The sequence below is a fragment of the Xiphophorus hellerii genome, chromosome 15 (genome assembly GCF_003331165.1).
Source record: "Xiphophorus hellerii strain 12219 chromosome 15, Xiphophorus_hellerii-4.1, whole genome shotgun sequence".
NCBI lineage: Eukaryota > Metazoa > Chordata > Actinopteri > Cyprinodontiformes > Poeciliidae > Xiphophorus > Xiphophorus hellerii.
Genome location: NC_045686.1, coordinates 13,267,046 through 13,338,572, shown reverse-complemented (window position 1 = coordinate 13,338,572; position 71,527 = coordinate 13,267,046). Strand labels below are relative to the sequence as shown.

The 71,527-nt window shown below is 39.6% G+C and overlaps 4 protein-coding genes across 7 annotated transcripts in view; 2 read left to right on the top strand and 2 right to left on the bottom strand.

The window, feature by feature from the left end:
• Positions 1-327, bottom strand: part of LOC116733649 (trifunctional purine biosynthetic protein adenosine-3-like) — a gene marked incomplete at its 5' end in the record, with an annotated part of 3,851 nt that extends 3,524 nt beyond the window's left edge. Inside the window, 2 exon segments of the mRNA XM_032584431.1 lie at positions 1-130; positions 201-327. The exon segment at positions 1-130 is cut by the window's left edge and continues 45 nt beyond it. Coding sequence (XP_032440322.1) covers positions 1-130; positions 201-327 — 257 coding nt within the window.
• A 4,904-nt stretch (positions 328-5,231) lies between these two features.
• LOC116734600 (NLR family CARD domain-containing protein 3-like) lies at positions 5,232-15,258 on the top strand. The gene is made up of 7 exons (XM_032586090.1): positions 5,232-5,238; positions 7,111-7,142; positions 7,189-7,260; positions 10,218-11,962; positions 13,228-13,407; positions 14,389-14,562; positions 15,102-15,258. Exons 1-7 carry the CDS (start codon positions 5,232-5,234, stop codon positions 15,256-15,258), a joined length of 2,367 nt encoding a protein of 788 aa, XP_032441981.1.
• A 2,719-nt stretch (positions 15,259-17,977) lies between these two features.
• Positions 17,978-22,286, top strand: l3hypdh (trans-L-3-hydroxyproline dehydratase). 2 transcript variants are annotated; one of them, XM_032585215.1, is made up of 6 exons: positions 17,978-18,266; positions 19,960-20,444; positions 20,538-20,707; positions 20,853-20,975; positions 21,186-21,323; positions 21,982-22,286. In XM_032585215.1, exons 2-6 carry the CDS (start codon positions 19,967-19,969, stop codon positions 22,105-22,107), a joined length of 1,035 nt encoding a protein of 344 aa, XP_032441106.1. In that variant the 5' UTR covers positions 17,978-18,266; positions 19,960-19,966; the 3' UTR covers positions 22,108-22,286. The 2 variants fall into 2 exon arrangements, with proteins under 2 accessions (XP_032441106.1, XP_032441105.1); XM_032585214.1 differs by lacking the exon at positions 17,978-18,266 and having other exon boundaries at positions 19,110-20,444.
• A 112-nt stretch (positions 22,287-22,398) lies between these two features.
• Positions 22,399-71,316, bottom strand: daam1b (dishevelled associated activator of morphogenesis 1b). Of its 3 annotated transcripts, none has more exons than XM_032585212.1 (26): positions 71,152-71,316; positions 43,615-43,907; positions 41,489-41,578; positions 36,882-36,953; positions 36,314-36,408; positions 35,726-36,059; positions 35,520-35,630; positions 35,319-35,422; positions 34,939-35,005; positions 34,735-34,852; positions 32,382-32,520; positions 32,118-32,176; positions 31,861-32,048; positions 31,376-31,687; positions 31,186-31,293; positions 29,897-29,926; positions 28,692-28,789; positions 28,531-28,615; positions 28,316-28,422; positions 27,606-27,694; positions 26,431-26,599; positions 26,192-26,299; positions 25,576-25,636; positions 25,349-25,480; positions 24,238-24,408; positions 22,399-23,722 (listed from the first exon to the last, which is right to left on the bottom strand). In XM_032585212.1, exons 2-26 carry the CDS (start codon positions 43,801-43,803, stop codon positions 23,510-23,512), a joined length of 3,249 nt encoding a protein of 1,082 aa, XP_032441103.1. In that variant the 5' UTR covers positions 43,804-43,907; positions 71,152-71,316; the 3' UTR covers positions 22,399-23,509. The 3 variants fall into 3 exon arrangements, with proteins under 3 accessions (XP_032441103.1, XP_032441102.1, XP_032441104.1); XM_032585211.1 differs by lacking the exon at positions 71,152-71,316 and adding an exon at positions 55,004-55,437; XM_032585213.1 differs by lacking the exons at positions 29,897-29,926; positions 71,152-71,316 and adding an exon at positions 55,004-55,437.
• Between the last annotated feature and the right edge of the window lie 211 nt (positions 71,317-71,527).

Genomic DNA, 71,527 nt, shown 5'->3' with positions numbered 1-71,527 from the left:
TAGCGAGCCGTGGGAACGCCGTGACGCTCCATGAACGCCTTTGCGAAACTCTTACTGGACTCCAACCGAGCCGCCGCAGCCGACGGTCCAAAACACAAAATGACCGCCGCCGTCAGATCGTCCACCATACCTGCAGAGACGATACGGGTCAGAACCGCCTGAGGTTTGATCCCACAATAAGAAACTGGAATCGACTCCACCTGCTGCCAGCGGCGCCTCGGGTCCGACTACGACCAAACCGACGTGGTGGTCCTTACAGAACCGAGCCAGGATGCTGTGGTTGCTCACCGACACCTCTGCAGAAACGCAACAGAAAGCTACAGAGGCTCACCTCTGTTTTTCAATCGTGTCAAGTGACTTCAGCTAAAATACATCCTATATTGAGCAGTTAGCAGGTCCAACAGCCCCTCAGGTAGCAGAGTTGCTGATCTTGCCGCAGCTGGCGGTTCCTGCGTTTCCGGGAGCCACCAGAACCTGCTGGACCCGGGGCGACTGGGCCAGCTTCCAGGCCAGCGCGTGTTCCCGTCCCCCGCCTCCTACCACCAGAACCCGCTCCGCCATCGCAACTGGAACCACAAGAGATTCGACTTGAAGGAGGATTTCCTCTCACCGTGCGAAGCCACCGTGCAATTATGCAAGCGCTGACCTTTAGCAGGAAGAGCCGTGACCTTTTCCAGGGGATGGAGGTCCGATGAAATCGTAGAGATCAAACAAATGAGCTGGAAGAAAAACGAAACTGGACTTTTAACACAATCGGCATTGATCTGGAGCCCCAGATTACTGCAGAAACAGAGTAAAGATAAACGGGCCAATCTCTGGGATAACAGAGAGTCCAGTGTTGGACCCTGGCTGAACATGTTCAACTCTGATTGGAGTCACTGGGCTCATGTGACCTCCTGAAACCAACTGATAGAAAAGTACATATAATAAGCTGGGAGCAGATTTAAAATGCCGCTAGAAAATAATGAAGGCTTTATTTGCATCCATCACTGTTAAGCGTTTCTTTTCTAAATATTGTTGACTTTAAAGTGAATCTAGCAGCAAAAAGACGTCGACATGCACAACATTTACCAACCTCTGTTGGTATGAACCAAGAATTACTCGCAGCCCGTTTCGCCTGCTGTGCTTTCCCCGCTCTGCGTGGGTGGACTGACCCTCCGTGGAAGCTGCGGGGACACATGTGACGCAACTAAACATGAACACACACACACACTGCGTGGAGTCACAGTGAGAAAAACATGCAAAGTTTGCACACAAACTAAATTACTAACGAAAAGAGAGAGAGAACAGAGAAGCTAAAACCGTCGACACGTGTGGAGTCTTACCTTCACCAAATGATGGGAGGAACACTTTTTGGATTCCACTACTTCCTATGGGAGAGAAAGCCCAAAGCGTCACGGGAGACGTAGTTCGTTTACCGCTAAACTGTAAAATAAATAGTTAACATTTACCTTTAATACACTTTCTAAAGCAATAATGAAGCTTCAATCATCGTTAGAGCTAAAATAGGATTTTAACTATTTCACTACCATAGATGTGGTTAAAATCTATGGCCAGCAAACACAACAAAGGGAAGAAGTTTGTTATCAGATTTAAGAGTTACTACTAACAACATTACTTCTTGAAGTCTTTTAGGAGACCACTCAGATGTTGCTCTGATGAAAACCACCCGTAGGATGAAAGCGCAGAAAACCTTCGGGTCGATGGATTCGCCACTGTGCTGGTTCAAACACTTTAAGCATCTGGAAGCACCTTAGGCTCCTCCCCCTTTCAGGTGACAACAAACACCTTTATTTTCATGTTTTCCTTTTGTATGAGTTGAGCTGTAAAACTTTAGGTCAGATTTGAACTTTTTCAGGTTTAGCTCAGTGTTCAGTTCATTGCCAGCCAACATTTTATTGCAGGAAATCATTTCAGGAAGGAACCAGAAGATTCAGGAGTCTGGGAGATGAGACTGTAACCGACCTGAACACTGAGGCCCCAGCGCGCCCCCTGCAGGATCTGCTGCACCATCACCGTTTCCAGCAGCAAATCAATCATCTGTTGGTCCAGACAGAAAAGCTGAAGCTGTCAGTGAAGCAGATCTGAAGCTGAGCAGCAGAAACCCAGAAGAACTGGAAGCATCAGCAGGAGATGAACTGGATCTCTAGGATCACTGATGCTGCAGCTGAGGAAGAGGAGGACGATGAAGGTGAAGCTGCCATCCTCACACTTCCTGTTTATCAACCCAAGAAAGCAGAAAACCTGCAGAAAATCAGCGGAAGAAGAACCACGAGGAGCTGGAGACGTCCTGCGCCCTCTAGTGGCTGATTGGACTACTGCACTGGGAGAACTGGACCTTGACGCTCCTGCAGCTCAGCGGCTGGTTTCTCTCTGAATGGACCAATCAGAACCAAAGAGGATTCAGCTCTGAGACAACTATTTACAACTACGTACGGTACTTACACATATGTACAACATTTTAGTGTTTCTAAACACTTATCTAGAGTTTAGAAAACATAAAAAACTGTCAGCAGTTTCCAGAGGAAAGTTTAAAAACATTAAAAGTTAACCTTTGAAGTGAAACCATATAATTGTTTACTGAAATATTTCTTCATTGCTCCTGTAACAATGAAACTTAATAAATCTGTTGTGTTTTTATTAGACCTTTATATCAGTGTTTTCAGAGTCCAGGTGTCATTTATTAGAGAAACTCAACATCTGCTTTATTATAAATACATTTTCTTTCTAGTTTTCCTTTTTTCCTTTTAAAAAAATGAAACCCACCTAAATTAAAAAAAATTAAAAACAGTGATATCTAACATATTATGTCTTGACTGTCTGGTTGTTGATTCTCAGTTGTCTAAAGTAGGTTTGATTCATTTTTCATCAGGATGTTTTAAGAGGCTATGAAGAGCTTTAAAAACCCAACTTACCGCAGAGATGAGATATTATCCCACTTTCTCAGTCAGGAGAACATCTGATTGGCTGGTCAGTGTCCTGCTGGTTCTCTCTTATCTCTACCTGCTGTAGAAATGAACTGATTCATCTAATTCATCTAGGAGGGGTGGAAGTGTTTCATTAAAGAGAGAAATAGGAAAAAATTGCTTTTTATGATGTAATAGTTAACAATACAGGGTTTATAATTACTGCCTGATATGAAAATGCATATTTCACCAAATACTAAATAATAAATAACAGCACTTCAAATTGGACCCATATGGTGAGGATAACAATCGGGCCCCAGATGGTATTTACCACAGATTAAGAAACTGACTGTGGGTTTAATGTAGAACAGCTCAAATGACAAAAGTCAGGTAGATTCTGGGTCCAAGTGATGCTTTTATGGGCTGTTTGTTATTGTAAATGATGACGTCATTATAGTGATGGTGAGATGAAGCCTCATGAGGCATTGAACCACTTGAGCCAACTGGTTCGAGAAAGGGTTCATTTCTTGAGGCTTCATGTGCACACGAAACCACCTACTGGCCAGGTGTATAATCACAGCCAGCTGTATCTTAACATGTGTGATGCATTGAATTTTTGTCTATTATGGCTCTTGGGAATGACTTCACAAAAGGTGTAGGACGAAATCATTTGTCTACATAAATTATGTATACACATATGTGTATAATAAAATATTGTTTGAATGTATCCTCTGTGTGTAATTATTCCCAAAATAGTAGTGTCATGTGATATGGCATGTTGTGTAATAAAGTTTTTCTGTGACTCTAGAAAAATGGCATGGGCTTAATCAGGCAGAGCACAGTGAAAGTGTTTGTGGAACTAGGGAGGGGGTAGTGAATAGGCTAATGCTTGTGTAACTTGGATGATTTCATGCATTTTTATTAAGAAACAACAATTTCTCCACAGTTTTTGGTTTCAAACGATTTCTCTTTTTTGACACTACATGGATGAGGTGTTATTATTGTACCCCAACTCCTTGGAGCACAATAAACACCTCACCTTTACAGAAAATAAGAAACAGTGAAAAATACAGTTCCTCATAAGCAAACATAATGCATCTGCAAATGTTCACCTTACCTTGTTAGGGTTTAACAAATCGAAATGTTCCCACATAGGGGAAATCCTCCTCTTTCTCGCCGGCTCCATCCTACTCCTATCCTGTCCTTGCGCTCCTAAATCCATCCATCCATCCATCCATCCATCCATCCATCCATCCATCCATCCATCCATCCATCCACCCACCCACTAAACTCTCCAAACACCAAACTAACTGTCTCAAACTAAATAACCACTATCCAAACTCTGTTATCCAAACTATCAAAACTCTATCCACTCTCTCAACTGACCGCAACTCGCCTACAACAACCCACATTTTGAATGGAGCCTGTGGGGTTTCTAAAGCTGTCAAACCCCGCGCCAAACTCTGAGCCACTTCCCGAAGCAGTCACGTGGTACAGCCAGGCAGCGAGGCTTCGGACGTCATCGTTTTCGGCTCCTCCCCTAAATGAAGCAAGCCTCGATACGCGCTTTACGGAAACGCCCCCTCCATTACTCGACACACGCCTTATGGCAAGCCGTTTTAACATAAATTCGGTTTTGCCGCCCTTACATTCCAGATATCTTAAACTGTCTTATGACTAGACGTTTTAGCGATTTAAGATATCTCTAATTACATTCTGACTAGTCATAATACCTATTTAAGATATCTCTAATTACATTTTGACTAGTCGAAATGACGTCAGATTTACCATTGAGTTGTATGGAGACGTCAATTCAAGATATCTACAATGAATTATTGACTATCTGAAATACACATTTCAGATATCTACAATTAAATTATGACTAGTCATAAAGTAAATTCAAGATATCTCGATTTTAATTTTGACTAGTCATAATTCTAATTAAAGATATCTTAAATTACAACATAATTCAAGATATCTTAAATGTATTTTTGGATAGGAGAAATGTAGTTTTGACTAGTGAAAAGTAAATTATAGATATCTTAAAAGCACATAATGACTAGACTAAATTAAAGATATCTTGAATTGTAATTTTGACTAGTCAAAATTCCTTTTAAGATATCTCTAAATGAATTAGAGATATCTTGAATTATTCAGCTTTTCCATTTAAGATATCTTAAATTGACATTCTGACTAGTCAAAATGACATTACTGATATCTTGAATTAGCATTCTGTCTAGTCAAAACGTCACAGATTTACGTAGCATTTTGGCGGGCAGGCATTCTAGCCTTAGGCTACTTTATTGTGCTAGTCCGTGGTCCACAATGTCAGGTCAGTCCAGCTCAAATGCTTGTCATGTTTGTTTTCAAATTGACGACATTTTATTTTTCAGGTCTTTTGAGTCTTAGTGTTGTCAGTGTGCGCCAACAGTTGAAGGAGGACCTGTACTTATCTACAGATTTTGAACTTTTCACACGTCTCCTTCAATAATCTGGAGGAAGCCATTGTGAAATACAACATTAACGTGTCGGATCCAAGGATGGAGGAAAAGCTTTTAGTTTTATTGCAACATGTTTCTGGAACAAACCTCCAGAAAACTGCATAACTGCTGAAACACTGAGTACCTTTAAATCAAGGGTAAAAATTCACTTGTTCAGAGTTCCAATTGATTCCCAGCTACTGGGACATTGATCAATATATTTGCTTAATGGTGGCATTTAACAAATTCATAATTCTTCTAATGTAATGTGGGTTGCTGGATGTTTAACGACCAAATAAAGTTTTTAAAAAATCTTTGTGTATTTTTTATGCAGCTGACTGTGTACACATATAATAAATAAATAAACTTGTCTTGTACATTCTGCGTCTTCTTCTCACACTTTTTGCCTGAGAGGAGAGTCTCTCCCTCAACCTAGGTACCCTTAGTTTAAACTTTAAGGTTTAAAGAGCTGTTGCTCTTTTTGCTTCAGCGATTAAATATTCCTTTTCTTTCCTTCTTTCTGTGCAACCATGAAAGCTGTGATCCCACCCGGCCCGGCTCAGTTGTTACCTGGTACCAGGAGAAGTTGGTTCTGATGCACCATACATCTGAAATAAAGTTGCTTGTCGCAGCCTTTCGTTCCAAAAAAGCAAAAAATAAAAACTCCAATAAAGGCTGTGGGTGGTAACAGGTGGTTTGGGATTTGTACGCACTTTGACTTGATTCATTTATTGTAAAAGTAGAAATAAAGGTCTTGTAACTTAGTTGAAATGAAAAATAATCTCAATTTAATGTTTGAAGGTGTAAACAAGTGTACAAGTGTTCAAGTGGTCAAAAAAATCATTCTACCAAACCTCCCGTCCACACCAGACATCCACCAAACAATCCACCCAGCACCCGGTGTGTTCTTAATTACTACAATTGGTGGGAGGGTCTAACAATTAACAACGTAAATTAAACAATTCCAAATATAAAAATTAATTACAAATTTTGATTCTAAATTAACTTAAATATATTCCAACTATCCAAAGAACAAAACAAAATTGGTAGAAATTATAAACTACAAACCTTAGCATAAATGGCCACAACAGTTGCTCCTAAAGTCATCAGTTGGACCTGTCTGGTTCTTCATCTGGTCTCTGGTTGTTCAGGCATGATGAAGAAGTTCCAATAGGTTCTGAGGTTCTGTTCCAGGTTTTATTCCAGATTCTGCTTTGGGTTCTGTTTCAGGTTCTGCTCCTAGTTTCATGATGTTTAACCTTTCGCCAGCTCCACTCAGACTGGTTCTAATGTGTTCTCCCTGCCAGAGGTTTTGACTGGTCCATGGACCGTTGAGACGTTCTTGCAGAGCTGACATCTGTCACCATGGTAACGGAGACACCATACTGCATAGATGTTCTGATCAATTCTGTGAAAAGCTGACCCAATCAGAAGGAGCCATGTTTGCAGGACTCTGGTGTCGCCAGCAGGGGTCGCTCCATGATGAGCGACGATTGGCCAATCGGATGATCGTCATTAAGAAGAGTTCAATTTCGTCAGAGTGCAGTTTGGATCACACATAGCCTGTAATATTTATAGAAATATTGTTTATTGATTTTAAAAAATATATAAATAATATATACATATATACTGTATATATACACACACACACACACTGGGCTAGGGTCCTGTTGACTGTGATATGTGGCATAGGGATATTTTCCTTTTATTGGGTTGGGGTTCAGGGTTCAGACTGGACCCCGACCCCCAGAGCACGGTCAGTCCTGCTAGGAATCCCCTCAGCTGTCCTGCTGCTCATTCAGGCCCACCGGTACCAGCGTTCTGAGTCTGGAGATCCAGAGTCTCTCAGCACGCCGGACTCAGCTGTGGACCTGGTGAGATTCTGCTGGAGAACAGAAGAACTCGGGTTGGTCCATCCACGATCTATGAAGTGGTGAATTAGGGGAACATGTTTGTTCTTCTGATTGATAATATTGGATCTGCTGGTGAAACGGGTCAGAATGGTTTCCCGTTTCACCAGCGTATTCAATTGGGCAGGTTTTTTCAATTAGGTAAACACAGGTTTTGATTTTAGGGTGTCCAGATTGTTCAGTTTTGTAAACTGTTACTAAATTTGTTTTTAATCCAAAATAGTGGTTGGAAAGATTCTCCCTTACCTTTGACCCCGGTTCCTTTAATGGTTTAACCCAGGCATGGACCAAATAGTCTTATAGGTTTTTATTCCTGCTGTAGGCTGCAATAATTCTGTAATTTGGTAACAGTGAGTTGTTTGATTGGAACTTGATGTTGTGAATGAGCTGGCAGACAGACGATGAAAATGTGGTAAGAAGAGGGAGAACAGGAGAGATCTCCGGTTATCTGGACTCAAGGAAAGAAGCTCTGCATCTCCTCAGGAAAGTCCTGGAATTTCCCCTCAGAAGAACGGCCTTGAAGAGGACTCCATGAAATCTACTGAGTAAATGCAGTGGAATCTGAGTAATTGTGATTTAATTAGGCCTGCCTAGGTGTGTTTGGGTGATAACTGGTTTTATAGAGGAGAGCATGTGAGGTCAGTGGGCTCAAAATGGACTGATGTCTAATTTATGTGTGGTGTTGAATTGTGAGTCTTCGTATGTGGTGGTGTCTAAAAGGTCTACAGCTTTAAAGCTAGACTTGAATGTGATGGATGGGTTGTGTGTTCAGTGTGTGCAGTGAGTGAAATGTTTAAAATCTTTCTCTGAGTGAGTCCAGACCTCCAGATGTCATCCAGGTATCTGAAGTAGAACATGGTTTTTTAATGCATTTCCTGAATCCTCTGTTTCCCATTGTTCCATGAAGATGTTTGCATATGTGGGTTCAAACTTCTTCCCCATGTTAGTGCCCTTGATCTGGAGGAAAAAATGATTCCCCTAATTGATTTGTAAAAGTTGGAGTAGCTCCTTATCTGTTCTTCTACAGATAAGGAGGAAATATCTATAGAAAATATTTTCAATGGACTTAATGCCCTCAGATATATCAATATTAGTATTGATATTGTTCCCTTGATGTAGCTACCATTGATTCCCATTCATTTGAACAATTTCTCACTCAAAATATCTCAAAAATTATTTTATGGATTCTGTCTTTTATCTGCTTACACACACACTGCTGCTTACATAACCATATCACATAAGACTGACAATCACACATAAACTGAAACTGAATAATTAGAGAAGGAACAGAATGAGAATAAAAACAGAACTTGCTCTACAATCTGTTTCACTTACTGTCACCCATAAGGTGAGCTATGTGACACTCAGTGCTGGACTGTGAACGTCTCTCTGTTTCTGTTCCGTTTCTATGACTTGCATGGTTTGTAACATTTGATCATTTTTGGCATTAAAGCCCATTTTATACGTAACCAAATTTCATTATTTCTCAAGCAAATGATGCTGAGGGGTGCTGGTCAGGTCCTGAAACTGTTAAACGGACCTGGGTGGTGCACAGAAGGGAAAATTGGTGATGTACAAAAAGAAGTGCTCATTTGACCAAACTTGATTCGTATTCTCCCTCCAACCCTCTGCAGGTCCCCGCCATGTTTGGTGGTCCAAGCCCATTCCTTTCATGTAGCTGCCATAGCCTCCCGTTCATTTTTCGACCTAGTCAAAGTCTGGCTAGGAACGTCTTATCGAGCTGGGACTTAACCCTAACTTCAGTGGCCTCTTACCTCAACCAGGTTTCAATGCATTTTGATTTGTTTTTTTAGCTCAATTTTTTTAAATAAACCAGCTGAGCTTTAAAACCTCGTCTGAGTTTCTGTTGAACGAAGGAGTTTTGCCTCAGTGCTGCTCGGCTCACCAGGAATTGGCCTTAAAAGTAAATGTTTAAACAGATTTTCTCTCCTTTTACTTTTTAATGAGTAAAAAGGAACAGATGAACTTATGTTCATTCATGTTTATTGGAATAAACATGAGTTCATTCCAATAAACTCATGTTATTGGAATGAACTCAGCTCAGCTTTAAAAAGTCATCTCAGTGATAACTGTTGGATGATGGAGTTTTATCTTAATGCTTCTCTGAAGGGGCTTGAATTTGGTTTTAAAAGTCTGATATTTTAACCAAGTTTTATTTTGTTTTATTCGTCTTCAAACTCTGTTTTGAAGACAGCTTCTGATTTCATTGTTAAGCTCCTGCTAGGTGCCAGAAATGTGTATTATCACGGTTCTGAACATCAGAAATGGACCTTAAAAGAACCCAGAATGCATTGCATGGGGGGGCTTCATACACTGCCTGGCCAAAAAAAAAGTCGCCACCAAAAAATGGTCACACTCTCTAATATTTTGTTGGACCGCCTTTAGCTTTGATTACAGCCCGCATTCGCTGTGGCATTGTTTCAATAAGCTTCTGCAGTGTCACAAGATTTATTTCCATCCAGTGTTGCATTAATCTTTCACCAAGATCTTGTATTGATGATGGGAGAGTCTGACCACTGCGCAAAGCCTTCTCCAGCACATCCCAAAGATTCTCAATGGGGTTAAGGTCTGGACTCTGTGGTGGCTTTTAAAGTTCGGTAATCTGCCAGAGAACAACAATTTCTACATACATTATCAAATATATTGTAAAAACAAATCACTTCTTTATGAAATTGTGTGTTTTTGTTATTGTGATGACATATTAATCGTTATAAAAAAAATCAGCTCCACTGAGGGGGCCCCTTGGTGGCCCTGGGGCCCTAAGCGGCTGCTTAGTTTGCTTACGCCTTGGGCCGGCCCTGAGACTGACGTTGGAACAACTTTCATTGAGTTTTCTCTAATTATTGAATTATGTTTCCTTCATAGAAGTTTATGTAGAAGAAAACTGGTCACTTTATTAGTCCAGTTACTTGTTAGAATATTGCAAATTGTTTTTATTTTGTTTGTTTTTCTTTCTCTTTTCAGATATTGTTGGTCAGTATCAGCCTGACCTTAAAGAGTTTCTGAAGATGAAGTTCCAAAGTCTCTCTGAAGCTGGAAATCAAACCGTTCTGAACCAGATCTACACAGAGCTCCACATCACAGAGGGGTTAACTAGAGAGGTCAACCAGGAACATGAGGTCAGACACATTGAAACAGCATCCAGGAAACAAGAAACAACAATCAGAAGAGAAGACATCTTTAAAGTCCCACCTGGAAGTGATCAACCAATCAGAACAGTGATGACCATGGGAGTGGCTGGCATTGGGAAAACACTGTTAACACAGAAGTTCACTCTGGACTGGGCTGAAGGCAAAACCAACCAGAACATTGATTTCATATTTCCATTCACTTTCAGAGAGCTGAATTTGTTGGAAGAAGAAAAGTTCAGCTTATTAGGACTGATTCATAAATTATTTTCTAAAACCAAAGAAATCAGCAGCTTTGAAACGTTCCAGGTTCTGTTCATCTTTGATGGTCTGGATGAAAGTCGATTTACTCTGAATTTCAACAACAATCCGATCCTGACTGATATTACAGAGTCCAGCTCAGTGGATGTTCTGGTGACAAACCTCATCAGGAGGAAACTGCTTCCCTCTGCTCTCCTCTGGATAACCACACGACCTGCAGCAGCCAATCAGATCCCTGCTGAGTGTGTCGGCATGGCAACAGAGGTCAGAGGGTTCACTGACCCCCAGAAGGAGGAATACTTCAGGAAGAGATTCAGAGATGATGAAGAGAAGGCCAGCAGGATCATCTCCCACATCCAGAAATCAAAAAGTCTCCACATCATGTGTCACATCCCAGTTTTCTGCTGGATCACTGCTAAAGTTCTGGAGGATGTGATGATGACCAGAGAGGGAGAAAAACTGCCAAAGACTCTGACTGAGATGTACATAGCATTCCTGGAGGTTAACTTCGCAATCAAGAAGGAAAAGTATGATGGAGGAAAAAAGACAAGATCAATCTGGAGTCCAGAGAACAAGAAGCTGATTGAGTCTCTAGGAAAACTGGCTTTTGAGCAGCTGCTGGAGGGAAACCTGATCTTCTATGACAAAGAGCTCAAAAAGTGCGCCATCAACATCAAAGATGCTGCGTTGTTCTCAGGAGTGTTCACTGAAATGTTTAAAAGAGAGAGAGGGACGTGCGACATCTCCGTCTACTCCTTTGTTCATCTGAGCATCCAGGAGTTTCTGGCTGCAGTCTACATGCTCCACTGTTTCACCAGCAGGAAGTCAGAGGTCATGGAGAAATCCCTCAGCAGTAAAAATGGCCACCTGGACCTGTTTGTCCGCTTCCTTCATGGTCTCACTGTGGAGTCCAACCAGAGACTCTTAGAAGATCTGCTGGGTCAGACAGAGAACAGTCCAGAAACCATCCAGAGAATCATCACCAACCTGAAGGAGATGAACACTGATGAAATCTCTCCTGACAGAAGCATCAACATCTTCTACTGTCTGGTGGAGATGAACGACGTCTCATTTTATCAGGAGATCCAACGGCTGCTGGATTCAGGAAAGGAGCTCTCAGTGACTGACTGTTCAGCTCTGGCCTTCATGCTGCAGATGTCAGAGGTTCTGGTTGAGTTGGACCTGGAGAAGTACAACACATCACCAGATGGACGACTGAGACTGGTTCCAGCTGTGAGGAACTGCAGAAAGGCTCGGTGAGTCCAGATGTTTTCATTGTGTGAATGCTGATTCAGCTTTATTGTCCTCCTGTTTCTTCTTCTTCTTCAAGTTGCTTCTGGATGTTTTTGGTCTTTAACTTCTTCCTTCATCCTCTGGACTATTTCAGCCATTCAACCATCTAAACATTCAGCTCATCCAGGACAGCTGCAGCTTCTGGTTTTAGACATTTTGATCATTTTAAAAATATTTATCTTTTTATCAGTTTTCATGTTTAAATGAATAGAAAACCCTGAACTCTAGAAAAAAATCTATTTTGTCCGAAAGATCCAATCAGCCAGAGAGACTTTTACACTGTAAACTCCTCTTCACTCATTGAGCCGCTACTCCTTTTAGGATCTTTGTCTTTTTTTTTTTTTAATTATAAAATCACTGTTTAGGTTTAATGGACACTTTAAAATAACCCCAATAATTGCTGCTGTTGTCATGGAAACCAGTTAGAAACTTAGTGAACCAACTTTTCCTCCTCCCACTAGTTTCCTCTGAGTTTGTAAATGAGAGCAAAATGTGGTGATTGTTGTCTGGCTCCAGAAAAAGTCCTAGTTTCTGTCAGATCCTCCCAAAGCTCTGAGAACTCTGCTTCCAGAGCTGGAACCATTTTCCTCATCAACTCTTCATCTGCAGCTTTTGTTGAAGCTGTTAGCCATGAAGACCTGGAGAGACATGAGCTTCAACTCTTTAGACATCCCAGCCTCTTCTAGTTACTGGAGAACTTTCACTGCTTCACCATGAAAAATGCTGCTGGACCCAAACGCTCTGTTTTGGTCTTCAGCTCTTTAAGAGTTTAGCAACAATTTCTTCTAACATCCAAACCTTTGTTCCTCTGAGCCACACGGTCTAGTCCAAGTCCGAGCTGTGAGCAGTTCCTCCTCCTTTCCATCATCTCCAGTAGTTTCCTTCATCAGCTCAGTCAGCCTCTTCATCAGCTGCTTCAGCTCCTTTGAGGCTCTGATGCCGCAGCTCCATCAGATGCTGCAGAGAAAATTGAACTTTCCTTCACAGATGATAGAAGAGCTTCAACATCTGACTGCAGCTGAAGGTCTGAGGACATGAAGCCTGGACCAGAACCAGAACCAGAAGCTGGACTTTAATCAGGAACTGCACAGATTCTCTGTGGGGTCAAACTCAGTAAATTGAAGATCAGATGTTGATCAGATGATGACATCACTGTTATCATATTTTAGTCTGTTTATGATCCAGATTGATTTCATTAGAACTGAATTTATTTCTTCTCTAATCACAGACTTGGTGGCTGTTCGCTCCAAAAGGCTGAATGTGAAGTTGTGGCCTCGGCTCTGAAGTCCAACTCAGATCTGACTGAACTGGAAATAAGTCAGATCGACATAGATGGAGGTGGAGACTCTGATCTGAAGCGTCTGGTTGAGATCCTGGAGAGTTCAGTCAGTAAAGTGAAGAATCTGAGGTTTGTTTTCTTTATTTATACAATAAAATCCTTCATTTATACTTTAAACATTAGTTTAATTAATGCTTTTATTCTAATATATTTTATTTTAAAACAACCTGTTTAAATGTCAGAATAAAATCTCTAAAACTTTTTACCTTATATATATATTTTTTTTCTTATTTCAGACTTTGAGATTATTGAACTTTGTTTTTCAGTTTTTTACTTTAAAATGTTTTTTACTGATGAACAAAATGAGTAAAATAATTCAAATGATGTAAATTAATGATGGAGATGTTTCAGTTTGGTTTGGTAAAGATTCAGATTGTTTTATTTCTCATTTCTGATTCTCATCTTTACATCCAGAATGAAATGTTGTTCCTCCAGAGTCGAGCCACAAACACTGACAGGTTCAAATCATCATTAATGACCAAATCTAAGAACTGACTGATTGTAGAAAAGCAAATCTAGATGAAATGAATGAAAGTGAGGTTTGCAGCAGCAGCAGGTTCCTCAGCTTTGTCCTGAAGCTGTGGTTCTGTTGGGCCGGGTCAGAGAGGAACCGTCCTCTTCAGTCTGACAGCTGTCAGTCGGTTGGAGCCTCGTCTCTGTGATGATGCTTCATCGGGTCACGTCTCCTTAGGAAATAATGGCCTCCATTGGCTTTCAGCAGCTTTAATAAGAACCCAAGGCCATTAATGAATAAACTGAGTGGTTCTGATCCAGTTACCAAGTCGGGTCTCCATCAGGAACCAGTAGAAATAGCTCAACTCATCCAGGCTGATAGAAAACTTTGAGTTTCTTTTTGATCAAATGTTCTGGTTCTGCTGGTTTGGACTCTTTAAACCAGTTTGACTGGATCAGATGTTAGAATCAGTTCATCATGTTTCTTTTACACTCAGGGAAATTAATTTTCTACATTTTTATTTATTTATTTGTTCATGTTTCAGTTTTAACCTGCATCCTGTTGGCTTCAGCTCACATCTTTTATTCTTTATTCAGATTGATGGACTGCAGCTTGTCAGAGACCAGCTGGACTTCTCTGTTCTCAGCTCTGAAGTCCAAACCGACCCATCTGAGAGTACTGGACCTGAGCAGAACCAACCTGGGAGATTCTGGACTGAAGGAGCTCTGTGATTTTCTACAGACTGAAGGCTGCAGACTGGAGACATTGATGTATGTAGTTATATATAATTATTGATATTTCTGTGAATAATTATATATAATTGATCATAAATCAAATTAATTTCTTCTGTTCTAATAAATATTTTCTGAGTTTGTTCCTGGACTTGGATCCAGAGTTTAATTTAGTCCCTCTGTGTAACTGAGTTGGACCTGCTGATCTGAGGTCAGAACAAGACAGCATTCTGACCCCCAGTGTGTAGAAACCCCCCCTCATGTGAAGCAGGTCAAAGGTCATTCGACCCAGTCTAGAAAAGTGAATTCCTGGAATCTGACAGGAACAAATCTATAATCAATGATTGATGCTTCAACACTTTGATCAGAACCTGGAATGATTTTACTGACTAAAATCCTCCAACACAACATGACCCAGTACCAGGTTCTGGTTCTGGTTCTGGTTCTGAAGTCAGTAGGTCTTTATTGAAGCAGCAGCTTGTTGGCATTAATATTGATGAGAATCTTTAACTGGTTCTGTTGGACTGGTTAACCTGCATCCTGTTGGCTTCAGCTCACATCTTTTATTCTTTATTTAGATTGTGGAGCTGCAGTTTGTCAAAGATCAGCTGTGATTATTTGGCCTCAACTCTGAAGTCCAACAGCCTCCATCTGACAGAACTGGACCTGAGAGGAAACAACCTGAAGGATTCAGATGTTCAGCAGCTGAAGAATCTTGTAAACACTTTAATGTAAGTAAATGTTTGTAGTGAGTCCACCTGCTGTCAGCATATTGAACTAAACCCAGTTAGCATCAAAGTAAAGATCCAGTGTTCCCAGTAAAGCTGCAGCTTCTCAGTGGGAGGAGAATGGTTCAAGCTTCCTGATTGGACACAGAGACAGCAATCAGCCAATCAGAGGAGCAGCAGCTTGCTGTGTTCCTGCATCTGTGTTGGTGTGAAGATGAGTGTTGTTGCTGTGTCCATGTCTCCAGGAAGTCCAGCTGGACTCCATCGTCCAGCCGTCCAACATGTCTAGAGACAGTGGTCCTCATCCATCAAACTGTGGCAGCAGCAGATCTGATCTCAGATCTGTTTTTTCTCTCAGTTCAACAGGAAACAACTGATCGGGTTCATCTTGGTCACAGCTCTGAGATCAGTCTGACTGCAGCCTGGAAACCATCTACTGGATGTGCTGCATCACTGACTGCTGCTGGAGAGAGGCTGGAAACACTCACTGATCTGCTCTCTCCTTCCTTCTTCTCTCTGCAGGTTCTGATCTCTGTGAAGTAGAGAATGGTCTCAGTGTCCTGCTGATCCTCAGAGGTTGAAGCTGCAGCAGTTTGAGTCTAAAGAGACTCTGACTGGATCATGATGATGACCTCTGACCTCCAAGGTTTTCCTCCCGTTTATTTTCTCGTGTCTGTCATTTATTGTTTGTCTCTTTGGACCAATAAAGATCCAGTTCAAACTGGGCTCCATTTAGAGGCTTCATGGAGTTTTGATCTGAACTGGATTCAACTGGAAAGTTGATCTTTTTTCTCTCTGATTCATTTTCATCCTGGAACCAGAAATGGTCTGAGAATGGAAACAATGTGAATCATTTTCAGTTCAGCTTTGAAGCCATGAAAGACACTTCAAACCTCTTTTCTCTGCTGCTTCTTCCTTCTGCTGACATGAAAATGTTCCTCAAAGCTCCACAGATAAAAAGATGCTTTACTGGAAACTGCAGAGAAACTTCAGCTTCCATCAGAGAAACCAGTTTAACCAGTTTAGTCCTACAGAAACTCTGATCTTAGAGCAGTTTTCAGAAACATGTGGAACCTGGAAAAAAAAAAGATTTTATATATTTTATGTTCATTGTAAAAGCTAAATCTTGAAGTTTTACGTCATCATTGATTCTCAGCTTTAATTTCTCTCAGTTTGTTTTGGTTTTTACTTTTTTAACTCCATATTTCATGTTTTGAGTTTTCTAGAGAACTTCGGGCTCTTTATTGTGATTTTACTGACTTATTCAAACCTCAGAGAATCACTGGGATAATGTGCTGATTGGTTCATGTTTGATTTTCATAATTCTTCTAATGCAATGTGGGTTGCTGGATGTATAACGACCAAATAAAGTTTTTAAAAAATCTTTGTGTATTTTTTATGCAGATGACTGTGTACACATATAATAACTAAACCTTCATGTTAATCCTCCATGCCATTTTTGCGGTATTATAAGTTTTCACATTTAGTTTCACAGCTTAAATTAGTAAAAGCAGAAACATCTCAAGTTGATTTCAGCTTTAAGCTACTAATTTAGCCAGCAGTTTATTTTTGCAGTATTCAGACTGAAGATGTTTTTTAATAAAACAGATGAGAATCAATCTTTTCAATCAAAACTCGATTAATTAAATCAGCTATTGAATTAGAATAATAACCAGTGTTGTATAAAGTACTGAAATCTCAGAGTCAAGTAAAAGTATAGGTACCTCTCCAAAATATGACTTTGGTAAAAGTCCAAGTCACTGACTGAAATGTTACTTGAGTTAAAGTCTTAAAGTATCTGAAACTTCTTGTACTTAAGTATGGAAATTGCTGTAAAAATGGATGTACTCAAGTAATGTAATGAAAAGTACAAGTAAAAAGTAAAACAAGGCAAATGCAGTTTGAATGACATTTTTTATATTTTGGTAAACTTGTCAAATACACTTAAAATAATGTACACAACCAAGTGAAGGCAAAATTAAACCTGCTAATAGATATACCTGCAGGCATCATTTAGTTAAGAAAATTAGGTGCTTTACCTATAGCACAAGGTTAACTTAACCTGCTTTACAACTGAACCAGCTTCTTAGTAAACCCTCCAGGATAGAAAATACAAAGTTTTTGTAAGCCTTAAGTTTTCCCTTCAAGTAAGGTCAGTGCTGAAAATGAGAAAAATAAATAGTACAGAAAATGCGGCCAACATGAAGAAAAAGAGCTGTTACGATTACTCTACTTCACAAATCAGTGAATCAGTCAATGCTACAGTCAGTAGGTGGTGCACACAACTGGTCATTATGCAAAAGAAAAAAAGAATTGGGAGGGAAATGCAGCTTATTGGCATCTGTAAACCTGGTTTTGAACTTGCATGCCTTTCCTATATTCGTTAAATTTAGTCTAAATTGCTATCGCTATGGCTTCTGTCCCCCTTGAACAGAGGAGTCTAGGTAGCCTGCTACAGTCAACATTAGGCCTAAGCTAAATACACCACTTGTGGAACTGAAACAATGCCAAACAAAGTTCATTTATGGTCAAGATTTCACAATACAGTAGTGCCTAGTGACCAAGCTATAGTTACTGAAACAGGAGGATTATAACCATTTCATAAGAATGTAACCCAGTCCAAACTAAAGGTGTTTGTAATGAGTTCAGTTCATAGAAGGAGTGATAATTTAGAATGTATCAAGCATGTTTGCTTAAATATGTTTAAATTGTTATTAAGTGTTAACCATATTTTATTTTGAAAGGGCTCATGTTTGTAAGAGGAAGTGGGGTAGAGCAAAGGAACTTGACTGGTCCGTGGTTGGCTGAGGGTCAGGAAGGATAGGAGAGGAAAAAAAAGAGAGACAGGAAGGAGAGGGATGAACCGCGCCAAAAGAATAGAAACGTGGCAGAGTTTTAGAGAACAAGTGTTTTGCACATAATTTGACTTTCAACTCGACAGTTTGTTGATGTGTGTCAACACTGCACACTGTTTTGCCACTGCTGTGACGGTTCCAGACCGGAGCTCACCGTACCGTAGGTGTACCGCTCGCTGACGCATCGACGTTCATTAACACAATGAACGGACTTTGAAAATTTAACACCATGCAGGTCTTGAACTAAGAATCATCGGGACCAAAGCACAGTCTTTATCCAGTGTGCCATTGAAGCAACTGGCAACCTTGATGCTCGAACTTCTACAAATACCACATAGTCAGTTATCCTTGTGAAAATTTAACACCATGCATGTCTTGAACTAAGAATCATCGGGACCAAAGCACAGTCTTTATCCAGTGTGCCATTGAAGCAACTGGCAACCTTGATGCTCGAACTTCTACAAATACCACATAGTCAGTTATCCTTGTGAAAATTTAACACCATGCAGGTCTTGAACTAAGAATCATCGGGACCAAAGCACAGTCTTTATCCAGTGTGCCATTCAAGCAACTGGCAACTTTGATGCTTGAACTTCTACAAATACCACATAGTCAGTTTTCCTTGTGAAAATTTAAAACCATGCAGGTCTTGAACTAAGAATCATCAGGACCAAAGAACTGTCTTTATCCAGCGTGCCATCCAAGCAACTGGCAACCTTGACGCTCGAACTTCTACAAATACCACATAGTCAGTTATCCTTGTGAAAATTAAACACCATGCATGTCTTGAACTAAGAATCATTGGGACCAAAGAACAGTCTTTATCCTGTGTGCCATTCAAGCAACTGGCAACCTTGACGCTCGAACTTCTACAAATACCACATAGTCAGTTTTCCTTTTGAAAATTTAAAACCATGCAGGTCATGAACTAAGAATCATCGGGACCAAAGAACAGTCTTTATCCAGTGTGCCATTGAAGCAACTGGCAACCTTGATGCTCGAACTTCTACAAATACCACATAGTCAGTTTTCCTTGTGAAAATTTAACACCATGCAGGTCTTGAACTAAGAATCATCGGGACCAAAGCACAGTCTTTATCCATTGCACCATCCAAGCAACTGGGAATCTTAACGCTCGAACTTCTACAAATACCACATAGTCAGTTATCCTTGTGAAAATTTAAAACCATGCAGGTCTTGAACTAAGAATCATCGGGACCAAAGCACAGTATTTTGTTTGGGATTTAAGTAAAGTCAATGTAAAATACGCATGTTTTACATTTAATCTATTCTTTGATACAAATAGCAATAGCAAAAAGTTTAGTCTGCATTTTTTTAAAGCTGCCTTTTGCTTCTATTACAGCTTTAGTTTTTTTCTGTGAATGTCCACCAGCTTTGCACATCTACAGGTGGAAATGTTTACAGATTCTCCTGGCAAAGCAGCTCAAGCTCAAACAGAATGTACAGAGTGTCCAAGTCCTAAATATACTTTCATCTGAACTAAACTCCTAAACGAGGCTTTGTGGGACGTTCAAATCTTGGAATATTATTCCAAGACAAGCCAATATTCCAAGATTTGAACCTTGCTTTAAACTTCTGCAGAACTTTTCAGCTGGCCTCTATGTGTCCCTTGGTCTTCAGGATGCTGTATGTCCACTACTGTTCTCAAACCTCTGAAAGTTTCACAGAACATCTGGAATTACACTGAGATAAACTACATAAGGGTGGACTCTATTATTTGGTGACATCGTGTATTATTTTCCTTCCTCCTTTGGTGTGAGGAGGACCTGATAAACTTTTATCAGGTCCAAATGATGCTGAAACCTTACGTGCATTTTTATTTCTTTGAGCAGTTCAGAGATGGAGCTGCAGCTTCCCCCTCATGAGGGAGTCGAGCTGTCTGTGGTCGACATGCACACAGGAGGGGAACCTCTCCGCATCGTTGTTGCTGGCTACCCAGAGGTCAGAGGTGACAGTGTGCTCTCAAAGCGCAGGTACGCCCGCGAGCACCTGGACCACCTCAGGAAGGTGCTGATGTTCGAGCCCCGGGGTCACTACGACATGTACGGGGCCTTGATCGTGGACAGCGAGATGCCCGAGGCCGACCTGGGGGTGCTATTCATGCACAACGAGGGCTACAGCACGATGTGCGGACACGCCGTCATCGCCCTGGGTCGCTTCGCCGTGGACTACAAGCTGGTGAAGGAGCCGCGGTCGCCGGAGACGCAGGTGAACATCCACTGCCCCTGTGGGCTGGTGAAGGCTTTTGTGGAGTACTCTGCTGGTAAAACAGGAGCGGTGAGGTTTCTGAGTGTGCCGGCGTTTGCCTTTGCAACAGGTGGGAGGTCGTTTTTTTGTTTTTTTATTTACACTCAAATTGTGGTCAGGTGGTTTTATATCCCACAGGGCTGAATAAATGACTTTACACCAGATGTGACGGTGACAGTAGAGGGGTTTGGTGAGGTGACGGTGGACATCAGCTACGGGGGAGCTTTTTACGCCTTTATTGATGCACAGAGGTTTGGTCTGGATGTGAAGCAGTCCAGGACTAGGGATCTGGTGGACGCAGCAACGGCGGTGACCAGAGCTATTAAATCCCAGGTAGGAAACTTTCTCCTTTTACACTTCAAAAGGAAACAGTCTGGTCAGCCACAGGGATGCTAATAGAAAGAGTGCTTTCTTTTCATGCGCATGCCATTTACGAGCTTGTCCACATTCTCCTTCTTCTTTCTCTTCTCCTTGGTAGGTGAAGCTGCACCATCCAGTCAGCGACGACCTGGCGTTCCTTTACGGCACCATCCTCACAGACGGCAGAGACCAGTTCTCACCTGAGCCCACCGCCAACATCTGCGTGTTCGCCGAAGCTCAGGTATGTTCAGGGTACCTGCACAATCTGGAAAAACCAGCTTCACATCATCCATTTTTCTATCCACCAATCCGTCCACCCATCTTGTTTTTCCATTCTCCACCCCTCCAGTCTCTGGTTTTTGCAAATATCACATTTAAACTCTCACCTCTGCAGTGAGTTAAAACACACATTCCTAAACATATAATCGGTGCTGCCCCCGTCTCCCACCAGGTGGACCGAAGCCCTACTGGTTCAGGTGTTACAGCTCGAGTTGCTCTTCAGTACCACAAAGGTCTCATCCAGCTGAACCAGACCAGGACGTTTCAGAGCGGCGCCACCGGATCCCAGTTTACAGGAAAAGCTGTTGAGGTATGAGAAATCTTTATCTAGATACAGTTCTATGCAAAAGTATTCACACTCTTAACAATTCTACATTTTGTCACATTATAACCACAATCGTCAGTTTATTCTATTAGCATTTTATGTCGTTGGCAAAAAAACAATTTAGTGCATAGTTGTAAAGAGGAAAGACAATTATACAAAGTTTAACGAAATTACTTTAAGAACTTAAACCGTTTCATGTTTAAGCAAAAAATTGTCTACTATATTCACGCTAAATCAACGCTGTAAATGGCCCGTTGTTTCTAGATATTTAAGTTGACATAAATCCAAAATACATAAAAAAATAAAAATAAAGAAAAAAATCTATATGGTAGATTTTAGCTCTCTTTCTGTCCCCACCAACCAAAGGTTACCAGCAACTTGAAATAACATTGGACAGATTCAAATGGATCTAAAATCACATTTTTAATTTGTTTCCTCATTTTTGGCTCTTACCATCTTTGACTCAAGGTTCACTACATGAGCAAAACTAAGCTCTCTTTATTTTTATGTAAAACCATCAGTTCTGACTCTTCAGCTGAGCTTTAACCTGATTTATGAGCCGATGTCGGCTCCTGTGTCGACCCCCACAAACCTTTTCCCCAGCAGTCTGAGGTGAACTCTTGACGTTTCCGTTTCTCTTCAGGAGACCAGATGCGGAGACTTCAGGGCAGTTGTGGTGGAAGTAGCCGGCCGTGCCTTCTACACCGGAGTTTCACGCTTCGTCCAGGAGCCGCAAGACGAGCTGACCCACGGGTTTCTGCTGAAGTGAACGTTGTCGTCGACAAAGGGGATTTCACTTCATTCATGGTGAAAGTGTTTGGAATATTACAGGCATGCACCGAGAAGATACAAGCAGCAAATGTTTGGATTTATCATTAAAATAAAGTGACAAAAAGCAATTTAGCAAAAAAAAAAAAAAAAGTTAAATCCTGTGGGTAAATTAGAAAATGCAGTGAATCGACCAGTAGATGGAGCCAGAGGTCAGGTTGATATGAGCATCTCAGCTACAGATTTTTAACCAAAACAAATGTTAAAGTTGAATAAACACAAAACTCAAACGTAATTTCTCCCATTTATTATTATTATTATTATTATTATTATTAATATCCGATCAAATGGAAGGCAGTATTTAAATTATAAAACTTGAGTGGGGATGTTTTGACGCTGGATAGATTCACAAAGCTGAAATTCAAATACGTAGTTACCTATACGTGGGTTTTTAAATGCAGTGTAAATCCAGCCAGTGTGCTGAAAACATACTTAATTTGTACAAATAAAGACATTAAAGTGGGGCAACTCTCATTATGGGTAGGGAAATATATTTCAAGAATTGTTTTCTGTTCTTAAAATGGCATTTAGCATAAGAATCATACATTTCTATGTGTGTATGTGTGTGCAAGCACACACCCTTATATTTGGATATATGCTGTTTATGACATGAGTGTTCACACATGTTGAGAGGCTGCAGGTTGTGAGAGTACCCCACCCAACAAAGAAAAACCAACACAGTCAAGGCCAGCTCTTAACAGGAGAATGTTCAAATGAAACATATACACACACATATATATAATAAATGCTCCCCGTCAGTAATGAATAGAAAAATCCCTGCTTCTCTATTACTTTCAGTTTGTGTCCAAATAACGCAGAGTCTCAGTCCTGTGATGTTTCTGCAGCAGCAGAGCATCAAGTCTGTCTGGGACACCTCAGGTAGCTGAACCTGACCGCCTTTCGATCTATGAAATCAGTCTGTACAAAATGGCCTCTCCCAGCTCTGAATGAGTCTAAAAGCTGCACGTTTCAGTTTGTGCATAGATTCTGATGTAGAAAAGCAGCACGAAAAGGGATCTTATCAAACAACCACAAGCATCTCCCACACCTGGAGGGAGGCTGGTCTCCAGCTTCGTCTGAACAAACTGATCTGATTTGGTCAAAGTTTTATCAGCGTTTGGTTTCCGCCCCCTCTCGTATGGCAATCTAACAGAATAAGATTAAAAAAAAGAAAAACAAGTTACTGAATGTGTTGTGTAGTGCATGGCTCTGCAACGAGGTCATGATTTATTTAAGCCTATCTGGGTGGTGGTGGATGAAGGTGCAGAGGAATGTGGAGGTCAGTTTGACCCAACGGCAAACCGATGCTGAAGAGGAAAAACAAGCGAGCGGGGACGGACGTTTTAGATGTTGAGCTTCGTGACTGGCCGCTCCCTGCTCGAGTCCGTGCTCTGGTTGTTGATCCGTTTGCGGTTGCGTTTCATCTTGGACAGGTCCTTGTCAAACACTTCGCCTGACCGCAACGCAGACACCAGGTCATCAAACTCGCCGCCGTCTTCCTCTCCGTTTGCTTTTGCTTTCCGGGCCTTGCGTTCTTTCTCTCTCTGTTCTTTCAGCTGGTGACACACAGGAACAAGCAGTTCATTTATAAATCTCTCTAAGTGGATTCTCCTTAACTTTCCAGCACAGCACTGCTTTAGATCTAATAAAGTGTTGGTTTACCTGCACATAAAACCTGTAGAACAGTTTCAATTGTTTTCAGTCATCTGCTGAAACTAAATTAGCAACAGCTGACTCGATGAACAGGTTTCTTTTCTCCTCTCTTCCTTCAATTATTACATTGCTGCCAATATATCCGTTTATGCACAGCAATTTGGCAACTTGGTGTTCTCTTAATCATGTTAATCTGGGGCTTTTAAAGATTTAAACTGAATCTCTATGTCTGACCCTTGCAGATAAGAGAAAATTTACAAAAATTAAAACTTGTGCACCTGGTTGTTGAACTTTTCACCCTTGAAAAAAATCGAAACTGTCATAAAAGTACAAATGTGCATTCAGACTTCTGAGTAGAAATGTAAACGGTTCATAAATGCCCCTAAAACAAACCTTTGCAGTCAACAATGTCACACACCTGAGCTTCCATTTTGGCCCTGCGCTCCTCCTCTTCCTTGCGTTTCCTTATGTTCTCGTTTTCCTGCTGAGCCTCTGTGAACGACTGCAGGAACTGGTCAAAGATGCCAAAGAACTCATCTGGCTGCATCTTGCTGGCATCCTCCCCAAAGTGCTTCACTGCCCTCAGGAACTGCAGGACCAAAGCGAAGAAGAACACAGAGAGCGGCACAGGGGATTAGATTTACTGCGGCAGTCAGCAGAAGCACGTCTTCCTCTGTCTTTTACCGGTTTACAGGCGACTCGTTAAGTCTTCGGCTTCTTTGAAATTGGAGCACGGCAGCAGAAGTCGGGAGCTTTGAAGCCCAAGTTAGCTTAGATATGACTGGCTACTGATTAGAGCAGAGTTCGGGGGCTGGAACCAGAGCCCAAATTAAGGCAAAGTGTTTGTTGGGTGTTTGAAAGGAGAGCGTCCAGATGCGAGGTCACGCTGAGAATATATACCTTTAAAAACGAGATGTTTACAGCAGCTCTGACAGGAAAACCATAAGGTAGATCAAAGATGCTTTTAAAGGGTCACTTCATCATTTTGGTCGTCTTTCTAACATCTTAAAGAACTAAATAAAGTGCAGCATATTGATACTTTAAATGCACTTTTATGTGCAAAACAGATATAAATCCAATAGTCTGATGTCATAATCTCAGATAAAAAGGGAAAACATGCTCAGGCTTTACGCAGTAATACTTTAATCAACGCAATAAACTAAAGTTTCTTCTGTTATTTAACACTGGTGCTTTACTTTAAGGAAGAAAAAGCATCCATGAAATATCATGTTTATGCAGCTGGCAGGTATAATTCCACAGCGTGAAATGATCCTAGACTTGTGCTCCTGTTTCTTGGACCCAATAAAAAGTGCGAGGGGTCCTGCAGCAGGAAGCTGAGACGCTTCCCCCCTGCTGTTCGCTTTCCTACAGAGGTGACTGATGGGGGTCAATGAGACGTGTAGGAACAGCTGTGCCGAGAGGAAACCAGAAGAGAGCTTTCAGCCCGTAGGTCTTGGAGTGACAGTGATGCACTCCTGTCAGCTCACATGTGGTTCTCTCCAGAAATCAACCCTTTCTGATCGACTCACCAGTTCTTTGGCTTCGGCGAGAGAGTCTTCCACGTCGGAGAAGCTGAAGCTGGCCACGGTGATGAACTGGCTCACCACTGACACAAACTTGTCACCTACTTCCTGCGGGCGATTCTTCTGGAAGTCCAGCTCCTGTAAGAGTAAAATAAAAAAATAAAACGTAAATTGAGCAACGTGTATTTAAAATTATGTAACTGCTGTAATAGTGAGATGAATGTTTGACTCACGCTCTCAACACTTTTTAAGCCACTGCGCAGGTTGCCAATGTCTTTTTCCAGCTCTGTCATGCTGTATTAAAACAGAGAAAGTGGATAATTGATCACAGAGTGAGTGATCATCTTTAAAACCAGTCTAATAGCAGACTGTGAAGATTGGATGCTTCCTTAACTATATCCTTAATAGAAAGGTATTAGCTTTGAAACCTAATGGATGAGGACTATACCCAGAGATTTAAATGATCTCAGTGACAAAAGTGAAAAAAAATCTCAAATTTCTCTTTATACATAAATGATATAATTTATGCTTTGTTTTTTTTTTGCTTTTTACAACTGTTATTCTGTCACAAAAGCACTTTAAATTAGTAATTCGTGCAGTAAAACATAATCACGGTGAATGGAGGAAGTTGAAAGTCTTAGTTTTCTACACAATTATTGTGTGTTTTACTTGTAATGGTGTGGACATAGAGCACTACAGTAATGCAACTCAAACTCTGTCTAAATACAAAAAATCAGAGCAAGACGTTAATCCTTGATGAAACTATCCAGGGTTCATCAGTAGTCCAAAAAAACATTTTTATGAACAATTTAGCCAAAATAAAATAAAATGTATATAGTTTTTACATACTTGACTTTAGCTGCCTCTGAGACGCTCTGCAGATCATCCTGGAACTTGAGGACTTTGGGGTATTTCTTCTCTAGGATGGTGATCAGGTAGTGCAGCAGAGTTATATTCCTGAGTTAAAGAGGCACAAAAGAATGAGTAAGTGTGCTGTATTTGATTAATGAAGCTTTACCAGAAGAATAAAACATTCTCAGTTCCTTATCCTACTTAGATGTCGTCAGTGGTATGGCTGACAAACTTACTTGTCAATGCTGGATTTGGTATCGGCAATCTTGTTGAGTGAAGACACTTTAAAGCCGTAAGCGTTGCCTCTCTGACCCTTGTTCATGTAGTTTCCAAAAGCAAGGACCACCTCCAACAGCTGCTTCAGGTTTCTACTGTGTAATATCTCCTTGGAAGCCTTAGTAAGACCTAAAACAAAGAAATGGGAAGCGTTCTTCAAAATGACAGGAGTGTGAATTAAAAAAAAAAATCCAGACATTTTTACTGGCAACCCTGGTAAAAATATGGAAAAAGCCTAAAACAAATCATAGTTTTTATTGAAGTATTATGATCCCACACTGAAAAAAATCCCACCTTTATATTGAGCACATTTATTTTCTCCAGCTGTTAACACTTTATACAGTCCCATTTGCAAATAGGACAGCACTTGGTCTCCTATAACATTTCACAAGGTTGCATCTTACAGAGAGAGGGGATTTCTGTTTAGGAGAGAAAGTCCAGGCTCATGGATCCTTTCTGATGCCGTTTTTACTCCTGCTTCAGTTTGGGGGACTGAGATGGACACACAGAATTATGTTGATTTTGTTTCCGGTGAACAGTTTTTGTGTTAATTTGGCCACATTTTAATCCAGAAAACCCCTACCACTGCCTTTTTATGTTTTGTTTGGCAGAGGCCATCAGATATTCTCACTCCAAATGCCCTGGTATTTCATAGAGTCGATGATGAGATGTATGCTAACAACATTCCAAGAGCCTTTGAAAGAGAAACAGGCCCACAGCATCACTCATCGTTCACTCTACCATTTTACCCCTTAGCAATTACACATATACAGTACTTCATAGTAGTTACAGATTTACAGCTACCACTAGAGGGGCCCCATGGCAGAATATTGGTGGGTCAACTTTATTTCTTTTAGTTAATCACAAGCTATAAAGAACACATATACAGAACACCATGAAAAAAAAAAAATCTGAAAAGGGGCTTAGTCTCATCTTACTGATATACACAGTTCCAGTTATAGTCCCAGTGCAAGATAACCCAAGGTGTTTTTCTTGCATCACCCCCAACCAACTTTTTATTTTAGGTTTATGCTACTGCAATAAGAGATTAATTAATTCTAAAGGCACTTCTTTACCAGGGATGCCAATTAATATGACCGAGTCAAGTTAAATCTCATTCTAAGGCTTTGCTCACCTTCAATTTTGGGTTTGATCTCAGCAATCCTCTCTGCAAACTTCTTCTTGAAGTACAACGACTGAAGCCTCTGCTGGTAGTGGTTTATTCTGAAAGGAAGATGAAGAGCAGGCGAAATTAAATATGAATAGGGAAATAAATAGATTTACTGAAAAGCCACAAAACAGACCCTTTATAAAACCAAAACTATTCATCTCACTTAATGACATAAGATTTGTGGTAGTGGAAGTATTTTTGGCAGGGTTCATAAGAGCAATAAACTACAGAATCCGAAGCTTATGACAACCACAGTGACATGCATAGTTCTTTCAAGTCTCTATGAAAAGTTGACAGATTCTTAAAATAAAAATACAAAACTTTATATTTTAACAATCCCTTTTAGCCTTTCTTAACATCTGTTTGAAAAAATGTATATATTCTGCAGCTATTACATGTTATATGTTCTTTGTTTTTTTACAGCTTGCATTACTTTGATTGCAAACTGGGGATACAAATACTCTTACTACATTGTTGTTTCTATTTACCGTAATCATCCCCCAAATTTAGAAGTTGAGATTCACACTCAGCTATTGTTCCCTCCTAAGTAGAAACCCATGTGTTGTTTTATTTATTTGTGGTCTCTGCAACAAAGACTATTGTTTGAGCCACACCAACCTGAAGCTCCCGGCTCTCAAAGTTAAGAGGATCCTGCAGGCAGCAAATGTAATTACCTGCTCATCTCATAGAGGAAGCGGTCAGGTTTGGCCATGCGATCCAGCTCATGCTTGTGCTCCTCCAGGAGATCCACATCGCTCTTCTCAGGAACAAACTTCAGCAACTGATCGAGCAAAAGGAGGATATTTACAATTTGGCAGTAAGGCAGTAAATGTGTACAATACAATACGGGCGTTTCTTGCTCGATACGTCTGTGCTTCCATGTCCATACCTGCTCCAGCATGTCTTTAGGAAGGTCCTCATGCTCATCCATGGTAAGAATGGCTCTCTTAATCTCCTCATTCGAGAGCTTCAGTCTGCAGTACACAACAAGTGAGTCAGTTGGAAACACGCTTTGTTTCCACTCAGCGTGACGGTTTCGTCTGAACTCACCGTGAGAGCAGGATGTTGCAGTTTTGAGCCCGACGACCATCAATGACTGACAGCTCCTTGACTTTCTTAGAGCTCAAGGTGTCGTCTTCTGCTTCTTTCTGTTTAGAGTTAAGATTAGAGCTATAGTAAACTATTTCGGCAGGTGACACACTGAAGCAAAACACTGATTAAGCCCCTTTTCCACCAAACTAAGACTACACCACAAGATCAGAAAAATACTAAAAATCTGGCAGAAAGTTGATAGCCTTATAGGGGTCTTCTGTGGTGCGCCAAGAACACAGTGCGCTCCCCATTATGCTGGATTATAAGAGTTAAGGTGATAGGTCCCAGACTTTGTTTAGCATGCACTAAACTTTTGAGGTGGTTCATTATCCTGCTGGTAGCATATCTGGCGTGAATGGCCTGGTAGCAGCAGTGGCTGCTTAGTCATAATGAGTGGTTCTTGGGATCTGGTGTGGCTTAGAAAACAGAAAATGTGAAGCAGAAAGTTCAACAGACTGTCTGCAACTACTATTCATGGGGGGTCCTGCCACTGCTTTGCCAGCAAGGATGCTGAAGTGATTAATCCTCACTTTTCCAGGAAAACAAAAAAAAGAGGAAAGAATAGGAAAACTCAGCACTATGTTCAAGTCTGTGGCTTATACAATGCTCCAAGCTAAGATTAAGCACGAAAACCTCCAAACTGCGATTTTTGCAAAGACACATAACAGATGCAAGCTCTTCAGAATGCAGTGCAAATACAAAATGAAAAATATTAACAATGACAGGCTGGTGACAACACTAATGGTGTTTCCTCCTCCAAAGCAAAGCTGAAACTGGACGTAGAGATGCAGAAACCGCCAATATTTTTTGGAAACTTCCAGATTGTGAGAAAACGTTTTGTTGCAGAGGTGGTAGGTGTGGTTCTGAACGAAAGAGAGGAGGATCGTGCTTGCCTTCCCATGGAAATGATAAACCAGGGACTTTTTAATTATAAATCCCATAAACAACTGGGCAGTATTAAGCCAGTGAGAAGAAACACAACAAAACATAAAAGAGGGACTAAAACTCTAAGGCTTTGTAGGAGACACACAATGAGCTCATAACATCACAAACATGACAGACAGACAACAAATATCCCAAATACTCAACACTAGAGACAGAAAGCAGACAGTTACAACACCTGGATGAGACTATAAACTTACTGTAGAGAAAAATCAACTCACCTGTTTGCTGTTATTGATCATTAAGAAGTCCTAAAATGCAGCAGGAAGCAGGGAAGATGGAAGCATTCATTAGAATGAGTAAAGCAGTTACGTGATTGCAGCCCATAAGAGCAGACAGCAAATGAATCAGAGCTCATTCAGCACTTCAGTGACAATGAATCAGTAGTGAGGTGAGCAGCAGTGAGACGGGATGAGTGGTTCAATTGGTCAATGTGTGGTCATTGTCACATTAATGTCTGTCTGCTGTCTCCATGTTGGGTCACTGTGAAATCTAATCAGGCTGATAACTGACTTCTAAAACAAAACTCAGCCTATGTTCTTACATTCTACATGCAATCTCAATGCAATGTTGAATGTATTAAACATGCTTAAATGCATAACAGCATTTCTTACAAAAAAAACACACACCACAAACCAATGTGTAATGTGCAGAAATTAAAGCAAAAGAGAACTAAAACCAAAAGGAAGCCAATTCTAAACAGTTAATTCATGCATTTTCACACAGCAAAAAAGGCAAAACCGAAAACAATCAGTTCAAATGTAAAAACACAGAACACTGTTAAGTTTGTGTAATCAATAAATAACCTTCATAAATACAGGGCAATACTACAACACCTTTCTAGGATTGCCCAGCCCAAATAAAGATATCTAATTTACATTTTTCAACAAAAATTTTGATTTTTTTTTTTGTGCAAAAAAAAAAAAAAAAGATATTTGCAGACACTTTCCATCTGGTCCAACAGAGATTGAGCCATTTTGAACATAAAGAAGGAAAAACAGTCTAGCTGTACATAAAAACTGGCAGAGACATTTCCCAAAAACCTACAGTTATTACTGTCTTGAAAAGTGCATCTACAAAGCATTTACTCAGGCTGGCTGAATGCAAATGTATGGCACATTTGTTCTGTTTTTTTTAAGTGTTGAGTTAACATTATGCTTTTCCTTCCACTTCGCAATAATGTACCATTTGTGTTGGTCTGTCACCTCATATCCTCCAAAAAATACATTTAACAGTGATGTCCTCGTGTAATAAAAAGTGAACAAGTTCAAGCAAAGTAACAAAACAAACAAACAAAAATCAACAGGAAGCTGATTGTGCTGATTAAACTCATGCACATACAGTCACACAGACCATATGATCAATTTAGATATAAAAGATCAGCAAGATTCAAGCATCAAAGTTGTGGAACTTAGATGATGAAAAGGTGAAAAATGGCAGAACAAAAATCTGAACATTAAAAAGAAAAATCTGCTGTTCATGTCTAATTAAAGTTGAACCTGAATCATACCTGCTGTCTCTGATATGCTGAGAATGTCTTCTCTATGTCCATCAGATCCAGGACTTTAAAAACTCTGGCATCGTCCACATCCATCCACACAGTACCCTCCAGCTTATTCTGTGCAGAGGAAATTATACATTTTACCCCGTGTCATTTCATTTACAAAAAACTTGGCATTGAATCTCTTTACTGCTCCCACCTCAGCCAACTTGGACCAGTTGAAAGACTTGAGAGGATTGGATGGCTGAGGAATATTCTTCTTCTTCAAAGATGGTCCCAGGGGGGCTCCTGGTGGTGGAGGGATGCCCCCCATGGGTGCGCGTCCAGGGGGAGGCGGAGGGCCACCTGGTGGAGGGGGCGGAGGAGGTGGAGGAGGCATGGCACCACCAGGAGGAGGAGGTGGGGGGCACATGCCTGCAAATGATGGTGGCATCGGTGGAGGAGGCAGAGGGCTGCCAGGCGGTCCTGGGGGAAGAGGAGGACCTCCAGGAACGACAGCTGCTGCCTGTCTCTGCAGGGACAGATTGAAAACACAAAGGTGGGTTAAAATGCAAGTCTCTCGTTTTGCACATCTATGAAAACGACAGAAAATTAATTAACAACCTTATGTTATTGATGTAAAAGGACTTTTTTTAAAAACAAAAACCTGATTTTTCACTTTATTTTACAGTGATATAAACATACGGTGCTGAGTTCATGCAGTTGCGCCGTAAGTTCGGCCACTTGCTGTTTGACATTCTTGTGTTCGTTGCTCTCCTTTTCCAGCTTCTCTTTCATCTTGTTGAGCGTCTGCATCATCTCCTCTTTCTCCTGTGTCTTTGCGTCACATTCACGTTCTTTCTTCTCAAACTTTTGCTGCAGCTCATGGTGTTCTGTTGTGGAGAAATAATCTTAATATCAAGTTCGTTCAATCTGGATTTGAAGTCATGGAATTCACGCACCTTTCCTCATTTTCTCTGCCTGCTCTTTCCACTGTTTGACCTCGTTTTCATTGACCAGCCTGTGCAGCAAAATGACAACGGATAATTAATCGCAGCCCGCAGATGAACTTTAAAAAGAAACCCTCCGGAGCCAACATTGTAAACTTTGTGACTTTCAGCTTGTCAGCAAGCACAGCACTCTTGTGCATTCCTCACTCCCACAGTCATGTAATTCCTTCCATGTCCCCATTCATTTCTGTGTTAAATGATGAGCGGAGCACTTACATCCTGACCACATTCTTTACATTAAAGTTCTCCAGCGGTGCGATGTCTGGATCGTGACCTTTATCGTTCTGTAGGACCATCTGCTGGACGATCCGGTCCAACAGCAGCCAGTACTGTACCGTGTTTCCGCTTCTCTTGTCTGGAAATGAAGACAAGGAGCTTTCAGTCAGAGTCCTGAACCATTTCTTACTCTTTAACGGCATCACAGAAAAAATGCCTTATATTCCAATGAACAAAAATATAAAATGCAACACGTGTAAGTTTGTCATGAATTGAACTCAAACATCCACAACTTTTTCTATGTATGCAATAAATCCATTTTTCTAAAATATTGTTCACTAATCTCCCAACATCTATGTTATTGAGCAAGTTTCTGTTCCCCAGATAATCCATCTCACCTTGCATGTGTGGCGTATCAAGATGCTGATTAGACAGCATGATTATTGCAGAGGCGTGTCTCAGACTGGCCACAATAAATGGCCATTCTGAAATGGGAAGCTTTATCTCACAGCGCAATGCCACAGATGTCACAGGTTTTGAGGGAGCACAGGAATGCCCACCAGAGCCGTAGACTGTGAACTGAATGTTCACTTCACTACCATAATCAACACTTGTAACGACAGCAGCACAGGACTTCCACATCCAAAAAAATCACCTCCAAAATTGTCTGAGATGAGCAACCAGGACAAATGCTTCAAACATTTTGTATAACCAAAGAATTTCTGCAGAAACTGTCAGAAACCATCGCAGGGAGGGTCAATTGTGTAAGGATCTTTACACAATTAATCAAAGCTGAAAACATCCCAGTTCTTGCATGGCCAGCATTCGTACCAGACATGTTAGCTATTGAGCAGTTTCGGGATCCTCTGAATCAGCGTGTTGCAATTTCTACCGATATCCAGCAACTTTGCACAGTCATTGAAGAGGAGTGGAATCAATAACCTGATCAACTCTATGTGAAGCAAATGTGTTGGACTGTATGAGGCAAATGGTGGTCACACCAGATACCGACTGGTTTTCTGACCCTCCCAGTAAAGCAAAACCACACATTTCAGAGTGGCCATTTATTGTGGCCAGTCTGAGGCACACCTGTGCAATAATTATGCTGTCTAATCATCATCTCACTATGCCACACCTGTGAAGTGGGATGGATAATCTCTGCAAAATGAGAAGTGCTTACAAACAAATTTAGACAAATTAATTTAGAGAAATATGTTTATTGTGTGTATATAAAAAAAGTTTTGATTAGATTGAGTTCAGCTCATGACAAAATGGTAGGAAAAACAAGTGTTACATTTATATTTGTGTCCAGTGTTATTTCAGAGGATTATATTACAAATTAGTGATTGATTCATTCTTCTTTTTATATATATATATATTTTTTTCTCCGAAGAGTTTTTGCGGCGCTAGTGGCTCGTATTTTTTCCACAGTAGGCAGACAGGAAGGAGGGTGAGGAGAGGGGGGAAGACATGCGGCAAAGGTCGTCGGGACCGGGAGTCGAACCCGCGACGTCCGCGTCGAGGACTAAGGCCTCCAAACGTGGGGCGTGCTAACCCCCTGCGCCACCAAAGCACGCCCCTCATTCTTCTTTTTAATAATAATAGCCAAGGTTGTAGACATCTACTTTCAGGACTTTTTAAGACTCATTTCCCATATTCACATATTTAAAGTCAAAATACAAAACTTTCCAATGAATTCACAGCGGAATATTGTTTTTAATAGAGAACCTGCAACAAATACAGACAGTAAAAAAGATTAGTGGATAGGTGTATAGATAGATGGACACATCTATCTATACACGCTTTACTCCACCAATCCACCAATCCACCAATCCAGCACTGGGCCCAGAATTTATAGACTGGTGGATCTCTCAGATGTAAGTACCATAAATACTCAGACTGTGGAAAATACTAGCATCCAACTTTTCCAGTCTGCATAGCAGGGCTAGTAGAGGTTTTTTTTTTCTATTTCTTTTAGTAAGCTGACTGAAGTTAGTTGATTAGTAAAGAAAATACACATGAGATAAAACACTTATTTGTTTAGAGGCTCTTTCACGCACAATGTGGGAACCTTTTTACTAAAACCCTTGGACAAAGTAAATATCACGGTCCAAAGGAGCATAGTGTTCGGTTAGGCTGGGAATGTCCTTATCCAATTTTCTGGACCATCTAATCTGGACAAAGTCAACACTCTTATCTTTTTTGGCACCAAACTGGAGAGTACAAGCACTGTGCACTGTATGGGAGTAATACCGCTGCCTTTGGACTGCTATTTGCAGCCTCATGAAAAAAAAAAATACTACAGAAATAGGTACTATCTCTGTGTAATCCTACCTTTTACAGAAACACTTACGTGGCATTAGCAGACAGTGATGAAGCACAGACATAAAGTGCGGGTATGCATCAGTGAGGTTCATCTTCTTGCGGATGAGATCAAAAACTTGTGTGGCACTTTTGGTGTCTATATGTACCTAAAAGAGAAAAACCATAACAGGATATTGAATGTGTAGAAAACGCTTTACTCAGACTTGCAGGAGTAGGCGGCTCTTTTCCTCACCGACTCGAACCGTTTCGACAAAGCCAGCTCATCCTCGTTCCGCAGCATCTCAAAGTAGTCTAAATGCCTGAGAGGGTCACAGAAAACAATTTCATTATATTGAAAGGCTGCAAATATGATGCATTCAAGTACTTATCCTGCATGGACTGTTTATATTAATGCATTATCTAATAGGGTTACTGGGAAATCCCATTACAGCTTAAGCTAAGGGTAATGGATTCTGAATAAGGATTTGGATTTCCACATTTCCAAGGAACCTGATGTGAAAAACTTTGAGTCTCAGATTTTCATCAAAATTTCTATTTAAATTTCAAACTGTTGATTACTAATATTTATTTTTATTGAAACTGCACATTTTAAAGAGAGAGGCAGAATCTTACCTGTCTAAAGTGGAGTTTTCATGTGATCGCAGCTTATCGATCACAGGCTGAATTCCCAGCATAAGAAATTCATATCGGAGATGGATACGAAATTCCAAACTAGTCTGTTCAGGAGAAAAACAAATAAAGTGAGTTAAATCTTATGAGTTGTTAGATAAAAATGCTCCAGTATAAAATGAGTCCAATAATTCAACAATGTACCTCTCCAGCTCCTTGACTCAGCACAGCATTAATAAAGGACATGATGGCTGTTTTCAGGTTGACCTCGTCCCTGTATCTCCCCGTGCTCCGGTCCAGCTCATTTATAAGTGTCTGAGGAACGATGGACCATAAACCAGCATTTAATATCTTCCAAAGATATTGCTGCATTGAACCGTAAAAAAAAAAGAAAATCAGCAATGACCCACCTGGAAGCGCGTTCTCTCACAGGCGAAGCGTTGATAGTGCAGCATGGCCTCCAGAATCTTTTTGTGTCCACCAGGCACAAGGCAAACAGCACCCATTATTTCCAGCACTGCCACCTTAGTCTTAATGTTTTCCGTGGCCAGGCTCTGGGCGATGATATTGATGCTCTCGGAGTGCGCAAGGACGTGGGCACGGCCCTGCGAGTTGTTCATCAGAGCCTTGATGCAGCCGATCAGCGACGTGTGGATCTGCGATTCGGTGGTGTCGTAGTCCATGCTCTTCAGGAAGTTCAGGATGCACGTCAGGCCATCCAGGTCGATAAAACGGGTCACAAACCTGGAATATAAAAGGCAAGGTAACTCCAAGAACATACACATGAGCAGATGCCTTGAGGTTGAGCTTTGATGCAGCCGATTAGAGAAATAAACTTTCTTTTGTACATTGACCTTTCACTTTTTAAAGGACTCATTTCCATATTGTGATGAGGAACCGAACAGAATGACAGAGAGGGTTAGAAAAGGGCAAGTGAAAGAAGATATAATCATAGATGACATTAAACATAAAGACCAGGAAAGTGCAAATATTCTCACCTCATAGGTTGTGTCCTCAGAGCCGTCTTCAAGCTCTCTATGGTTTTATTTCTTTCTTCCTCATCTTCCTTCTCCAGAGCGAGAAGGGTCTTTCTCTGTCCAACAAGACATGAAACCTTATCAATATTCAAGTTCATGCCTATGTTTCAAAGAGCCACCTACCTGTTGTATGTGAAAATATAGCAGCTTCCACATTTAGCGGCACCCCTGGTAAAGATTTGTACGAAGGCCTTCAAATAAACTGTTGTCATGGTGACGCTAGGATCTCACTCTTCTCACTCACACTATCAGCAGTTGTATACTTTTTATTTATTGCTCTGTGCAGGTTTAGGCTATATTTCATTTTATTTTCCAAATTATCTGGTGTGATTCTGCAATAATTTTTTAAAATTTATTTTATCTATTTGTTTTTCACACATCTCCACCAGGGGTGTCAAAAAGCATGGAGCGCACTGAAGTTACATTTTCCAATTGCATTAAAAAAATGTTTTTAAAAGATGAAATACATTTTTTTTTTACAGTTTATAACCAAAAAGAAGAATTTTAGTCTTCTAGCATTATTACTTACAGCTGCCATTGAGTTGAGTTGATCAATATAATACTCTGGCCAACTAGTTGCGCTTTTGTTTTCTTCTTGTTCCTAAAAAGAAACAAAAAACAGAGGAGCAAATTATTTTGGAAACATACAATTATTCTGTGATTTACTGAAGAATTTTAAAAGAAATCGCACAATAATATAATGTGAAGATTAAAGAGGACCAATTTGGAGTGAGAATGGGAATTGGGTGAGAGCAGATCTGTGAGACGTGACTTCGAAATGCAGCAGAAAGTCACAGGAAAGGACGAGCTTTCATCTGGTTCTTGTCACACATTTGATCTTTACGAACATCAAAGACCGACTTCAAAGTAGAACTGGAGCTTCTTGCTCTCTACTCCTACTCTCCATCATTTGTCAGATCAATAAGCTGTAAAAGATACCAACTAAAGCGCCATGCAGCGCTCAGGGAGCAGACAGAAATAGCTAAAAATGAAGAACTCCTAAGTAGGACAACACAGATATTCAACCTATTTTATCTTCCAGCGCTTCAGTAGGTGCCAAAAAAGACAGCACAGCTGCTTGAGAAAATCTGGAGATTAACAAATGATTGTTAAAACCATGGATTAGGGACACAGTCTGACTTATAGTGAGATTAATCTCCACATAGCCATGTTTGTTTCACAAGTACATAAAAACATAATTTTTCATGAGGAGACAGTTTCTTTCTCCTGAACTTGGCTTGAACAAAAAAGGCCTTGCAACTCCCAGTTTAACTTCGCTCCATTAGGAACAAACGAACTGTGACCGTCAGAAACTAATTGAGCGTCCGTTATTAAAGCGGACCGCGGAGACTTGGCCAGTCTGCGCGGAGTGTGCAGCGATAGTCGGCCCAAAGCCTGCTGGGTCCACTCAGGATCCAGTGCCAGCTTGACCAGGCGGGAGCTGGATGCAGTCCAGCCTATTAGAGGAGCAGCCACAGAAGTGGGGCCACTTTCCTTTCACTGTTGATCTTCTAACTCGGATATCAGCAGCCTGCTTTATAACTTCAGTTTCTTCAGGATGAAGTGGGGAGTGAGTGTAGAGGGGGATTTATTTTCTCCACGTTTAGGAAAATAAAGATCAAAGATGCTTTGGGAAACAGGAGTGAGTTTCTGTTTTTAGTAGAACAGCCTGCTTGAAAGAGAAGTTACAGCTTAGCCTTCTCTGGAGTTGGATGAAACCTGAAACCCGAGTGCAAAGTCTCCTCTAGCAACCGGATCAGTGAATCTTCCTCTTGGCAGAGGATGTAGCCTTGAAGAGTGCTGACAAAAAGGCAGAGAGAAGATTGATTCTTGACAGAATGATTTCATCGGTTCAGGTGTCTGGCCAAAGCAAACAGCTACGGCTCTGACAGAATTATCTCCCCAGCATCCAGATGGGCTTCTAAAGTCAGAAAAAATAAAAAGGGCACCTTCATCTCTGGTGGGGTTTTAGTGGGCCCCGTTTGTGACACCACTTTCCTCCTTATCGCTGATGCACCCCACCCCCACTGCGCTCATAAAAGAGCTGCACCTGTGGAAGTGAACCTTCCTGTTTGGCTTGGACAGCCAAGTACTTCCTTTGGCTTCTTCCCCCCTCTAACACACCCTTCCCCTCTGAGCTCTGATGGTTCAGTTTGTATCTGTCTGGGCTAGAGCCAGAGACTAGTGCAGAGTCAGCAATACTTGTGCATTTCTGTCTTTGCTCGCAGCCCCCTTATGCAGGTCGATGCTCACACATAAGGCTTTGATCCGTATAAACACTCCCTTGCTCACTGCACGAGCAGACCAATCCTTCCTGAAGACTGGAGTCTGTTTTTAAAAGAGTTTCTTATTCTTTGAACTTTTTACTTCTTGTCATGCTAAAGCTAAAAACTTCAATGTGGTTTATTGGTATTTTTAACCGATTGACCAACAGATAGTAGTGCCAAATTGTGAAATAGAACAAAGACAATACATGATTTTTTTTTTTTCATTTCTAAAAGCAATGCTGTGTAAGGCACCCTGAACATCTCATGTGAGACATGGTGGTGGCAGCATCATGCTTTTCTTCCCATGTAATCCCAATAAAATACACTGAAGTTTGTGATCATAATGCAAAAAATTTCAAGAAGTATGATGACTTATGTAGAACTGTCTACTTAAGGATCAAGAGAAGATCAAAATACTTCCTTCCTAGACTGAAGACTTTTAATGTCACTAAATGTCCATCCTTCAGATTAATCATCTCTCCTCTGCAGATGTAGGAAAAGATTAGTACATCTGCATGCCCAGACGGCCAACTAGTCGGGACAGGATATCCTACACGCTCATACCTCATGCTGCATAAATGTGAGGGCACATTCAGTGGGAGCGTCACTTCCATCGAATGACACGGGAACAGGCATCTGTGTTTTCTTGCATGCTGAGGGTAAAAATTCATGTGTAGGGGAAAGAGGAACAGCTGAGACGCCTTTTATCAGGAACAAAGCGCTTAATGAAACATGACGCGGTTCCAGAGCAGTCGGGAATGTTATGGCTATGTGGAAACTCTGAGGGGACAGGTGTCATCTCTGCAAGGATAACATCAGAACATTGAAGGCTTTTAGCTTTTGAGTCTGGTTAGTGGCTCAAACAACAACAGCCTCTCTTACTATTCAAGTGCATTATCAAGCAACGAAAAAAGAACCAAAATAGACAAATTAAGTGACTTCATCGTGTGTATGGCTGTTATTTATAATGGGGTTTGAGCAAAGATACAGTGATCTAACCCTGAGAGAATCACATTATTAGCAACAACTTTACGCTACAGATGATAATCTAGGACTAGACGTATTTAGATATTTAGCTTTCAAATGGAAATAAACTCATTAATGCTTATACATACACTACAGTACACTGAATTTTTGATAACTGCTAATAGTTCAGAATAATAGTTGACTTTATCTACAATTTATAAAGCTTTGCCCTGAATACAAGCACAAAAAAAAGCAAACTAGGAGATTTGCAGAATTATGCCAAATTCCTCTGGTATTGAGCTTTGAAGACTATAGTATAATTATCACAGAGGCAATTGTATTACTTATTATCATAACAAATGTCATGATGAGAAATAATTATCATGTGATAATAATAAACTTTAATGGATGGTGCTTGGAGACTCGGATGATTCAGTTTGGTACTTTTACTGGGTAGATGTCTTTTCAACTATCAGTTCCATGACAGGATGAGAGAACATAAATTAACAATTAGTACTATGATCTAATTGGATTTGGCTTCACCACATTGTCTCATCACATTTTTCAGCGATGGATGCAAGCTAATGTGGTTTAAAAAAGCAAAACATTTTCTCAGTTTTCCCCACTAGATTTCTACCGTTTAACAGTTTGAGGCTTCTTTAATCAGATTTCATAGTTTTACAAAAAAGGAAAAAAAGCCACATTTACTTTCCATACTGTGTGACAATCTGGACTCTGTTGTCTTTACTAAGAAAAAAGATGTTCTGACACAGAAAGAATGTGGTCTGGCATCATTGTAATGAAATACAGAAAGGCTTTATTAAGGTTCCCAATTTTTGTACAAGCTTGATCATAAACAGTCACAAGAGTGATGTTGACCTAGTCATCTTCCTCCTGGGAGAAATATTCCTTAAAATCTGAAAGCACATGCTTGGACAGCTTGAATATAGTTATTTATGATTTTTACAAATTATTTTTAAAAAAAACTGCTGGGTAGAAAAAAGTGACAAGTCAAAGGTTTGACACAGATAAAAATTGCCTTCTTGCGAGACAGTTCCATAAAAGCTAGAAATCATTTTCAATCTTCTGGCGAATCATAGTGACATATTTCACATTTAAGAAGAACGTTATTAATCATTTGGTTTTGACAGACAGCCTGCTAGGAGCACAGAAATATGTTTCTAAAGGGTTTTTACAGGAAGTCTAAACCTTCATGAAGTATAAATAAAACATCCAGGAGATAAAGGTCAGAATTAGGACACCTTTAGAGATAGTTTAGGAGATAGAGTGAGTCAAAATGAAAGTATTCAAACAGAAAGTAATGCTGTGAAAACATAGTTCCTATGCATGACTCATGTAAAACTTTCAGGTTTTCACTGAATCAACTTCCCAGAGTTCTTAGTCCTTCATGTTTATTTTAAAATATGGAATATTTTACTTTGAACATCTGGATGATATTTTTATGTAAAGCTTTAAATTCAAGAAACAGACTGTTGGGAATGAAGGAAAGCAGAGAGGGTGTTAGGACTCAAATAAGGGACGAAAGAAGTTTGGAAGAGAGGATGGAAGTTTTTATGCAAGTACATTTGTAAGGAAGGAAGGAAACAAGGAAAATGATAATAAAGGAACACAAGAAGAAATAAAAAGATGGGAAAAGACCGTGGAAAAATGAATGATATGAAGGAGGAAGCAAGAACACTCAAGGTAGCAAACAAGGAAGGAAGAAATAACACAAAAGGATGGGATGAAATGAACAAGGTAGAAGAGACTCAGGTAATAAACAGAACAAAGAAATGACACAAAATGGAAGGATAAAAATAAGATGTGATAAGGAGTAAAGGTCTGGAGAATTTGTAGACCATGTAGAAGCCCTGTAAAAACTGTCAGGTGTTTATCTTTTTACCTTCTTCTTGCTGCAGTAGATTTGCCATTTCTTCTCTGCAGGCAAGGCAAACATGGCTTCCCTGTGTTTCTCTGTAAGGTCCAGCTCATCCTGCAAAAGGAGAAAAATGTCTTCAAAATTCCTCCTTAACAGCAGGATGGAGATACTAATGATCTGCTATTGATTACTGTGCTTCACTGTGTTTGCAAATTTAGAAACATCTACATAAATCAATTCTGTTTTCCTCCAAAACAAAAATGCTCGCCAAGAAAGGCTCAAACAGATCTCATTTTAGCTGCGGATCAGTTTTGGGTTGGCTTGTGTCTGTCACCGTAAATTCAGTGTGGTTGTGAAGTAAATCGGATCTCTTCCAGGCTTCAGACATGCGAATAATGGAGTAAAAAGATAAGGCGCGGTTCGCGTGTTTGCCATGTGGTAACAAACATCTGGAGACAACATGTGTCACAATGTGTGACGTTCGCAGAGGCACGGATAAAAAGGGTGCTGACGGGAAGGCTTCGGACTGAATACCAGAGCCAATTTGGGGAAAGAGGGACGTATCAGCAAAATATGTGAGGTTTAACATATGAACTTTCAGCTGGAGATAACTGCATCTAATTAGCTTCATGTGAAAAAAGTGATAAAAGGCATGAGAAAGCTCTTAAGCAATTTAGCACAAGAGGAAAGATGTAAAGGAGCATAAAAAATAAGTTTGGATGTGGTTTGGTAGATAGTTAAAGAACAAAGAGATAAATGAGTTCATCTGTTCCAACCAGCACACAGCTTAGATTTTGTGAAAGTGTTCAAGACCTGCCAATCAATATGTACATTAATCAGCTTAACTGTAATCAATCAGTGTTGATTGATCCTATAACTCAGGAGCTTGCATACTCTGAGTGCTACGCTTAAAGGGCAACGGATTTAATAAACTCTAGTATTTTCAAGTTGGATACATACAGATAAAGACTAATTTGCTGCAATTAATAGTAACAGAAGCTTAAAAATAAATGTGTTTTATTCCAGTAGTATAATCTCACACTGAAAATTTTAGGGGAAAAAAAACATTTAATTTGGGTAGATTTGTTCTGTGGGGGAAAAATCTGATATTAAGAAATAACCAAGAAATAATCTCCCTTTTGGTCAATGGTTTGGTCAACCATTGGTGCCTCTATTAATACCCTCTCTGTTAATACCTTTCCACACAGGACAACACTTCTGCTGTAAGACAAAAGGCTTCAGGGATCTATGATCATTCCTCTTTCCATCATCTCCCTTGTCCAGATTGTTGTAGGATTAAAGCTGGGTGACTAACAAGCCCATGGATGAAGGTTAATTTAGCATCTGTGTTGATTAGGCCGTATGTTCTGGATTATTGTCCTGTTTGGAAAAAGTCACCCAAAACACAACGGAAAACTCACATTCCCCTTACTGAGAGGCGCTACAAAGTACCGTAATGACAAACATATCAGCAACTTTTCTCCCACTGTTAATATTTTTTTCCCTTCTTAGTGGACCCATTTAGGATGTAAACAAAAAGGCCAGTGAATGGCTGAGGGAAAAAAAGCATGTGGCTGTTTGTCTTTTGGTAAACAAAGCAACAGAAAGCCTCCTTGTCTTCACACTAAACTTACTCAATTATGTCTTCATATAGAACGGCAGACAAAAACAAGCAATTAGCAGATGTAGCGGACTGAGACATACAGAGCCCCTGAATGAGGCCTATTGATGTGCAAAGAGACTACTGTGGCCGCCGTGAGAGGGGAATCAGGGCCAGGAGAGAGAGGGTGACTGGACAAATTAGAAGTGACAATAAGAAAGAAAGGAAAGCATGCTGGCCTGGTTACTCACAAGATATTGTTACTGTAAGTTATGAAAACATGATACTTCAATTACTAATTTCTAAAAAGGCAAGAGAATATTTTGAAATCTAAAGCTGAAATTTAAATGTAAAATGTTATCATATATATTGGATCCTTTTGTGAATATATCTGAAATTTACTGTGCTGTTTGAACCAAAGTATGTCTCCTTAGACATAAATAGATGAATAGATTTAGCTTCGCAGAGAACACTAAATAAGGGACTTCATGTTGCATGTGGCAAAAAAACACAATCACAAAAGCAAGAAAGCACAAAGGCGACAGCTTACCACCAGCTCTGAGAACATGTTATCCAGTTCGTCATATCCGGGCATCGGCAGAGATGGCTCCATGCTCTGCAAGGCAAAGTCCTCCCGCAGCTTGTAGGTGATCTCTGGGTGATCATTGCTGTTAAAACAGCAGAAGACGAAGGAGAGGCCGCCCCGGCTACCGCCGCCCCCGCGCTTCCGGGGAGCCATGGCTATCAGCCGTGTAGCTCTGATCAGGTAGGGAGGATAGGAGGCTCCGTCTGGACCTCTTTACGGCCTCCTCCACCTTACAGTCCGACCTCCATCAGAGCACGCTGTGGACACAAAGAGAGGACAGAGTAAGGTTTCGACCTGTATTGTATAAATATAAGCCTTTGCAAAAACTCACACAAAATGTGTAAAATCAACAATAATGAAGAGAATGCTAGAATAAGGTATCAGAGCAAAGAGTCTTCAAAACTTGCCTGAAATGAATAAAAACAATTCTGGATGCAGGAAAGTTACAGAAATGACATAGATTTGTTTAATTAAATGTGAGAATGCTGAAGGATCATGGTCACAGAAGAAATCAAATAATTAAATTAGCCTAGGATGTGCTATTTGATCAACACTCCGTTCAAAGATTATAATCTTTTGTCCTCAACAGAAAATCGCCAACAACTGAATCAAAAATTCCTTAATATGACTGAGAAAACAAAGTCTTTAAGAGAGGAAGTTCACAAATATAAAGCCTGAATCTTTGCCTGTGGTTTTGCTTAATGGTGTAACTTAAATCAATAAAATATGATAAAAGGCAGCTACGTTGTTTATACAATAAAGCCTAGTTATGAGGGATTTTTGAGGAGGTGACCATAATTTGCCTGGATTAGTGCATTTAATCCTCCCTTTCCACTTTCTTCATTGTTGCCTTCAGTGTTCAGCTACAAGGTTGACTATTTCTGATGAGGGGGCGTCTTGCTGAGAGGTAAAGGATAATGTTTTTCAGAAGTAGAGTCAATGTTTTTACAGACCAAAACATGACCTCTAACAGCTGCATATTTAAAATGTCTGCATTCCTTGCTGAACAGTGGCACCATCCGCCTGCATGTTTATGGAGGGTAAAAATACAAACATCAGCTGTCATGAATGAACAACATTACAGAATGGGGCTGAGCAGATTCCACAAAGTTTTATTATAAAAAAATAAAACAAACTCTGGAACATTTACATAGTCTGCCAAATGCTAATCATTATCATGTGTTTTGAGTGGTTTGGACGTTGTGTCCCTTCATCACTTTGAACCTTTGCGGTTTAGTTAATTTGGTACTTGAGGTTTTCGAAGGGGGGAATTTGTACAGACGATTTCAACCCTGTTTCCATCATGTGTTCCTAGTCTTCTACTGTAAGGAAACATAATTATGTGACTTAATGTGACATATCAATCCGTATCAGTTCTGTATTCGCTCTTTCAGAACCTGCCACATTTGATTGAAATCAACAGGCTCACAATGGAATCAGAAGCAAAATAAATGAAAATTGGTTGAAATACATACTTTTTAGAAAATAATCAGTCATTAAATTAATAATAGATGGTATTTTCTCAATAATTCAAGAAAATACTTAACACAAAGAACAAAGCAGTGACACACAGTGGTTTATGGTCTTATGGAGATAGGAGAAAATGCTAATGTGTGGGTAAAAAATGAATGAATTTGTGCCAACCTAAACTGCCTATAAAACACCAATACTTAGATGATGAATTTCGACTTTGATTCATTTCTTCAAATATGCTTTGGGAGTTACATTTTATATATGCATGATACTTTAAAGATTAATGACGATTCCTCAACATCTCCTCTCCCTCCATGATAACAAGTTAGTTTTTGAACGACGCTTCCATTTGTCATTCCTCTCAAACTTCAGATGAGCACCCTACTAAAAACGGTGAAAACAAACAAGGAAACACACACAGAGGATCTATAACCTGCTGGTTCCTATTAAATTCATGAAACATCTCCACTGTCTGGAAACACAGCTAGGATGTCAGCATATCATGGCAGCCCAGCACCTTCCCTCCTCGCAGTGAAGCGAGGCGTCATAAACCACGGAGGGAGCGCCCACTCTGACCTACAGGAATTTCTGGTTGCCTTTTCTTGGTGACCAGATTTCTGCTGAGCACAACCACATTCACCTTTTACAAAGATTTACCACACGTCAGGCTCTACCTCCAGACTATATGGATCATAAACTGTGGGATTCATTTCTAAATTTAGTCTGCTCGAGTCATGTCCTCTACTGTAATCAGGAAACTGCGGGACAGTGTACTCAAAGAGCTGAGGTAGGAGCATAAAGCTATAGTTAGTTGTCCTAGGGCAAATTTATTTTCATTAAGAATGAATCACTTGGTCTAATCTGTAAATTGTAAATCTTGTAAATCCAAGTATTATTGCTAGAATAATCAGCAGTAGACATTAAATATCCAAGAAGCTTTTTTTTTTTTATCACTAAGATAATTTTAAGTAATATATTTACATTGAGTCTATACTAATAAAATGATTTTCAAAAGTTTTAAAGATTCAAAAACTTTATTGCAATATTACAAAACTTCACCTGAATCTGCGTGAGGAGTGTTTTCTCATCATCAGTACTTACCACAAATAATGAGACAATCTATAAACCATGAATGCTTATAGATTGTTGTAAAACCACCACACTTCTTACACCACCTATTACACATTACCAGATTTCTGTGTTTAGAAAAGGTGGGAAAGAAAAAAGTTTAGAAAAATCTGACTTATTCCATGCATCCATAGATTTTTCACACATAGAAAACACTAAAGGCAAATTCCAGACATTTCCAAGCTTTTCAAGCCTGCATAAGAACCCTGCTATTTCCTCATTGCCTTGTGTTCTGCATTACCCAGACACTCTAGTCTTCCTGTCTGCAAGACTCTGTTTTAGCTCCTAGAATCCCACTTAAAAAGCCCTGCTTGGTCAACTGGACCATAAAAACTGAGGTTATGTTGGTTACATGCATAACACTTTACTGTACATCTTGATGTCTGGAAGCAGCTTCCCAAACCCTACAAATTTTTTAAAATCAAAACCAGTAATATAGAAACTCCTGTTTTCATGTATTGGTGGCTTTATCCCTGTCACTCATGAAAAAAAGAGTAGCCCATATTTTCTAATGGTCTCTCAGCGTTCTGCCATGTCTAGTGTGTCTGGGCATATAATGTAAGCCAACAGCTCTGCTACAAACTGCAAAATGTACCTAAGTTTCCTTACAAATTAAGTTTTTCCAAACATCAGCTATAATGGCTAAATGTGGATTTGAGGAAAAAAACTTTCAGTTGCTTGAAACATTTTTCCCCCTAATTGATAAGTTGCATAAATAAATCGTACATTGATTGTCAATAACTTATTAGGGAGGCAATTTTTTCAGATGATTTTGCAGATGAACATATAGATAAATCAGCAAAAACGCAGACAGGTTAACACCTAAATTCTGTAACTCCATACTGGTTAGTTTACATGATCAAAATGCTACAAAGGTTGGTCATGGGTGATTACTGGTACCCATGTATACTGGGGTATACAAAGATTTTCACAAAGGATTAAAACTATGATTGGATTTAATCTCCCTTTTGGTCAAGTTTCCAACATAGTCGTCATCATTCTAAATTACTTTTTATTTAGTTTTAGTCTAGCTTTCTGACTAAACATTACATTACAGTCTTATTCACCAAACTTAACCCAGACTTGTTGACCCAGACATCATGGAGTCTTCACAGCAGCAGCATGCAACCACATCATGATACATTGACTATTTCTAGTAGTTTCTTTGGTGTATAATGATTTCAGTCATTGACCAAATCAAACCAAATATCCAGTCAGTTCTGTACCAGTGTCTTTTTTAAATGTTACAACCCATTTGAACATTTTATGTTCAAGGCTGAATAAACAAAAAAGATTTGCTACATATTGTTTTGGGGTTTTTTTTGTCTTAACTGAAATGTATTGAAACTGTATCAAGCCTTGCTTTCTGTAAATAAAGGCAAGGCTCATAAAAATAACAAATACACATGATAGTAATAGTAATAATCTGTTATATTATTTTAGCAGCACTGGAAATAATTGTGGCTGAGGACACAAAGTCCTGCTTTTGCAACGTTGTGTGTAATCGGTTAAGACTAAAGATTAAATGTAACAGGACGTTTTATTAGCAACTTTACACATGGGTACATTTAACCACTTCTCTCTGAAGGCCTATGAACTCCAAAAAAAATCCAGGTTTGTAAAGACTTTTCTAATAAACACACTACTCATACTCTGCCTGCAACCAGATGACCACATGTGGGCTGAAGTACACAGCAGCTTCCTCTTTCTTACACCCTGTCTAGTGTGTATTTATTTTGACACATCTTCGACGTTTCAGAATGGACTACCGGAGGTCTCAACAGCAGCTGCTTGGCTTCAGACTCACCATCTATTCTGGCATGAAGGCAAGAAGATATTCAAAGCTCTCTTTGACCATATTAGTCCAAAACACAACCCATCTTTTCCATTAGCTAAAGCCTGCTGTAAGCTTTGTGTAAAGTTGTCAGCCATATTAAGCCACAGGAACTGGTACAAGGTAGGTTTAAACACACAGAGACTGTGTAGCTGCAGAGGCTGTGTTTGTGTGCTGTCACTGTTTAACCTGGGAGACCCGAGTGCTCAGACATTAACCCCAAAGGTTGCCTGACAGTTGATCAAGGTCTCCAACAAAAAACATGTTTGTTGAAGCTGGAAGACATTCTTCTACAAGCCAGGTGAGCCCTGTGACCCTGAACAACATCCACACAACCAACCTTCGACTCCCACCTGCTCTGACTGGGTGGGATTACAGCTCATCTTAGCATTTTGGCTCATGAATTTTCAGCAAAGCTTTCTGAAACGACCACTTGCTCGTTTCAACGTCCAAGCATTGCAAGTTGGCAGGACGAATAACGTATTCCAGAAATGATCCATGTCGATAGGCATGTTTGAAATGTGAAAAGTCTGAAAGTCGATGGTGATGCCATGCAACAGCTGCATTTTCCATAATCAAGAAGAATGCTGTTTATTCCACCATAAATCAACTCTTGGACCGGGCCGCACGAGGAGTATCATGAATGTTAGTCGGCCCCCGCTTACAGAACAATTCTTGTGCTCCTTAATTCGTGCACATTTAACAAGACCCCGCCTGCCCATGTTCAGACAACTTCTCTGTTTGTTTGAGGGAGATTTCTGTCTTTGGATGGTTTTATTGTTTTCTTGACCATGTGGTTTGGCGGATGACCTGGCTGAAGTCCAGACTGTAAAAAGAACCTCAGTGTTTGTGAATTTTGAGAGAAGCCGTGCATGGTGCCTGCACAAGAGCCCCCTATTAAAACTCTCAAAGCTGTCAGGTCGGCTGGAGGAAAGGCAGAAGTTGAGAAGAACATTGTAAACTAAACACAGAGACACTCACGTTACCAGACATGTGACGAGAAGAATGAAGAGCAAAAAATCAAAGATGGCTTGACACTTTTCATAGAGTTGCCTCCCTCCAGATTTTGCCTTTTTTTCCCCCATTTCATTCAGACCTTTTTTTTTTTAGACTCAATCTCCTGTTAATAACCGAAGACAAATGTTGATCTTAAGGGGATGTGCCTTCCTGTTATAAAAATAACAAGGGCTGGATTTGTTTAATGCTACACGTGTCAGTGACATAAAAGCCAAAATAGCATGCACCACAAATATCTTCATAAAATTCATGTATATAGAAAACAAATAGACTAGTTGTATCTGTGCCAGAAAAAACATAATTAGGTTGATTTATGTTTAATTTAAAAATAGTAAAAGGTCATTTTGGGGCTGATGGTTCTTTGTGCGCATGTGGAGTTCACACATCAAGTCGCATGTGGTCGACTTGATGCAGGAATTCAACCTTGGAAAGAGAACACAGTGGACAGCTGTGTATTGGAAACAGATGTGTGAAATACCATCTTTTGCACCAGCTGGCATCTCCCAGCAGTTTTTGACTGATTATTTTTAATTTTCTTCAACATACAACAACTTAAATCTGTTCAGATTATATCTCGAATTTATGTTGGCTGTAAATTGTACAGATAAACAGTTCATTGTAGCTTCAGCTAGAAAAGAAGTAGCAGAATATGCGATAATCAATAAAAGTATTACACAATGACATTGCTTTATCTATTTTTGATTTTTCTGAAAAAGCGCAACACAACATCTGTTATGTTCTGACAACATTTTGAAACAATTTACTTCTGTAAAATGTTCTTGAGTGAAACAAGAATCCTTTAGATTTATTAAGTGGAGATGCAGTAACTAAAAAAAAGATTCATCTGTTTGCGACCAATGACTGGACCACACTTAGGTGTTGATAAGCAAATTGAAATTCAGGGTTCCAACATAGTCTTAATGCCAAAAGCCAGACTTCTCCAGGATCAACTTTCCAGAGTTCACATTCCTTTATGCTTATTTTTAAAAAATAAAACACCATAGTTTACTACAAATTTATGGCAAAAGAAAAAGCGTTTTAAGGAAAAAGAACACAACCTTTTGGCAATGAGAAAAAAAAACTTATTTTCTTTTTTTAATACTTAACCTGAGCTTGAAAAATACTGAAATTAAATTCCAGATTTGATTAAACTGGTTAAGAACTCTGCAAGTCAGTGAAAGTGCAGATATACAAGAAGCAATTTAAGCAAAAATTGTTCAGGCTGTGAAAAAGCAAGAGAGAGCAAGACTTTTGGCAGATAAAAGGGAGACTAACAGATAGAACAACTTCTTTGTTTTATCCTTTTTGTGTTGTTATGGACATGCTAGACTTGATGATGTTCGCAACCCTTTGGAAATCTCAGAGTTAAAGTAAGGATACACATTCTCAAGGGAATACAAAAGGAGACTTGGCTATTAATAATGCTACCAACACCAACAGTCATTCAAATCATAATTGCTACTATCAGACACTAAAGACAGTTTAAAATGTAAACTCTATAATCATTTTGTCTTTGTTTTAAAGTCACTCAGCCATTACACATACACCCACATTATGTGTGAGATCACTTTCACTCATAATATGAATAATTAATGACTGTTTATGGCAGGAAGGGTGGGATAAATATATTTTCATTGTTGTTCCAATATTTTCTCTTATAGAAATCAGAATTACATGTAAATACTCTTGCTTTTATTTTATTCCCTGTAAAGTTTCCATATTTATACTTTCTTCACTTTGAGTTCTTGAAACCAAAGTCAAATTCCTAGTTTGTGCAATAAATTCTGATTTAAGACCTTAAAATTGGCAAAAATAAGGATCAGCAGACCAAAGCCCTACAAAAACTTTACAAAAATTCTGTTTGCTGAATCTCTGTAGGGATAAGCTTCCCACACCCAATCTCAGATTATAATTTAGAGAGTCTGAATGAAAATTGCATTTTGTTTTTGGAAGGGATAAAGATCAGGTCTTGCTATAACCCACTGAAAATATCCTTTCTATAATCACAAATTGTCCATATGCAGCAAAATTAAACCAATATAAATTTACTATTGAAGTCGTGTTACAAGGCAGACCAGGAAGGTTTTTGGAGCCTCAGATATTAACCTGAGCTCTGATTAATCATATACATTTTATGAATACATCACCAAAGCAGAAAAACAGAGCAGACAAACAATAGACATTGAATATAGCTGCACATAACTCCCAAATGTACATTTCAAACCCTCAAAGTGCTCTGTGCATTTTATACATGAAAAGCAAACTGACAATACAATAAATAACAAAACATGGTGTTTTTAATGCCACATGTTGCCTATTTGTTCAGCACAGCTGGTTCACATGCAATTATGTATTCCGCCAATTAGTTAATGGTGCGCAGAGAACACAATGTGTGAACAAAGACAGACCTGGACACTCTGAACCATCACATGGATCAGAGGCTGGAATGTTATCAGATTAAAATCAATCACATCTCTGTGATAGCTGAGTTAGCAGGATTGTCCGATCAACAGCGGTGCAACAGCAGAGCAGTTTGCCTCCGACAGCAAGGTGCTACTGTGCATTTGAATTACATGATTGTTGAAATGTGGCTGTGGTATAGCCTCTGGAGCATTAATGTCACATGGCTGAGGGAGCTGGCAGGGCTCTCAGATTACAGGATTAGCATAAAGGGACGCAGTATGAGTGAAGAAGGGGGATACCAGCACAGGAGCAGACAAAGGAAGCATTTCTTCTAATAATGGATTCATTTTGACGACATGGTGGAGGGTTAGAAAAGTTCTACTTATCCGGGACTTTGAAGTGTTACAAAGTTAGTCTGAGCCCAAACTAACTGTAAGGTCGCAGTATTCTGCACCACAAAATAGGTTTCAGTACAACTTTGTCAGAGGGAAGAAAAAATGCTGCCAAGATAATCATAAGACTCAATATAACAGATTAAAGTCCAAATAGAGATGAATATGGTTTTTGCACTTTGTCTCCATTAAAAAGACAAGTCTGCTGTTTCAAAAATAGTAAATTCTATTAGCCCTCTTACAGAAGGGTAATCCAATTTTTACTCCATCTTTCCTCATTACAGAAACCTCATGATCTTTACACATCTCCTCAGCACACGGAAACATGATCACAGGTTGGATGAGATCTGCTGCAAACGAGCCTGTTTCCAGCAGCCAGAGGTAAAAAGTTATCTCCAAGTAGGAAGAGGTGGGAGATAAAGACTGAGAAGCAAGCTAACCAACTCCAGAAGATTCATATCACAAATAAGTGCTGAAGCAACAAACTTTTACAATCAGAGCTATTGACATGTTTTACCTATAGCAGAAAGCAGCATTAGTTCATCAACAAAGGACCTTTCAAAGTACGTGAACATATTTGCTGCCTTGGAAATGCAGAACATCTGAGTCTACTGAACTTTTTATCCATAAGGAGAAGTATTAAAATGGTAGCTTCCCCATTCACATTACAAATAACATCTATATAAAAACATTTCATTTGTTACTTCCGATAAATGTAGCCTAACGGACAAAAATTTGTATAGAAAAAAAAAGGCAGGCAAGTGTAAAATGTAGAGAGGACAGAGATTAAAATGCAGGTTAAAAGGCTGCTGCTTTTTTCACAGACAAGGTTGTCAAACCAGTTGTGCAGAGAGACGATCCAAAGCCCCCCACCCAAGTTAGCATTCTTCCAGAGGTCAGACCTTCAAGTGGAGGTTACATTTGGAGCAAAAAAAGAAAATACCGTAGTTGAAACAGAGTTCTTCACTTTCTTATCTGGGTGCGACTGTTAGGGGGGTATTTCAGATAATCAAGGAAAAGAACAATTTATAAAGAAAAACACAAGATAACTTATAAGTAGGACAATGTTGAGCACCAACACTGGCAATGTATTTTCAGTTTTCTGGGAGACGGCACCAGATTTTTATTTTAGAAGTCCTTGTGTTTCAAAGAGTCCAGATGTCATGGATTTCAACAACATTTATGAGCTCTTGGAATAATAAATGGCTCACAGCATCACAGATCATCTAGTTTACTTTATAGTAGCCATGATTGTGCTTTTTCTAAATATTCACTTTTGGTTTCACTGCAACACTACATTTTACTTACTCGGTAGAGTTTAGTAAGCTCCACATATTTACATTTGTGTTGTTCTGACAAATAGCATGTAGACAACTTTTAATGGTTGTTATGCAGATTTGGTGACCTCCCAAATGTGCCAAAAATAAATAGATGCCTATGTGTGATAACTGCAGCTCAGGTAAGTAGGAAGTTCATAAAACTGGCTAAGTTTTACAGCATAAATTAGAAATGTTTCTGACATATTTATTTTATATGAGGAGTGGTAACTAAAATTTAAATAAAAACAATTATCAAATTAAGGGTTGAACTTTTCTAAATGTTCCAGATATGAAGCTGAAATAACAGATGGATACATTTTAAGGCTTTTCCCGCAATTTATGGTGCCAATAAATGTGGGTAGTACAGTGTAACATATCTCCTAGACGACCAGCAATAAGAGAACTTTGTAATATATTATTATCTGGAAAATGTGTGCTTCTGTCATCAATAGAAATGACTGGCTTCATCGTGAAGCAGACGCGAATGAAAGGAAAGAGGAAAACTTGATGAAAGATCAGAACAAACAGTTGATGAGCCTGTGTATAGATTACAGACTTTGAAAGACTGAGATAAGTAAACCAACAACAGCTAACATCTCAATCTCTTTCTGAGGAGGGAACAGTAAACACTACTGTGTGCACAGCTGCGCACACTCAAACAATACAGACAAATCTATTCCTCATTAATAAAATATGCAACCTGACAGATCGTCAATAAAAGAGCATGAGGAGCATTGCAATATTTCCTACGATACCCCGAGAGGCAGGATGAGCTTAAAAAAAAATCCCTGCCTCTTCCTCAGTTGCTATGGTAACCGGAGCAGTGGGGCACCGGTGCAAGCTGGGTGGGTGATTTAATGTAAGCCCCTTTCCATTGCACATTACCCTCCTTTTTAATCTCTTCTGGATGCTTATAGAGGAAGAAAATAGGATTGCCCCTCTAATTCTGCAGACAAAAACAAGTAACAGCACCGTTAAGGATTACAGGGTAAAAAATCCTGCTTCATCACTATGAGGCACCGCACAATCCAACTGAATCACAAAGACTGACTGTCAGTCCCTTTGTGATGCATGTGATGTGGAGTGCACGCAGCCTCCTGGGAGCAGAACTGGAGAAGTGTGGGCAGGAGCTGGAAATGAGAGGGGAGGACGAGTGGACCTGTCTCCGCTCAAGGTGACTTTCTCTCTTTGACCTGATTTTTTCCACCCCGCCCGTCCCCAGTCATGGAAAAAAAAAAAAAGTATGCCATCCTCCCTCTCTTTGACACTCACTCGATGCTGATAATGGGAGAGAAAACTGGTGGGAGGCAGCCGCCGGTACATGAGAGCACATACTTCTACCACCACCTCCCCCCATCACCATGGCAGTCTTGTCATTACGGGGCATTCCCTGCGTGCACGGCACAACTCTCCCACCGAGAAATGCGCCCGGGGCCCTCACAGGAGTGCCGTGTCATCCTCCCCCCTTCTTTCCGGTTACTACGGCAACACCGCTCCCAGCACCAGCACCTCTCAATTAGACAGACATGACACAATCACCTACGTATCGGTAAGAGGAATCCAGCTGACGCTCTGGTGGTGGAGGGGGGTGGGAGATAAATCAAACCAGCAGCCACAACTCCTCTTAGGCACACTCACAGACTGATAGCCTATAACTATCTGCTGGTCACATGCAGTCCGCGCACACATTCCAGTCAGCAGATAGCCGGCTTCTGCTCCGGCTCTCCGTTTCCTTGCATTCATTTGATTATAGGGTATAAGAGACAGATTTATAGGGCTTGTCTTACCCCGTCCTGTAGAGAGTTTGCCTCTGGTGTGCTCTGGGCATTCCCTTTATATCCTGAGCTCACTGCAGCATCCAGCTCTCTGCAGGCTTGACATAAATAAAACTTGTACGCAGCACACAGAAGAGCATTTCCTTTCGCAAGGTATCTAATCCACACAGGTTCAAAGTCATCAGTAATAAGCACTCTTCAAGAAGCTGCCAAAATATAATATATATAAATAAAAAATATATATATAAAAAAAAAAATCAGTCAAAATGAAAATCCTAAATAGATGGGAGATGGTTTTCTCTGTTAACTAGGGGGCAAATAGGATAAACCTGCCATAAAAGATGGCAACGATTTAAGATCTTGCAAAACAGCCAGCTGGCCAGCGAGAACTTCTTAGGAGATCTTCTCCCTCCCCAGCCTCCTTCTCCACTCCCTTTCTCTGCAGAATGCTTTGGGGGCAAAGGGGACAGGCACAGATGTTACTGGCTTCAAGCCACACCCCTTTTCAACACTCCCAGTTCTAATAGGATGCAGCCGAGGAGTGGCCGCCGCCCAGCTCACTACCTCCCTCCCCCACCTTTAGACGGGGCTTTGGGTAGCTTGTTTAGTGAAGTCTTGTTGGAAAGCTGCAAGATGAGAACAAGACTAAGGTGTAAAACCTGCAGCGCAAATGTGGGTATAAACTGGAAACACACAAGCAGCGATGAAAGGCAGAGGAAGAAAAGGAGAGCAGTAATAAAGAAAAGCTGCTATTATTCTCTACCTTGACATCCTTCTGGTCCCAAAAACACATTTTTGTGCATAAAATTTACATGATCGCAAAAATGTAGCACATTTTCAGCACAATGAAAATATTCAGAGGTTAATCTAGGCAATTCTTGACACTCCCACATGATTTGCAGCACACACATCTAAGCTAATTGCTGACTAACAAAAATCCAGTGGAAACTGCAAAAAACTATTTCCGCTGTAACATGTTGGTCATTCCTCATGTATCTTTTCCAACATAAGACCCTTAGCTCAATCATCAGCACTAATTATTACTTACTCATCTTTTTTCATGCAGTAGGAGAAAAGACAATCAGACATGTCCTCATAAAAGAACAGCCGTTGTCTATCTGATTCAGGCCATAAATGCCTCCTGCCAGCTGTTGGCAAAAGTTGTCATCCATCATTCAGTCACCTATTTTTTATATTAAAAGATGGATCAAGCATTGCTACAGAACATAAATGCTACAACATGACTCAAAACGGGATACCATATCAGTAATAAATTGCCATCAGCCTATTTTTGTAACTTTAATAAAAACACATTTTCGATACAAAAAGAGCTTATGGGAACTTCAACATGGAAGTCAGTCACGGTGAGAGACAGCAATTGTTTGAAACAAAGACATAAAAAAACAGTTTTTCTGCTCTTTCAAATGCTTTTCCTGCACATTTGTCCTTGATAAGCCGCAACAGCGGCAGCTTTTGGTTAGGATTTGTGTCAAATGAGTTACAATTCCAGCCACCACAGGAAAAGCAACAGTTTAAATTAAAAAAATTCAAAGGAGAAACAACATGTTGTTGTGGTAGTTTAAGTAAATAATGTTATGACAGTTACATTATTGTAGTGCTGATAAATTGTCGAGAACCAAACAAGACTGATTACATGTTGAACAGTGAGATGTTTCCATTCACTGCTATTTTGTTTTAAACAACTCCATACCTCACTGATGTAAGTATTCTGGCAACATAGTTATTGGGAGAAAATGGAACGCTGATGCCTATGTGAAATCTACCAGAATTTGACATTTTTCAATTTGAAATGGTCAAAAACAGCCATTTACCAAATTTATTCATTTACAGACACATTTATGAATCAATGCCCAAGTTTGGTGCTCCACATGCAACATCATTCTTCTGCAACTTTCACACTTTTTCAGCTTTGGACATGGAATAAAAGTGTTGTGAACTACAAGACAAATACAACTGAAGAGAAAAATGGATAAAAAATTCTGATATGAGAAGTTATGATCTGAGTTACTTATTAATGTTACTTTCCATGTTTCCAAGATGCTAAAAGTTCAAAATCTCACAGCAGCTGCATTTTCCCACCACTTGGAGATGCCTGCTTATGATATTGCCTTCATCTTCAAGACGTCTGAAGCATTTCCAAGTCACGCATTGAAGTTGGCTGGTACAATTTTGCACCCCCTGAAAAAACGCGGCAAATTTTCCTGTTTAAGCTGGTAACTTTGATCCATGCAGCCGAGCCCGTGTGAAACAGTTTATCTCTGCTGCGCTGGTATAACAGACATCATTGGCAAGCCGAGCCGGTGCAGTCATGAATGGATAACAGTGGAAGCTGTACAGTCCTGGACAGCTGCCTCTGAAAAGAATGGCATGCAGCTGGAATAACAGACAGGACCTGTTCCCATGGAGGACTTCTGTTCTGGTGGGACGCTTCTCCTCTGTCAGTAAAGTGCTACCACTCATGTTTTGTTGACCTCATGCTCACCTGGAACACCAGCAGATGGGCGCATACTGAGGGTGATGACAGTTTCCACGGCTACTAATATTGTCCTACATTTGTGTGCTGTATTAATCTGAAGTTAAAACAACAGAAGCATATCTGAACAAACTAGCTGACATCATTGGTTTTATCCTGGATAAAATATCAAACTTTTACACTTCTGAATATTTTTCCATCACACAGTTTTTAAAAGAGAGTTGCAGATTGTTCATGATTTTTTAAAAGCTGGAGTAGTAGTTATCAAGCTTGATTGACAAAATACATGACAACCTCCAGCTTGAGTCATAGTAGGGCAGAAACTGAAGTAAGAAACGTTCTTTACTTAAAATTCCTGGTAGTGATTAAAAACACCTAAAACATTTCTAATAAGGCGAGAAGAGAGACACAATCAGATTATATTGCTTTTAGAAAAGTACTTTCTCACAATTAATTAGAAAGTAAACAGTAGTAGAAAGTAGACAGGAATTTGATGCTGACTGTGTGATTTCTGAAAAGTTCAGATATAATAAAATGTTTCCTAACAATGTTGTTGCAGTGATTAATAGTTTGTATCATTATTCCTATACATCTTCAAAGTCAGAATTTTTGATTTTTCCAAACCCAAACAACCAAAGGTTTCAATCTCACTTTTTCACCAATTATTTTTTTTTAATACAAAGGTTCAATGTGAATTTACAGCAGATATTTCAACAGAAGACAGACCTTATGGAATATGCATTAATGAATGGAAATAAAACTTTTTGTGAACCATTTAATTTTTTACATTTGTCAATACCTAAATAATGCTTAAATCAAATCTCACACTTTTCCTAGGAAATAGGAGCCCCATATTTTTGAAATTAAAATAAATAAGACTTGCTGAAATTTAAAGCAAAGAATACCAATTAACATAAATAAAAAAAGAAAATTAAAACCTAGCACCTTAAAATATATTTATTGTGAGCTAGCTTGTGATTAACATCCCCCCAAAAATCTAAATCAAGTGCTTCAAACTGAAATGAAGGGGGAGGATATTGCAAAGGGTAATAGCACTGCACAGTATCCACACGTTTCTGTATGGGTGGGGCTGTATCTATAAATTTCAACCACGCAGCCCTTCCCTTGAAGGAGACCCCATCATTGACAAATTAAATGCCAGGATTGGCGAGGGTCCCTCTGGTCTTTACCCACCCTTCAGAAAGCTTGTAATTACCCTCTGAATCAGGTCCATCCCTGAAGGCCCACACAACTCTCTGCATCCGCTCAAGTGCAGCCAAGCCAGTGTAAACAAAAAATGGTAGTGCAATATCTGATGATAGCACTTTATGGGTCAGAAATTCAGAAAGAGAGAGAGCTGGGGTGTGAAAGAAAACAACCAAGCAAAAAAATATGTTTCTAAGTGGGTGCAGCCAACAAGGCAAGTTATGTTAAGGGAATTCTGTGAAAGGCAGGGAGGAGTGTTTTCAATTTATACATTATGACTAAAGAATCTATAATTACACTGTCACTTATCTCACCGAGCTTGTGTTTAACATAGCATTTATGTAGTGTCTTAATGCAAAAAAGATGAGTGTTGTAAAGAGGTAGAAGTGGACCTCAAGTCCAAAAACACCTTATACAAGAGTAGTTACAATACTGTTATTGGTATTGGGATGTGACTTTTTAATAAATAGGAAGTAAGAATCTGCATAACTGAAGATCCATTTGATAAAATATAGGCACTGAATCAAGCCAAAGCTTCAGATGCTACGATTCTAATAGCCATTATTGAGCTGGTTGATTTTACTGTAAAGGTTTGAGCTTACAGTCAAACCTATTGCAGTAAAGTACATTTACAATAAACTTACAGTAAATAAATAGATGTTTATGCATTAGTAGATGCATTTGGCAGAATCGTGAAAAATCAGTTTACTGGCCTACAAGCAAAACAGTATTAGTGCCAAGAAACACACCATTACCACTGTAAGGTATGGTGGTAGTTGTATTATGACGCGGGGATGTTTCTTCTTCAGCAGGGACAGAAAATCTGGTCAGAGTTAATGGGAATTTTGATTGAAGTAAATAAAGGACAGTCCTGGAAGAAAACCTTTTCATAGAGGCAAAAGACTTGGATGGAGGTTGACTAACACTGAACATACGGAGCCATACCTACAATGGAAGTGATTTTGATCAAAGCATGTTTTGTGGTAGGATAAATCTAGGCCTAAATACAATAAAATAAAATAAAAATCTGTGGCATGGCTTGGATATAATGATCACTGATGCGCTCCTTTTAGTTTGACTTGAGCTGTTTTGCAGAGAGGATTGGATAAATATTCCAGTCTGTATATGTGCAAATATTGTAGTACATACCCCAAAAAGACTTGGAGCCATATCACTAGACAGTGGTGGTTCAATAAAGCATTAATTCAGGAGAGATGAAGACAAATGCACACCACACTTTTCAAATGTGTTACTTTGTTCTGGTTTACAAAGTAAAATCCAGAAAAAGAAAAACTTTGACCCTGAGGCTGTGAGAAACTGATTTGTTAATATGAGCTTATGCAACACCAAAACAGAAAACAACACTAAATGTTGAAGTAAAATTAGTCATTTCTGGATCAGAAAACATCTGTATCAGCAAAGGAATCTCAAAAACTCATTCAGAGCTTCTCCATCTATTATCAAGATAAGGACATTTAACTAGCAACTATAAATATATCTACTTTTCAAACATGTCTGGTACATTCTGGACTAAAGGGCTTGGTAAAACAAATTGAAGGCTGTGCCGGAAAAATATGACAACATTAAGCAGCTGCAGAGAAACTGCTTATGGCAGATTGACAGAGTTTGGGGGTTAAAAGGCAGAGAGATTAACTTGCTGATCTGTCCAGATGTAGGCCAGCAGTGAGAAACTGGTGGTTAGGGTTTTCACAAATAGAGAAGCATAAAGTAAGTACTAGAGAGAAGCTAGGATACATACACACCAACAAAATCAAATAGAGTACTGTTAATCCAATATAATCCAATCAGTGCTCAGTCTGCTCTGAGGGTGAAGACAGCTTCAAAGTACTGTTCGGCTATTAGCTACTGACACACAAAGGTGATCAGAGAGTTCATCCACCAGACTAGATCTAAGTGAACAGGGTCTGAGGCCTCATCTGGGCTCATCTTACTCAGCTAACACAGATGTGAAACTGGCTCTTGGCCAGCTGGATTTATGACAGAAGCAAAGTCCTGTGTGAAACAAAGCTGTCATAAAGTGTATCGCAAGGTGTCTGGAATACAAGCTGCTTATCTGTGGTCATAATCTCAGCAGAACAAAGAAACAATATGGAAACAGAAGATAAAACATTTTGCTAACACTGAGCATTGCAAAGGAAAACTTAAACCAAAACATGCAGAGCAGAAAAAAAAAAAAAGGATGTTTGCGGGAGTTTAACAAGGACACCTGGTGTTTAACAGGATTGACCTGGCAGCTTCTGCCCTGCGGCGTCTCAGCAATCAGCTGCAAAACGCAAACGTTAGAAACAAACACCTCTGTGCTCAAAGCAGCTGTATGCTGCAATATACAGTATGTATTACATTCTAAATGCTCAAAGTACAGTTTAACAGAACATTATCCTTTTCGAATGGCTATTTGTGGGGTTGCACAAGACTGAGATAGACCTCGCAAAACAATTAAAAGTGGATAGTATTGTTGTAAAAGTACACTTTTCTTCTCTTTTTCATTTTCAAAGAAAATAAATATTAATATCAGAAGTATCCTGAGTAAATACAAAATGTGGATTTCATTAATTTAGAGAAAAAGCAATCCCAATCAACCATCCCTGTAAAGAGAAAAATAAATGTGTCACTTGTTATATCATAAATCAACTTATTAACTAAATCATTATCTTCAATTTCATTGGTAACACCCCAGCCTTGCTGCCGCCAGATTTATAGAATCATTTCACTTAAACAGAACCTGTTTGACAACATGAAGTTGGCTAAAAGACTGTAGTAACAGATCATGTCCCAGGATGAAAAAAAAACATCCAGAACAGATGAGAGACCAAGTCATTGACATCTATTAGTCTGGAAAGGGTTAAAACGCCATGTCTAAGGCTCCAGTAAACCACAGTGAGAGGCATTATAAACATATGGACAAAACATAAGGAGTGGCTGGCCAACCAAAATTACTCCAAGGACTCAGTCAGGAGGTCAAAGAAGAGCCCGGAACAAGATCTAAAGCACTCCAGCGCTCATTTATTTCTGTTTCAAATTATGGACGTGTTCCAAAACCAAAACCACTGCCAAGAAAAGCAAACAACAAGTCTATCTCACATTAGCCAGAAAACAGCTTGATGAGCACCATACCTTTTGAGAAAATATTTTGTGGAATGGCGAGACAAAGGTGGAACTTTTGGAAGCTGTGCATATCTTTAGACATCTCACTGACAGGCAAATATGATGGTGATAGTATAACGGTTTGGAGCTATCATGCTCCAAACCATTTTAGGTTCTGAAGCTTTGCTGCTTGATGGCGAAAGTCAGGTAGCTCAGATGGTCAATAATCTGAAGCAAACCAGAATGTCCTGCTCTGACTTGTTAACAAAAACAAGGTGAAAGTTTTGGACAGGACCTAGTCCTAGTAAAGTCTGGTCTTAAGTTAAAGTTAATGTGTCATGACATTAAACAGGCATTTGATGCCCAAAGAAACTCTCCAATGTGGCTAAAATTAAGCAATTTTGCAATGACTGGGCCAGTATTCCTAGACATCAATGGAAAAAAACCCAACAACACCAACTATTCGCTTAGATCGCCTTTATATGGTAATAAAGTTCATTAGGTGATGTGAAATATTAATTAATACAAGTACAAAGAGAAGAAATGAATAAACAGGTAAATACTTTTTCACAACATGCCTCATAAGGAACATTATGCTCCAGACGAAGATACTGTCGTCAGATTACTTTGGTGCTATAATAGTTAAGCCGAAGGAATGCTAATCACACAGATATGATGAAGTGTGGGAACCGGTTTCTTTTACCAGCAGCTTAAAGCCGAGTTCAAGGAACCCAAAGCATCTGGAGGATGAACTCACAGATAAGGAGAAAACATTTTGTACCTGAAAATGCTAAGTTTCAGGAAGCATGAAGAGAGCAGCTGAAGTCTGAAAGTAATGCAATGAGTTTGGACTCTAACAGGCAACAATCTGCCTAACAAAGACCTCTTTTTTTAAAACAATTACCAATTCTTCTAATTCATTTAAAATGAGCATGACTACCATTAGTGGTTGTTAAAGGAAATTAAATTAACTAGCAAATATACTATCAACAAGTCAATATAAGCGATAAACAACCAAAAAGAACAGTGATCGAAAGCATCCAATTATACAAATTTGATGCTAAAAACAATAAAGGCGTGACAGATTTCTATTGAAAAAAAGATCTTGAGCTCATGTAAATCAATAATACATTTGAGATGATCAAGTTATGACTGAAGGCAGGCAGAAGGACATAGACTAAACATATTTTTCCATGCATTGCTCTTATAAGTGAACTACAAGTTAGAACATGAGCCCAACTTTCTGCAGGGTGCGGCAACAATCTTAAGCATGCCATGGTCTGGCACAGGCCGTTTTTTGAATACGATATCCATCTGCTTATCAGAGCCAGATACACACAGTTAGCTTTGTGTACAGAGAAGGCACGTGTTGGCGTCAGACCTAATCCCGTCAAAGGAAACAATAAAAAATAAATAAATAAATGAAAAATGATGCATGGCATAATTTGAAAACCACATAATGTTTTCATTATAAATCCACCCTGGAGGCTTACAATTAGACAACTTAGATTTGTGTGGTAATCACAGGAGCTTCATCTAATGCTCATATTTAAATAAGATCCAGATTTCATCTCCAGATCAGATGAAATGTGCATCCCAAGAAGTTCTAGTAGTCCGACTCAAATGTTGTACCTCCTGAGACACATTGTGATTGTAGAAGTTTAACGTGAAACGTGTTATTTTGTTAAAAAATCTGCTATCTGTTAAACATTTCATGCAAATAATCAAGGTCTGTTGTTGCGTGTGGCATAATTGATCCTTTGAAATGTTGAACACGCGTCAGCTTTCAGTAATTGAGCTGCCATTACCAGAATTTCAAGTAGCAGTCTGAACAGATTGAATGTGCTGTCAAGCAAAATGCTGGCAGCCAACCAGCTGGAAGCTTTCCTTCAAAAACAATAAATGTTTGAAAAAAAAAGAAAAGACAGACAGCAGCTCACAGACCCACAGGGGAAAGTCCAACTTTCCAATATTTCTGCTGCAGAACTTACCAGCTATTATATGACCTAGACAAAGGGGCACAGGAGGCGAGCATGGAGTGAAACATGAATCCCTCCAGACCTATTAAACCTCCTCCCTTCTTCTAAAAGCAAACTCTTGGTTAAGGGACTCCCCCTCACACGTGCACACACAGGACCCTCATGCGCCCTTTGTTTGAACGGGCTCCATTGCTGCACTCTTTCCACATCTTGTAGCTGAGCCTCCAACGGGATTAATTTTGATCCTCATTGTCATGATAAGCTAAGGTTTACCTCATTTCGTCCCAGCTGCCAAGAGAGAAGTCATTTTCCAACCTAAACCACTAAAAACAAGTGACCAGTTAATTAAACAAATAAAACTGTACATATAGAAAACAATTAACTGATTCAAATACTTAAGGCTGAACCACAACAAAAGTATAAATGGATTCTCTGTTACATGACAGACTAACAGCTTGAGACAATTAGTCCAAATAACAGGCCTCAGAAGAGGAGAGACCAGTACCCAAAATAGAGTCGTCACTCCATATTGTGGTGAACCATGAGCCACTGATGAGATTTAATGTGGTAGGATGAGATCAGTCATAAAATCTGAGAGACTTCCTGGTTTTGTCACAACTAAATGAAACACGAGGAAGAGTCAGTGAGCCATTTCTCAGCTTTTCTACCTAATCAGTATGTGTTTTATTACATATATATTACAGGTAAGGTGGGTTTTAATTAAAAAGGAAACTATAGTACCTAGAAAAATATAAATTAATTTAAACATTTCAATGTTTGCATTTTTTGTTAAAGAGCACCACAAAACTCAGCATAACTGATGTTCTCTCTGTAAGTTGTAGCAAAATAGCCCCGTTGGATGAGACAGAGAGCTTCAACTTTCCAGTGCTGTCGCAGATTATCAACAGGACCTCCATCTGGACTTTGACTGCAATCCCATGGCATGATGCTGCCGTCAAGTCTGACCTCATTTCACCAGAGCCCCTTCTTTCACATGTTCGCCGTGTCTCCTACATCACTTGTGGAAAATTGAAAACAGGGCAGTTAAATGACTTTCTATTTTTTTCATGATCCCACTGGAAAAAGAGCAAAGGGGCTCAATACTAATGCAGGCCACATTTCGTTGATTTCAAAACTAGTCACAAATAAGCACCATTGTGAGTTGGTCTACCAGATGGTTCTGCAACCTTTACAACCCAGACCAATTTCTGCCACCAGTCCAGCTAAATAAGACTGGTTTAGAGCCGCAAATATTAGATGAGCTTTTGAAAAATTACAACTCATATGTCATTTATTAGATATTTATCTGATTTTTGATAAATATCTAATAAAGGAGATTTGTTCTGATTTTTAAAGAACAATCATTTTATTCCTATGTTTAGCTTTTAAACAATATTAAACTTTTCTAAAAGATGATGGCTAAATTTTCTTACATGGGATGTTGATATTTGCACATAATTTCCAGCCTAATAACAATAGACAGATCTAAATAAATATGACTGGAACTTTTAGTGTCATGTGTGGAAGCTAAATTCTAGGAAAAGAAACTGAAAAACATCTTAGTTTAAAATCTATTTGTAAAGTTTAGTTGCTTCTTTATCCGCCAAAGTTTTAAAGAGCCATTGCGGAAGATCCAAAGAGCCACTTGTGGCTCTGCAGCCACAGGTTACAGACCCCTGGTCAATCACATAAAATCCCAAATTAAAAAAGTTGAAGAGTTGTGAAAATTTTTGAAAGGCTCCATCTCTCTGCATGCATTGCAAGTAGCACAACTGGTACTGCCAGCACTCTCGTGGGTATGGCTACAACAAGTTCAGATTGCCCAAAATAAAATCAGATAGGTCACCCAGTTCTAGATATAAAACCAGAAGGCAAGGTTTGAAACAGAAGGCAATGTGAAGATCTAAGATCTTCACATTAGAGAGGGAGTTAAACCGTGAAACTGCACAAACAGGAACTGGGACGGAGTCTAAAACCCTGACATACTTAATAACTGCAGGTGTTATAGAGCATGGAGGATGATGCAAATGTTGGCATCAACACCGACAATGACATCAGGTTTGTATTCATCCAGCACTCAATGACAGGATATTAAGTCTAACACAGCATAACATCTGCTATGAATGTGTTTCTTCTGTTATTAAGGATGTGGCTCACAAGCATTAAGATGCATTTTCAAAGTTAAAACTGGGCAGAGGACTTCCCATGAAGAATCCATTACTGTGACCTATGAAGTCACTCAGGCTAAAGCCCATTAATGAAACATCTGCCAGCACGGAGTGGCTTTGCTAGGCACTGGGTGTGTTGCCTTTTCACCTCTCAACAATCTGGAGGGTCAAGAGTCAACAGTCTCAAAGAAGGACAACCAGTGTGCTCTTGCTCTGTGGGCTTCTAAACTAACCCGCAGATGGATATGTTAATTATAGTTTATCATGAAAATGGTTGTGTAAAATTCTTACTTAATTTTAAAAAGAAATTGTTAAAACAAGAAGTGATTATATAAATGCAAAACACATTGTGATTATCTAAATAAATGTCATTTTTAGGATTTTTTTTCTTAGTCATTTCAAGGAAAACCTTTAAATCACCAGGTGAAAAATGAAGGAATTCCTGGAGTAAAATTGTTTGTTTTGAGTAGTAAGCCACCTGGATCGGGGCATGCCTCGTCTTGTGATCTGTTAATATAATATAAATAATAATATATTTCCTTTCTTCCTTAACTGCATAACTATCTTAAAAGAAAAAAAAAATCACAAATACATATGCAACTCCTTTATGTTGTTAGTGGCAATGTTTTTTGTTTTCTTTACAATAAATAGTCACATTTTCTGTATTTTTGTCATCAAATAGAATTAGAATTCTTTATTGTCATTGTACAAGAAGGCACAACAAAATTTTTAAAATAGCAGCTCTCGAAACTCATTTAATGGTGTTAGACATGTCCGAATCACCTCAAAGCAAAAATGTTGCTAGTGCATGCTGTGTTTCCCTAAATGCCCACATAGCCTCAGCAATCCTCCAAATATGAGGCTGGGTCTTGGGTGTGGCCAACAACGGTTGTCTAGAAAACAGCTGCCCCAATAACAAGAACAAGTGCAAAGGCAGGGTAGACTTGGGGGTAGGGTGTGGTATGGCAGGGGGTACCATGGTGACAGAGCAGGCCTAAAAGGAGATGGGATGCTAAATGACGCCATTGTCTGGCCCTAGCGAAGCACACCGCTCAAAGAATGGCACATTCAAACAGTCATACAGGCCTATTGTTGTGATGGGCCCACGGAGTAATGCAGGTTCGCACCGATGCCACACGATCCACCACAAATCATGCTGAGTGTGCTTGGTGGGGGGACATGAAACAGAGACTCCATCTGGAACTCCTCCACTCCTGCCAAACAAATCCAGGTGTTTCTATGCGTCATCATCCATAAAAAAAACAGCTGGATTAATTGTGGAGGAGGTTGCTGTGGTTGTGATAAAACAGCTGCTGATAGTGATGTGATCAATATTTTAAAAATGTGATAAAACTGTGATACATTCTCTAAAACTCCACTGCAATAAACACTATACACTACAGATCAGTCAAATAAAGCAAAAAGATTGTGGTTAGAGAAAACGGTAACACCTCACAGAAACTGAACGCCACAATACAAGAGACTGGAAAACTGCACACATGCATGCAGTGGTAGTTAATATTTAACCCCAGAAAAGTTACTGAGGTATATTTACCTACCGGATTTGCAGCCTTAACTTCTGAAAGCCAGCATGTTTTCATTCAGGTGATATCCACTAAATGCTTAAACAAAAAGATCAGACACTGACACACACATTGGGGTTAAACAGGACTCCCCAGCACATGATTTATAGTAACACTGTAACCTATTGTCTTTTCAAACACAGCTTAAGTGTAACACTCACGTTTGAGCTAAAAGAACTTTTTCCTTTTCAATTATGTATTTAAGTAAAGAGAAGACATGTAAAAGAGTGATTAAGAATGACGTTATACACAGAACACCAAACTCAGATCTCAAAGCATCACACAATGGTCCCCCCAAGAAGAAAGTAGAGACTGAAAGTCTCCAGATTTAAGTCCCCGCTCATTGCATATAGATTTAAATAGTCATTTGTCCAGTGATACAGAGGGTGTCAAGATAAATGCTATTAAGAAGCTTCGAGACATAGCAAACAAGTACCCTTTTCGGGGATTGAAAAGCACACAGCACAGTCAATATTTCTGATCATTACCGCACTAATGAATAACTACTAAATTAATTACCACAGAAGTGAATGGAAGCAGCAAAAAATCTCACCCATCTATGCATAATCCATTCATGTTTTACACATTAAGGTTTAACTGCGCAATACTAACATACGCATCAAAATGATAGTTTGAGGACACTGCTCAAACTACACAAGTCTGTCAACAGTAAGTTTTTTAATGATTTATGTCATGTTTGGAAGGTAGTGCTGCACAATGTCTGAAAATTATTAAATTGCATTGCTTATGCTGACAATTGTGATAACAAACACATTTTCTCAGTCATTTTTCAACATTATCTTTTCCACTCTCATGTGGTTTTCACAAATTAGCCACTATAAATGTATATCAGCTATGGGCATCAAGGACAGTTAGAGTCCTTGCAACTTCTACCTATATGCAATGCAGGAAATATAGGACCCTAATAAATATTGTACCCGAGCAATCTGTTTTGATTGCTAAATATTGCAGACATTGAAAATGCCATGACAAATCAGATATATCTTATACAACTCTGTTAGAAGGGAAGCCAAACTACTGAAATACAATCTCTGATTGATTTGGCTCATACATTGAGCAATATAAGCCACAGTTGCAGGTAACTTACTTGTGCAAATATACAGAAGGAACAGTCGAAGAGAACGGCTATTGGTTTAGTTTAATGAACTGAAATGAGGATGTCAGCAGGTGTTTTATACAAACAGATGGCTGATGAAAAGGTCAAAGAATGTCTATTTATGCTTTTCAGGTGTTGTGAAACTTTACGTCACAAACAACACCTGCAGTCAGTTTAATGGTCTCCTGACTCCATTTAAGCTATCAGTTGCTGTGGCCAATATGTGTTGATGGCAAAACCAAATCTGGAAACAATGCAGACAAATGGAGGTCTGTGGAACTCAGCAGTGTTACACAGCTACTCCTTTCCTCTGCCTTTATGGCAGGTATTTAGTTGTTCTATGGTGAACTATCCAGGGAGGCAGCTACACTGTAACACTGTGAGTCCAGTGAAACTTAACATCGATCATTAAATGAGCCCCCCATGTGCTGGTGGTACATGTGCTGACAGGCATACAATGGACTGCCACTGTTAATGGAGTGCCACCTTTGGTCTCTGGCTCACATACTCGATTAAAGGTTTTCATATGAGACAGCTTAATCCATCACCTTGCATCAGGGATTTATTCAGTTATTATCAACTTACTTTAAGCTTCAACTTTGATCATCACAAACTGCAGCAACTAAAAATGAGCCATATGGTCTATGTAAGTTTGAAGAACAAGAGGAACACAAAATCAACAAAAACCCAATGCAAAAAAAACATGAGGGCAGCTGCTATGGTTGAACGCTGTGCTTCTATAGAGGAAGTGATGCCATGATGTGTCATCTGATGTGCTTGAGATTGCACAGAGCTGATTGAGATGATCTGACAGCAAGCAACAAAGTCAACAAACTAAACAAAAAACACTAAGTTGTCACAGCAGCACATGGAATGTTTTTTTTTGTTTGTTTGTTTTCATGAGACGAGCCCAAAGACACATTAAGCGCTTAATGGAAGGAAACGCACCCAGCGCACCCATTTAAAACCCTCGGCCACAATGTACAACCACATACGGGATAATGAACAAAAAATGGCAGAAGTGCATTACAATAAAAACTGCTTCTGATTTAAAATTTGCAAATGTACCATTTTGTTATGTAATTGCTTAGGTGCCAACAAAATAGCTTAAGGCTTAGCAAAAGCGCAGTTTCAACATGAACTAATCATCTGCAAGGTATTCAGAAAAACAAGGTTCTCAGTTTAAATGTCCAGGCCTGTCAGTGCTGATCTTCACCTGCTCGCCTCCCTCTCTGAGCATTAAAGCTGTGGACAAAATAACGTCAGACTTCTCCAGTGTTTACAGTCAAAACACGTCTGCAGATGATACCACAGTGGTAAAGCCTTCTTACAAGCACACACAGGCCCTTCCACCATGTAGAGCTTTTTAATGCTCTGGAATGTAAATCTTTCCTGAATAATGTCCAACTCGGTATAAGACTACAGATAATCTCAGCTGTGGACTCTGAGCAACCTGTGACTGTTTAACTCAGTGAAATTATTTATTTTACAAGACAGAGGTAGTTACTTTATCATGATGGCAAAGTATTAAATGTTTGACAGAGTGGTTAATTTATGAAAGGTTCAAACTTCAAGACTTTAATTAATACTATGATGACGTATCCAAAAAATAGCATCATAAACTCATTTATATGGCTAAAAATAACAGACAGTGAATGAATCTTTGAATCTTAATCACATTAACAGGATATTTAAGGAAAAATGTTTTTATTTAATTCAAAATGTTTTGAACCATAGTTTGAAAGGAATTATTAATTATGACATCTTAATAAAATGTTATGACCAAGAAACATCTAATAATGCGATTGGAAAGTTAGGTAAACAGGTAAAGTAAAATTAAAATAATACAAATAGGTAAATAAATAAATTACATTTAACTCTTAGACAAAAAAACATAAAACAATGACAGAGTTTGAGCATGAATCATCCCAGACATGACAGAGCATGAATCATCCCATATTCCTATATTGAACAAGTATGGATATTTTGGTAAAATAATAGTGCAGTTTGTATTTCCAATGAATATTCATAAGCAACAGAGACCATTCAGATGAATTTCAAGTAACAATGTCAAAGTCCAAGCAGAGTGCAGGTAATATTTAACTGCGGTGCATTTAAAGTAGTTTTCAGAGTCAATAAGCTATGAAACCATTAGAGACTCGTACTACCTTACTGGAAGATCTTTCATCCTGTTTCTAACCTCACTTGTTCAGGCAGGTCAGTTTACCAAAGAAGACAAAAAGTGGGCTAAACGCAAACAAAATATATGCAAATACAAACGTGACTCCTGCCTGCCCCTGTTTATTCCTGTCTGGTAAATATTTTCGTTCCTATTGATTACAAAGTGATCTCGCCCCAGCATTACCACACAGCTCACCGGCTGGCGTCACCGGGCGGCGGTGAGGAGGTCACCAACAACACGGCGACCAAACAAAACGGCCCGGTTCCGGCTTTCCTGCACGCCTTGCGGTGATTACTTTGTTATGGAAAAAAGCACACCGTACTTACCTCGTCAGGTTGGACATTCCTCTAATTTTCTGTGTCCGTGAGTTCATCAGGTACACTAAACAAAAAATAATAAAAAAAAAACACACAAGAGAACAGAAAGCGCTGAACTCAGACGGCTGGAAATGACTCCTCTTGACTGGTTGGTCCGAGCTACGCGTAACCTCATCGGTTTACTCTACCAGGTAATGCGCACGCGTCGTTCAATGTTTACCCCTGTGCCTCATGGGTGTTGTAGTGCTGGGCTTCAGTCACAAATATAAGATTCATTCACCAAGTTTGTGCACACAGACAAGGAATTGGTGTAAGATAAAACTCTCTCTCTCTCTCTCTCTCTCTCTCTCTCTCTCTCTCTCTCTCTCTCTCTCTCTCTCTCTCT

Coding starts and splice junctions, on each gene's coding strand:
- LOC116734600 (XM_032586090.1), top strand. Junction 13,408..14,388: donor AGTAAAGTGAAGAATCTGAG/GTTTGTTTTCTT, acceptor TTCTTTATTCAG/ATTGATGGACTGCAGCTTGT. Junction 14,563..15,101: donor TGCAGACTGGAGACATTGAT/GTATGTAGTTAT, acceptor TTCTTTATTTAG/ATTGTGGAGCTGCAGTTTGT.
- l3hypdh (XM_032585215.1), top strand. CDS start 19,967: ATGGAGCTGCAGCTTCCCCCTCATGAGGGAGTCGAGCTGTCTGTGGTC. Junction 20,445..20,537: donor GGCGTTTGCCTTTGCAACAG/GTGGGAGGTCGT, acceptor ACTTTACACCAG/ATGTGACGGTGACAGTAGAG. Junction 20,708..20,852: donor CCAGAGCTATTAAATCCCAG/GTAGGAAACTTT, acceptor TCTCCTTGGTAG/GTGAAGCTGCACCATCCAGT.
- daam1b (XM_032585212.1), bottom strand. CDS start 43,803: ATGGCTCCCCGGAAGCGCGGGGGCGGCGGTAGCCGGGGCGGCCTCTCC. Junction 36,409..36,881: donor AACTCAACTCAATGGCAGCT/GTAAGTAATAAT, acceptor CTTGTTGGACAG/AGAAAGACCCTTCTCGCTCT. Junction 26,300..26,430: donor ACCAAATCCAGCATTGACAA/GTAAGTTTGTCA, acceptor TCTTTAACTCAG/GAATATAACTCTGCTGCACT.